The sequence below is a fragment of the Haemaphysalis longicornis genome, unplaced genomic scaffold (assembly GCF_048455015.1).
Source record: "Haemaphysalis longicornis isolate Haplotype H1 unplaced genomic scaffold, Haemaphysalis longicornis Haplotype H1 scaffold_7, whole genome shotgun sequence".
Taxonomy (NCBI): Eukaryota; Metazoa; Arthropoda; class Arachnida; order Ixodida; family Ixodidae; genus Haemaphysalis; species Haemaphysalis longicornis.
Window position 1 is genome coordinate 83,518,340 of NW_027526422.1, and position 71,857 is coordinate 83,590,196.

A 71,857-nucleotide genomic window follows, 5' to 3' on the forward strand; every position below is an offset into this window, starting at 1 on the left:
TGCTGCTCACTTTTGAACGCGTGTCTCCCGCGGCCCCTTTTTTCGCTTACTATCGTAAAAAGCAACCTAATGAGCGTTCCCAGCTAAATGAACGTAAGGGCTGCCGGTTAATTACACCGATTTTGCCTCAAGTGTACCTGCAGTTTTCTTTGCGCAAAACAATGGGGAGATGATTGACAAGTGCCAGCGGTTCGACAAGTTCCAGCGGTTCGGGAGTTTCGAACGGTTATGACTATAAAAACCGCTTGATTTTCGAAGCTTCTGTGTAACGCCGTTACTCCGACGGGCTCTGTTTGGGTCCGCTATGTCGCTACTTCGCCTGATTACGGCGGAGGGTAGACATCGTGGCAGCGAACGAGCTACGACGGCAAGACGTGGCCCTAAAATGCTCTGCACTTGAGGAATGAGAGGTGGAAAAGCCGGGTCTCCGTCGAAAAGATAGAGGCCTCCAGCCCTGCTGTTTCTACAGCCTTGCACCATTAGTGCAAGCTGCGCCAATTTTTTTTTCAATGGCTCCAAACATACACGTGATAGTGTCGCCAAGCAAAGGGGACATTTAGAAGGAACTTACATTGCTATTCACCTAATTGTGCATCTGTAATTACCACGTTCAAATTTCCTTTGTAGGCCTCAGTACACACGCGCATATACATCGTAGGCCACAACACATTGATTAGGTTCATCTTGACTCCCGTGGAGTAATCGAGGTCTGGTGGTATTCTGAAGGTGCACGAGCTCGCATCACATAGCGAAGGCTTCGGGTTCTATTTTATACCAAAATTTACCCAGCTTTCTCTTTAACTCAATTACTTTACCTTGTATATAGGAGCTTCCCTGATAATTTTCGTGCCACTCCACGGGCTTCACCTATTTTAATGAGGCGACCTTGTATGTCTCGTGGGAAGGTTGACCTCGAAACGTTGGCCAGAAGCGAATCGAAGCATGCCATCCGTGGAAAACAAAAAGTTCCTGCGTTTTTGCAGCCACCCCTTTCCATGGGGGTGATTTCCCGTGCAAGCCGGGTGAACTTCCCAAGCGTTGTAGTCTCATGCAAGGGCCGAGTGCCGGGCCGGGGAGTCGCTTCTACCTATTTTATACCGGTAGGTGCCCGGCGCCACCAAGGCACACGAATGCACTAGGTGCCTTCCACAGCCTTGGTGGACGCTCAACTCGCAACCGCCTGTAGCAGGACATGCCGCCAGACTCTTTCACCCCCGGCAATGGCGCAACGCGGCATGATGGCCGGGGACCCCGCCAGATGGACAAGGGTCAGAGGCCCCTCGCAAGGGTGAAGGCAGCTTTCCAGGCGTGGATTCCCCTTGTAAGGGTCCGCACTCGACCAGTTGGGATTAATTAGTAGAGGCGAAAAGGTGAAACGGGTTAAAGTGAATTAGGACGAACTACAACGAAGTGAGGCTAAATAGGATCAAATAAAATGGAATAATTATTAATAGGTGATTTATAATACTGATCAGTAAATTGTGATTAAGATTGATTAAGCGGGATTAAGGTTGGATTACGGTGTATTCAGGTCGAACCCAACTATTATGTTGGGTCAAGATAAATTGAGATGAATAATGGGGGAACAAGATGAATTAGACAGGATCATGACGGATTAATGATGGTAAAATACCGTTACTGCTGTGCCGATGTGTGGACCGGTTATAAAAGGTACCCCTCGGAATTTTAAGTCAAGCGTTCGCCTTCAAAGCACGTAAGCATACCTAACTGTCCAAAGAAATTTTTGTATGACCTATCGGCCATTTTATGGGCCATTCATTTAACACGACGTTGTATTTTCAATGTAGCGAATTAACAATTGCTTCAGAAATAAATAATTGAGCTACTCCGAATTGCTGGAACCCACTGGGACAGCCTCACGTCTTCAATGCTCTGGATCCACGCGGCGCTCGTTTTGAGTCGTGTACTTAACCAGTTGCCATTACTTTATCTATCGGAATATCAGCATAATCACGAGCAAGCACTTCAGAGAAAAGGCCTCAACATATTCCTTGGGGTTCCCCAAATGGCATAAATTATCATTGTCCTCGCAGATTTCAGTTTACACCCCTCCACTTGAGGGCGTACCAGAGGCCGCACTTGCAGCACGCCTGTCTGGGAGAGTTTGATGTCCGGAAAACATAGCTCAAACGTCTGCGCTTAAAGGAGGAATCGCACATACACGTGGCATACAACACTCTGAGTGTTATTTACCCACACTGACGGAACAAATGGCAGCATTTGGAACCGGGCTGGCGTTTTGAGTTCTTGGAACGCGCAACAGCCATCCGAGGTATTCGCCCGGAGCGATTTACCCCACTAGGCAAGGCGAGAACGGTAGTAAATGTACGAAGAACTCATTCACATATTCCCGGACGGATCTGTCCACGAAGGACTGACCACCGCAGCGGCCTTTGTTATCCCCGCCACAAACTGCTCGTCTCGACCATGATAACATTCGCAGCGGTTGAGGATGTCGCATTTAATGCCGCCTTAAAAACGATTAAATCTCTCTGAGTGCGGGGATAGGTCATTCTAACAGACTCCAAGCCAGCCCTACAACTTTTCCAGCACGGACTTCGTGACATCATTGCACCATTGGGACATCACTGCAGTTTTGCATGAAAAGGCCAAGAAAAGTGCCGGCTGTTTTCGCCTTCTTCGGGCTTCACAATTAAAGCATGTTTGAGAATTAAAAAAAAAAACTGGGGACGTTTGAGCTTCTCTGTAAAGCGTGGAAAACGCACGCGTTATAGGACTCGGCGATGAGAACGTTCTTGCGCTCGGTACAGATAGACTGCAGCGCATCTAACACACGTGTATGAAGGGTGAGCACGCTCCGTGGTTCATTATCCTCTAGCGCTGACATCATCGTACTTTCAGTGGTTTCAGGGGTAGCAGTGGGCGCCGCAAGGTGGCGCTACGGAATTTGTCCCTCACGGTCAACTCCACCGACAACGCCGGCTTTTCTGCGAGGCATGTCCCTTAACGCTACGCGTCAATAGAGATATGCCAGGTAACACCCTTTAAAATATACAATGCGTTGGCGAATGACAGGACGACCAATTCCGTTCACGCGTAGTGTGCAGGTAACGTTATTGCGTGGTTGTGTGTAGGGATCCGAATTATAAATATTAAAAATAAGAACTGTAGCAGGTAATTTCGTTTATTTCTGCGAAAATACGCGCAGAACAGATATCTGAATTTGAACTCAGGCAGGCATATGCAGTTCGCCAATTCCGACGTATCTATTTACGCTGCATGCCGCGTACATTTAAGCATCCGTTAAAAACTTTACCATCCGTTCCTAAAGGAAGTCAAGGGAAGTGCAAAATTTTTCTAAAAAAAAAGCTACGTCAAAAGTGCGTCAACACCTTCGCTATCCATACGGGCAGCGAAGGTATAAAGCAAAAGTGCGGCCAACCTTCGCTGAAAGTTCATCCGCGGGATCATGAAACCTCCAAAGAACCTAATCGGGAACGAAGAACGAACGGCCATGAGGCGATTTTTTTCGCACTAAGAAAATACATTCACGAACGATCTAAATGTGTACCGATACGTGGCTTATGAGATAAAGGTACTAGGTACTATATTATTTGACTCCTTCTTCAATAACGTTCATCTTAAGCACAGAAAAAAACAAAACAGGGGCACAGTAGACAAGGACAAGTACTTCCAACTGAATTTTATTGAATCAGGGTGAAATGTATAGCAGAAAAATGCAAGAGACACAGAAAAGGTTACGATTAACTCGGATTAAAATAACGGAATCGCTTGCCGCTGTCCCACACGTGTCAGTCATTACCACGACCAGTTGTTTTTTAAGAACGCTGCCTGCTTATCGAACAAAGCTACTGATGTCGTGCTGACACGCTCAAAATCGCCTAGTTGCATTTCAGCTGCCTCTACTATCTCACGTATGCGCTGATCAGAGTCGTGAAACAATATCACAGAGTTTTTAAAGTATGGTTCACACTTGGGGAATTCACCCCAGTGAGTCGACAGGTTACCATCCTTGCTTTTGTGTACGTTATTTTGATGCTGACGTAACCTGTCGCACCGTGCCGTCTGCCCAACGTATAGCCTTTTCGAGTGGTAGTGTCAGAATGGCACACCTGGCAGAAAGCCGTAAGTCTGTTTCTACAGAAGCACCTTTAGCTGCTGGACGTTGGGTATCCCTTTCGTACCGGAAACTCCGAAGACGTCTGTGACTTCTTGACACTGCACTCCCACTGTACATTTAATGGTTTTTCTCTAGACATCAGAGACCTTTATTACTCCCTGCCACATGACCGAGTCCTGGAGTGTGTCGAAGAATGCATTTTTGAGTTTGGTGTAATAGCCTTTCAAAATGAAAGTGGAGTAACAATGCAAGGGTTCCTCGACCTGTTGTCGATGTATCTGCAGTCCACCTATGTTTCCTGGAGCAGCACAGCCTTGATACAAAAAAAGGGTGTCTGTATAGGGTCTTGTGTTCCTCCAGTGCTGAGCGATCTTTTTCTGGGCCTGATCGACCGGGTGCTGGCGGGTAGATTGATGTCAACAAATGTCGTCAAAGTATACAGGTCCGTGGAAGATTTTTTGGTTGTCCTTCGTAGGGGTGCGTCTAGCTTGGACAATGATGTGAGATCAACATTGCCAGTGTTTGAAGATTGCCTGAAACCACTTCAGATAACTCACGAAGTACCAGAAGGTAACGGGCTGAAGTTTTTGGACATGGGTCTCATGTTTTCGGACAACCAGGTTTACTGGAGTTACGCACCCTGCAGCCAGAAGCCCCTCTTGCCATTTAGCTCTGCACACACCAAACTGGTGAAACTCTCAGTAGCAACGATGTGCTTCAGCAATGCTCTAAGGAAATCCTGTTTCCATCCCGTGCGGAGCGCTGTGGAGGCGCAGGTCTCTCGGCTGAGACGGTCAGGGTATCCTGAACACGTCATTGTGGCAGTCGTTGAGGCTGTCCGCAGGCGTGATAAACAGGTAATAAAAGCGGTTGAAACAAGTGAGCATGACTGCAACGACCGCCGTAAGACGGCGGTTGTACCGTATTTGCAAGGTATCGCACATCGGCTAAAGAAAATAGGGCAGAGGGCGGGGGTTCGCATTGTAATGTTCGCACCAATCAAGCTCGAGAGGCTCTGCAGAGATACATGTCCTGTACGAAAAGAACATACTGGCTGTAACGAAGGACCCCAAAACAAGTACGTGAAATGCGATAGAGGGGTTGTGTACCGTGTTCCGTTAGCCTGCGGAAGGGTATATGTAGGGAAGACGGCACGGTGCGTCAGGTTACGTGAGCATCAAAATAACGTACACAAAAGAAAGGATGATAACCTGTCGACTCACTGGGGTTAATGCCCCAAGTGTGAACCATACTTTAAAAACTCTGTGATATTGTTTCACGACTCTGGTCAGCGGATGCGTGAGATAGAAGAGGCAGCTGAAATGCAACTAGGCGATTTTGAGCGTGTCAGCACGACATCAGTAGCCTTGTCCGATAAGCAGGCAGCGTTCTTAAAAAACAACTGGTCGTGGTAATGACTGACACTTGTGAAACAGCGGCAAGCGATTCCGTTATTGTAATCTGTGTTAATCATAACCTTTTCGGTGTCTCTTGCATTTTTGCTGCTATATATTTCACCCTGATTCAATAAAATTCCGTTGGATTGCGCTGCTGAGCACAAGGTCGCGGGTTCGATTCCCGGCCACGGCGGCCGCTTTTCTGATGGAGGCGAAAAGCAAAAACGCCCGTGTGTTCGAGATTTCGGCGCACGATAAAGATCCCCAGGTGGTCAAAATTAATCCGGAGCCCTCCACTACGGCACGCCTCATCGCCTGCGTTGCGTCGGCGCGTTAAACCCTACCATCAATCAATCAAAATTCCGTTGGAAGTAGCGCTTGTCCTTGTCTACTGTGTCCCTGTTTTTTTTTTTTCCTGCGCTTAAGATGAACGTTATGGAGTACCAACTAGCCCGAACGCAAGCCCTCCTTCTTCAAGTTCAATGCGTGTATTGTCTTATCTATAACTGTTCCTATTCCGCGAGTTTCTGAGTTTCAAGTAAACGTTTTGACACAATAGAAGCCCGGTTTCAAACACGCACCTGTGTCCAGAGATCTTGTCAGAGCTTTTAGGTCGACCAACATGTCTGTGGGGAGATGCATTAGTCTTTTTTGGGTGGACGCCATCGGTCCGACTAAGAAATGTTACGCTTTAATAAAAGGGCACATCGCAAACGATCGAGTTTTGACTACATTGTAAAGTAAAATTTTGAAAGCGGAGCGGTCAAAAGGTGAGTTCCCGTCCGTTCCTGGCTTCGCTGAAAACTCGGTGCAGCAAAGCGGGAAGGACGAAAATGCTGGGCCAAGATGTGTGAGGGAAAGTGGCGAGGAGGCAAGGAGCCGACGAGCACGTGTGGGGAGTGCGCGCCTAAAGAAGAAAAAAACGCTTCCCGTGGTCGTAATCGAACCAGGTCCCTCGCGTTATGAAACCGGCATCTATCTGATCGCGCTATATTACAGCCTTCGGAGCGCACAGCATTTCCTTTGAGGTCGTATAGCTTGGGCGTTGGACTTGGACTTTCGCTGAGTTGAAGGGGACTTTAACTCGTGAATTTGGTGGTTCGGATTTTTTTACTTTCAGAGGGTAGACTTTGAATTGACTCAGTTTGCATGGAGAAAGCTTCGCTTTTCACCATCTTTCTCTTAAAGGGGCACTGACACAAAAATTTCGCATCTTGGTTTTTTTGTTGCGATAAGTAGCTAGTGACCTACTTATCACCTGTAGAAACCTCATTTGCTTCCGCGTGCCACGGTTGTTTAATTAGAGGCATTTTCAATGCGGAAGTCGCAGTTTAGGTTTCGGCGGGTGCCGCGAAACGATGGATGTTGTGTGAACAAAGCTGACCACGTGACCGTCGAAGGGATATCACAGAGCAGAGCTGCCGTCGCACTGTCGAATCCGCATCACCTGCAGTTTCTGCGAATGTGCACGTACTGATCTCGTGAGCCGCTTAATTAAAAAGCGACCGTGGACGTGACGCAGGCGCGGTGAGTGCAAATGCTACCGCGGCTAAAGAACGACGCGTGACGCTCGAGACAGTGGGTGGCAAGACGCGCGCTGGAAGCAGCCGGCCGGTCTGCCTACAGGTCCGCCTACAGATGTGTTCGGCTTAGCACTGCGGCGGATATTCGATTGCCGCTCTCGTAAGCGGTGCAGATGATAATTTGTAATTCAACCCGCCATCGCATTATTCACTCCTTTCTCATATAAGCTGCCATGGTTGGGACTTGGGTACAATATCGTGCAGCGGTAACGCGCTATCACTCGAGCTACCTGCGCCGGCCTGGACCACTTCGCGGCCGTGGCCGCCGCCTGCAGAGCGACCGTGCGGCTCGCTCAGTGGGCTTTTCGTGTCTCCGGGGCGTTTTCGCATCCAATATAAATAAAAAGTAAAAAACGCAGAGTGCCTGGAATCGCTGTAGACCTTTGGTTGCGGCCAGCTGCCCGATGAGCCTACGAAATCACGGCGCCGTCGCCGCCAACGATCGGGTCGTTCGTTCTCGAGAGCTGAGAGAGAGAGAGAGAGAGAGAGAGAGAGAGAGAGAGAGAGAGAGAGAGAGAGAGAGAGAGAGAGAAAACTTTATTATTTGCAGTAGGTTTAAGGGGTCGGGGTGGCCGCAGGCTCCAGCCTGGTGGCGACTAGCGTAGCCCTGTCCACGAGGCAGAGTTCTGTCCCTAGGTCAGAGCTACCCAGCGCCCCTCCCACTGCTCGTCGGAGGAAATTAGAGGGAACGGGTCTTTAGCGCATCCCCACATGGAGTGGGGTGGAGCGTGTGCCACAGGCAGGACAATTGGGGGAAGGGTAAAGGGAGGGGTGGATGTGGTGAAGTACCGCTCGGCAAGGGAGAGTGTGAGTCTGGAGGAGTCGCCATGTGCGTTCCTGCGCGTGGATGAGCTGGGAATGGGCAGGGGGGTATTTGCGGCGGGCGAGGCGGTAATGACTGACAATGTCGGGGTAAGTAGTTAGTCTGCCCCTGGCAGATCTTGCCCCATGGTAGGGAACGAGGCTGGGGCCCGCTCGGATTGTAAGTCCTCGAGCGACGACGTGGGCTGCCTCATTTCCTCCGAGGCCGGCATGTGCCGGGGTCCAAATTAGTTCTACCGGGGAGGTTGGGGAATTTCGAGCCAGAATTTTGAGGGCGAGTGGCGAAATAAGGCCACGAGCGAAATTTCGAACGGCCGTTTGAGAATCTGAGATTATAATTGCGGGAGTCGGCCTGTGGGACAGCGCTAGCGCTATTGCCGCCTCCTCCGTCTCTCCGGGATGAGGGGTGTTCACCGTGAGGGAGTTAATAGGAGGGGTGTCGGGCCGGTTGATCACGGTTATCGCATATGCGTCATGGTGGCGGTATTCAGCAGCGTCCACGTAGGGGATATCCCACGTAGGGGATATCTTGCCGGATTGGAAGACGCCTCTCGAGTGCTCGCGCCCTCTGTGTTCTTCAGCCCACGTTATATGTTGGATGCATATTGCGGGGTAGTGGCCGAACTATGAGTTGAACGTGGGTGGTATGCGGAATGGAGACCTTCCGGTCTAAGCCTGACGGGATATTAAGGCCAACTCTGTCAAGAATGTGCAATCCTGTAGGGGTAGTCGCTAGACGGGCTGTTTGAGCAGAAAGGTGCGCTTCTACTAGCTCTTCTGCCGTGTTGTGCACCCCTAGATGTTCGAATCTGGCAGTGGATGTGTGCAGGGGCAGTTGAAGTGCCGCTTTGTAAGCTTTTTAAATGAGGCAATTGATTTTTTTAAGTTCAGTAGGGCTGACGTGGAGGTACGGCAGAGAGTACGTGATCCTGCTCACGACGAAGGCTTGGATCAAGCGTATCCTCTCATTTTCTCGTAAGCCCTGACGCCTAGTCGCTATACATCTTATCAGTGCGATAGTCTGTGTGACGTGCTTGCTAAGCTGCGTGAGGAATTGTGTGTTTGCCCTATTTTGTTGTATGAGCAGTCCGAGTATCTTTAGAGTGTGTACCTCTGGGATCGGGTGATTATCAATGGAAGCGTAAAGCTACATCCGAAGACCCCCATGCGCCACCCTCTAGCGTGGAAGAACAGGCCGAACAGCAATTAGCAAACATCGAAATGAATTGCCAGAAAGAGCAAAAATCGAGAGCTGAAGCTCCGCCCTCCGATTGGAGCGGCGAGCCGGGCGAGTCGGCGAAAAACGCCGGCAGCGCGGAAACGGCAAACACAAGCTCGTGACGTGTTTGGATGTTGTTCACTTACAAAATATCTACGGAGTGTCGATTGCGCGTGGTCCTCTGCTGGCTGCTCGGTTGCATTTCGCACACTTTAAAATTGATTTTAATTATGTTCTAGGCTGTATTCGCCGCTGATATTTTGCAGATGATGTATGTGTGTTCACACCAATCTATCTCCGAAGTTATCTCGCCTTCAAAATTTTGTGTCAGTGCCCCTTTAATTAGAAAAGGGGCTTCATGATCAGCAATAGCAGCAGCCTTACTATAACAAAAGGACATAGTAGGGATGGGGGGGGGGGGAAGCTACTGAAAGACAAAGTAAAAAGGCACGCAGAAAAAACCAAGTTGGAGCTAGTTGACAAGCAATATAAAGCTAAAAATAGCCAAGGTTAAGCGATAGAGAATGTCAAATTAAAAGCTATCTACGTTAAAGCTAAAGAAGAGCCCTGTTAAAGCTATAGAAAAGCCTAATAAACCTATATTAAAGTCCACTTCAACCTATTCAAATGTAAAGATAAAGCTATAGAAAAATCCAAGTTAGAGCCAGTGAAGAACATCAGCCCCGCCGTTTCCTCAGCATTAGCATCTCAAGTGCGAAGTAGGCAGAATTTTTTTTTGTTTCACTACAGCTTGCACGGCATTTTCCTCGGTACCTGTTCAGCACGAAAACTGAACTAATCATACAGAAGCTCCTACGCTTTCAAGCGGTGGATGAGATATTTGTTCCAATGTGAATTCAGAGACGATCGTCAAAGTGGCCGACTGTCGGACGCGGTCCCGGGAGAAGTTTTTTCGCAGAGCACGTTAATGCTGCAGGCGCTAACATCTCTTCCGTCGATTGTGGCTTACGCAAGCATGCGGTGTTATCTCGCTCCTACGTTTGTATTTAGTTTTCAGAATGCCTTACCTACCCATTTTCTGCCGAATTACGGGGTCATTCGAACTCTTTTTTTTGTGTGTGCAAATATCCGGTACTGCGCACTCGGTTACACTTTTCCCACCCGCCTACTCAACAAAGGCGTTGTATAACCTCGCAACAGACCAAACCATACTGACAACACAGATTGTGGATGGCCATGAAGATAAGGAATCCCTCATCGCGTAACAGGGATCCGCTCGGCGTCAGTAAAGCGAACAAAGCAGGATTATCTCTCGCGAACGCGTTATATAGCCTTGTATGGCTATTAAAAAAAGCCCCCCAACCGGTATACCGTTCATTGCTTAGCACTGTACAGTATACCAAGGCCAATGCCCTCACAATAGGTCCCTTATCTGGACCCTATTTTTTGCGATAAGACCATCTAAGCATTTCCTTCATTTCTGTGCCGGTTCTCCCGTACGCCCACTCCGAGAGGAACGCGCGAGAGAGGTGTCATGCGTTGGATACTTCCCAAGGTCTTCCATTGCGATAATGAATTGATAAGGAAGCAAACCATAACCGCATATTTTCATATCGCAATTTTCAAAGGTCAGGGTACGCGCCCCGTGACCGCTTCCAGCTGCCTCCCACAGTCTACGGTATTTAAGGCCATGGGATTGCGTGATGCCGTCAGCTGTGCACACGTTCGACGGGACCACCAAACTAACGCGTATTTTCCAAGAGAAATAACCTGCAAGTGACAGCACCCGACATGATTCGCTACGTTGTTGCCCTCCTGGTCTTCGGCTTTGTCTCTGGGCAACGTCACAACTTCACATACAAGGACTGTGGTAAGCAGCTACTTTGTATGTTTCAAATTACAATTTCTCTGCCCAGAATGACAATTGCGTCAAGTCAGCGCACATCATTAGCAAAGTTTTAGCGTCACCTTTACTCCTTTCTACAATACGGAGTGCAGGCATTCATGCAGAGCTTTTACAGCATTTGAATGCAACGTATGACCTGCCAAGGTGCAAATTAAATGGAAAGAGCACAGAGGCCTGCACATAGTATCTGTAGATTTATAGAGTGTTAAAACGGGGATGCACTCTTTACGTCTGTTGATCATCTCTCCAAGAATGGAAAGACTATTGGAAAAGACTAACATTAGCGTTAAATTATTGTACCCCACCAATGAGCAGCTGCTAGAACAGTGATTTCCAGGACTGGCACACGCAGATGACGCAGTGTTAACAGCGCATAATGCGGAAGGCTTATAGACAATTGCTGACATACATATGGTAAAGAAGACACATATCTGTGCCCAAATTTTAGCCCTCTGAAACCAGAGATTATGGCATTTTAAGATGGAGCTAATAACACGACACACGCGATTCATCCGAAAGCCATGCCATTTGTAAAGCAATGAAAATTCTTACAGATGTAACTCAACGAAGTACAGTGCTACCACAGTTTCCATGGGGAACAACCGAAGACAATAAACTCATTCATAATGAAACACAGAGGTGCAATAAGGTGCAAACATAGAGGTGCAATAAGTACGAGGTGCACGAGGAATTAGCGCGGAATAATTCTGCCGGCGCTAAAATTTTCGAATGCCCTATTATGCTTAAAATTGCAGGCCATCCCGGTTCAGAGCACAGTCAGCCGATTAATTAGCTCTGGGCGCTCACAGTATGACCTAGAACGAGGCAATAGACGATGACAATTTAACGGGGCGTTTATTGATGTTAGGGAAGTACAGTTAAAGTAAAACAGGTTTTGATGGAAGGTTTAAAAACTAGGGTCATGCGGAATCGGCGATGCGAGTACAAGAGTACACGGGTAGGTTGTCACGTGTACCTTAGAATATGGATACTTAATGGCGGATGAGGATGAAATAGCTTTTACAACAGGGCAAGCTTGGCGTCAAAGCAGAGCTGTGTTCGTCTCACTAAGCTAAACTCGACGAGCGACTCATTAGTGACTGAGAACCATTTACCCTGTGTATATATACGGCGCTCGTCAGCAGAAGACCAAATCAAACGCAAAGTAAAGTATACAAGTGCTTTATTTGTGGAGTCCTCTTCAGTCTTCGTATGCTTCATCGTCCGCCGCCGCAAAGTGTTCTTTCAGTACTCCTTCGCCGTTGAAGGCCTGTACTACTTTTTGTTTTTGTTGGGGATCAACTGCTGGTCGTTCCTGTAGATGCATCCAATCATCAGGGATCATAAGTGCCGCCGGATTCTTACTAAGCTTGGCCTAGACGGCCTTACGATCACTATTTATTTATTTATTTATTTATTTATTTATTTATTTATTTATTTATTTATTTATTTATTTATTTATTTATTTATTGTAACTGCGCACCAACAGCGCTGGGCCTTCTCGGGTGATGTGTAGATGAGAACTGCATAAGCGTAAATGAGAACAGCACGGTGTACATGAAAAATGTAAGGTATACAAACAGACAACACACAAGAAATAGTGGTAAGTAAAATCTTTGTGATATGTGTAAAGATGTACAAAAAGGTATGTGAACCAAGAAAACAAACAGATTTCTGAACAAGCGCTAGGAGGTCGCGTGCAGAGTAAATATTTGTTAACGTAGACAAGCATGCGCAAGGTGGTTCAGTTGGTGTAAGACGCACAAGAACAGAGGCAAAAGTGCAGATGCGACCAGTCAAAAGTGCCGATGCCTGAAGTCAAAAAATCATATTTCTCATATTAATCATATTACGGTAGACTAGCAGTGACGATCGACGAACCTGACGCTGAAAATTCTCCATGACGCCGTAGGAGAAGTCGTTTTGTCGGGCGACGCTGTTCACTTTATTAAACGCACACGTGCACGCACCCGTTCGGGGTCTTCGGCTCGTCGTCGCCGACTCCACTTTTTCCTCACAGCACCGCGCGATTCCTGGTAAGCCATCCCTTTTCGGGAGTCCGGATCTTCTTTGGTCGTCCCATCCCCTGTGTGCCTGTGTGCGAGGCACAATGTTGGAGGGAGTTCTGCCCCCCGCCAAATGTCACAAGAAAGAGGTGTTTCCTTGTTGAAGGAACTTTCTTAAAAGCGAAGCTGCACGGAGAAGGAGCAGAATGAAGAAGAAGTCCGCCCAGCTAAGCAGGCAGAGCCGCTCTCATTTTAAACAGAGAGATCCGCTTGTGCGGCGGTACCAACAAGCGATGTCTCGGCATTATTAATGTGGTATGTGACGTCAGGAGCAGGCGACAGGTGGCGCACACATTTCCGTTTATTTAGGATGCAACCAATTCTCGCTTTTGATCATGTGCTAGTTCTTCATTCAAATGCTTAAGTTTGTAATCTACAGTTTTGTGAAGCGGGCGCCTTAGCCCTCTTCACTCCCGATTCCTGGTCAAGACCCCATGTGGGTGCATGCCTGGTTACAAGGAACTTCACGAGACAAAAACTCACGTGCGCTCGACATTTCCTTTTTATTTCTTTATGAACATTGACGCCGCAACCAAGATCTTGAATACCTCAGCTGTTAGTAGCTAGGTGACAGAAAATTCATAAGTGGAGGTGTAAACGGACTATCAGGGACCATCCAAAAAACACGAAACTTAGGTGCCTGAAAACTTGGGAACAAAGACGTCAATAAGGTGAATATAGCAGCGAAATGAGAAAACAAAAACTTCACAGTGATACAGAACGAAGTGCTTTGCTTTTCGTTGCCCGAGTTGTATACTTAACGACAAGGTCTTATATGAGCAAATACTCACAAATTGACGTCGCTTGAGCATGCTGAGAGACAGATACCGAAACAAGAACATTCAGCGCGAATAGGAAGAAATGTCCACCTTTATGAAGCATTGGGTTTTGAAAATTATTTGAAGCATTAATATTTCGAGCGAAGAACCCGAGGCGGCGTGCGGGTATTTTTGTAAAAAAAGCAGTGAATAAATGAGCGGTTTGGGAGTACCCGCACCCTTAATTTTGATGCATCATCGAAGGAGAACGTATGAGTCTTCGCTCAAAAATGAACAAAACTCCAGTACGTAAATAACCTCCGCAGGCGCGATGTCATTTTCCAATTATCATGAGCCAAAGCTTTTAGACAGCCTCATCATTAAACGTTGATGATGTCTTTGTTGACGACAGTTTTTTCTTGGTTCTGGGCAGCCATGACGTATTTCAACGGTCGGCAACGAACAGGCGGGCATGCAACTTCAGCGGGGGGCATCAATAGAGATCTTATGCACCGCCGCTGTATTCCGAATGTGCACAAAATATCGCAGTTTATTGTACTTAGAAGGAAGGCTGAAATTACATTTCAAGAATGTAGAATATCAGTGAATTTTGAAATTCGACGCAGCGTCATGTTTCCTGCAGAGTGTGCTAAAAGCGCACACGCGCTTAATACTTTAATTTTTACAGTGTTTAAATTAATCTTGATGTCGTTGTACCCATAACTGCGTTCATCCACTTTTCTTTGAGAAAAATTGCATTAAATAAGGCATAAATTCTTCCAAACGTAGGACACCCTCTGCGTAAAACAAAGGAAAGGAGGAAAATGTTTTGCAGGGCTTAGTATAAACCAACAAATGAAAATCGGTAAAAGTGAAAATTATGCTAATGTGGTGCGCTACATGAGAAACAATGCTGATAAGTTAGTTATCCAGTTGAAATCACCATCCGTGACAGTTTTTTACAGGGAAAGGAAAAATTGGCTCCAATCCACGCTGTGAAGGTGGTTGGAAAACAACCCTGTAAACGACACCCACAACAATTGCCCATGCGACGTCACTTGAATTCACACACGTGGCTCTGCAGAGAGGGAAATCAGAAATTCTGCCACCCGTTACCGGGAATTCGCGGAGGCGGCGTCCCGAACGCAGCAGCGTAGGCCACGCCTGGGCTGGCTAGAGCGGCGGACGCCACCACTCTAGCCCGGCCATGCGTCAGCACACACAAAAAAAAAAAAGACGGAGAGGAGCGTCTTTCGAATGGTAAGGAGGACTCTCCTGCCGTCACGTTCACCTGTCACGTGATACGGATCAGCAGCTCACGCACTAGGCTTGTTGCGTTGCTGCCGACGTGTTGACGTAGAGCAGTATAAGCACACTTGTCCCCTAAATACCCGGATTCGGTTCCCGTATCGATGTGGTTCTGGACCATGAGTGTTGCAGTGAGCCCTTCTTGGGTTCCACAAGTGATGGAAGAACCAGCGGTGGAATATTTCGATGAGTGTCGGTTATTAGTCAAACAATTTGCATGTGCAGCTTAGGTCGCCCAAGCACGTATTATAAGCCTGCCTCTAATGTGTCTGGCTTTTCCGCCAGCTGGAGTTTTGCGCAAAAAGTCGACTTTAAAACGCTTCCTGCGCGGTGAAAAGCTGCATAGCACGTGCCTCGCACGTGCTATGCAGCAAAGCCACTTTTAAAGCGAAACTTTTTTATGGCTTACTGAAAAAAAAAAAAAAAAAACGCTTCCTGCGGTCGTAATCGAACCTGGGTCCCTCGAGTTATGAGGCCGACGTCTATCCGACTGCGCCATTCCGACACGGTCAAAGCAGCTTGGATTTTTCCCTTTGACTTTGACTCAGGTTGTGTGCGAGAAACCTTCGCGTTTTTTTTTATTTATTTATTTACGGAATACTGTCAATCCCCAAAGGGGATTATTACAGGGGTGAGCAACATGTCACAACTTATCAACGTCCGATGTAATAAAAAATTCTACACAAAAAGAGCACATAATGTAAACAACAAACATAGCAGTAGTATATTATTACATAATACATACAACAACGCCAATGTACGTCAACTATCAGGGAAACTCAAGATAAGACAAACAAGACAAAAACAACACGCGGTGTCTACAGACAGCATCAAGATGGATTTAAAACACACAGAAAAAGTGGAGGAAAATGCTTCCCCCGGGACAAACGGAACCGGATGGATTGCATGGCGAAAAGAATATAATTACTTACAATGATATCTCATTCTAGGCTAATACAGCACGTTCAATTAGTTCCATAAATTTTTCTAGTTTTCGCTGGTGTGTTACGAATGCATTCAGTGTATTCCATTCGCGAATTGCGCGCGGGAAGGAAAAATAGCGAAAAGTAATATTAATAAATGCATATTCAAAAAGTTCCCATGCATTCCTTTTTCTAGTCGGTCGGGTATCACGAAATTTCAAGTAATAGGGTTTACGCGCAACGATCTGTGCAGTAGTTGCTATAAAAATTTGAACCAAAAAAGCTTTGCGCGACTTTCGAAAGGTAGCTAGACCAACACGCTGTAGCAGAGCGGTAGGCCAGACAGTGCGTCGGCATCTATTAAAGATAAAGCGGACGGCTTTGCGCTGTACCCTTTCCAATATTGCGATATTACTCGCAGCGTGGGGGAACCACACAATATTGGCGTATTCTAAAACTGGGCGGGCAAAAGTGACGTATTGGAGAAGCTTCGCTTCATGTGTAGAATATTACAAGGCCCGTTTAATAAAGAATAGTTTGTTCATTGCTTTATTTGACACTTTACGCACGTGCTCTGTTCAGCTGAGGTCAGACAATGTTATGAGGCGTAAGTATTTATAACGGTTGACACTTCGAAGCGGCACATTGTTAAAATGGTATAGAAAATCTAGCTTAGATGCTTCATTCGTAGCGGTCATATATACGGTTTTGTCAATGTTTATTGCCTTTTTCCAATCAGCGCACCACAAAGCTATTTTATTTAATGTACGGACTACAGTGACGGGGCCCCGTCACTTTAAAATCTGCACTACAGTGACGGGGCCCCCTAAAGTTCCGTCCAGAGGAAACACAACTCGCGTTGAGAGCAGTCCCTCTTGATTTTTACCCAACCGGCAAAACCGCTACCGCTCACTGACTAGCCAGAATCACTGATAATTATTAATCTGTGTTAATACTTACAGATGGTCGGACTAACTCTAGCTCTATCCGAACGGATCTCCAAGCCGCCACCCGACGCCCGCTTCACAATATTTCAGCGAGAGCAGTCGGTCTTGATTTTTACCTAACCGGCCAAACCGCTTCCGCTCACTGACTAGCCAGAGTCACTGTTAATTATTAATCACTGGTAATAATTACAGGAGATCGGGCGTAACCGGCGATGGCTACGTCGGCCTTGGCTCCAGTGAGCGGGAGCGGTTCGACCGCTTGAGTAAAAAACCAAGACCGACTGCTCTCACCGCGTGAATTGTTTTGCTGTTACAAAACGCTAACCACGCGGCCACACACACACACACACACACACAAACACACACAAAAAAATAAAAATAAAAAAACACAACACGAGGATCGAACCACGGACTACAACGCTCGAAGTCAGCGGCTGAACGCCACTACACCACATCCCAGAACGGGAATCGGCGGGTAATCGGCTGGTTTTGATTTTGTTATATTGAGGGGGCCCCGTCACTGTAGTGCAGATTTTAAAGTGACGGGGCCTCGTCACTGTAGTGCAGATTTTAAAGCGACGGGCCCCGTCACTGTAGTGCAGATTTTAAAGCGACGGGCCCCGTCACTGTAGTCAGTACCTTTATTTAAAGCATTATTTAATTTCACCTGGTCGTCGCGGTGTCGTGCTTCATTATAGAGAATGCAATCATCAGCAAACAGCCTAAGTTTCACGTCAGCATAGCTACTTATGCCATTTATGAAGATTAGGAACAAAACTGGAGGTAATACGGACCCCTGAGGAACGCCTGAGAGCACTGGAGCAAGGTCAGAAGAGTACTGACTGAACGAATTGTAAGCGGTCTATTAAGTAATTGTTAGTCCATTGGTAAACTGCGCCATCACCTAATATGTATTTAAGCTTAAGGAGTAGTTTAGTGTGCGAGACACGGTCGATTGCCTTCGAAAAATCGAGGAAAATGACATCGGCTTGAATGCGAAGTTTATGCCGAACGCCAGGTCATGCAGTGTTTTGACAAGTTGTGTAACAGTAGATAGTCGTGATGTAAAGCCATGCTGATTCATGCGCACAATGTTGTTCGACTCAATAAAACCTATTAAAAATTTCAATATGATATGTTCAAGAATTTTTCTACAACTTGTGATAGAAATAGGCCGGTAATTAGAAGGAGACGCAGCGTTACCTAATTTGAGTACGGGAGTAATTCTAGCAATTTTCCACTCAGCAGGAAGGCAGCAGTTTTCAGATTTGGAATATATGAGATAAAGATATTTGCTGACTAGTTCTGCGTACCGTTTTAAAAAGCTCTTGGGAATTACTTCTGGACCGCTAACCACCGCTAACCACATTTCTCTCCATAAGGGGCTTTGGTTTTCTTTCCTCAATAGTCCTTACTCATATTTGCGTTACAGAAAAGGTTTGCCAACAAGAGAAGAATGGAGAGGAAAGGGGGAGTGAATAGCTTTGGGGAGGGATTCGTGAAACCCCTGAATTACCCTGGCAGGTACCCTTGGTTCCCGTACCCTCGTTTGAGAACCGTCGCCATACTAATTCAGAAGGTTTTTTGTTTAATCTTTACAGCGGCAGCCCGTTTCTGTACAAAACAACGATTGTTACCACTCCTTTTTTTCACAGCTCGTCACTTGTGTCAAGCAAACCTCTCGCCATGAAGAAACACCTCCGCTTATCAACACACGATACATATCCACGTTAGGTACGGGAAGCAGAGAAACAGGGATATGAGTGCTTGCTCGTTGGCATTTTCTGTCGGTACGTTCGTATTAACACTGAATACAATGGATGACGTTCCCAGGAAAGGTCAGCCGTGATTTTGTGGATGTCTTTATAGCCTTTCTCCAAGTGCAGCATGTAACCGATCGCATGCAAACATACCCAATAAAACTAATAGTGTATGCCGGAAAAAGCTCAGAATTTTTGCAGTTAAATTATTATTTCCTCGTTGAGTAAAGTCGCACAAGGTCGTTTATTGTATTTGTGGTGACTTGTTTAGCGCGACGGGTTGGGAAGCGAACATTGCTCTGGAATTTTCTATCTGCAGGTAGCAAGGCTACTATTTTGAGCGCGCAACTCGAGCCGTGCGACTCTGACCCTTGCGTCATCAAGCGTGGATCGGACATCAAGGTCTACCTCACTGTATTGTCGGGTAAGTGCGCCATGGCTGAAAAATTTCAGAATTTCAGAAACATTTCAGAATTTAACGAAATCGTAGTGCTTTTATCTTAGAGACCTGGCACTTTCCGACTTAAATTTCGTTTTTGAATTGAGCTATGCGTAGACTAGCGGGAATCGTGCAGACAGTAGGACTGACCATCTGTGTAATGGGGGAAACTGAAGTTTGAGTGATGTAATTTCAAACACTTCGGCTTAAAAAATATGCCGAAAAACTGTTTGCATATGAAAGGAACACACATTAGTGTCACACATACCCGTTTGTACGAGCGCAGACGCACACAGGCACACATATAAGCACTTTACCCACCACGGTGGCTCATCGACGAAGGCGATGCACAAGGTCGAGGGTTCGATTCCAGGTCGCACAGCCAGGTATTCTGGCATAGGCAAGAAAGAAAAAATAGACCCCCGGAGCAAGTCATTCAAGTAGATGGCATAAGTAGATGGCATAAATCTTTTTTCTTTCGTCTTTTTTCTTTCGTTCGGGAAACCAAAAGAATCTGGTGAACCGAGCGAAAAAGGCGGCCACCGGCAGAGGATTCCCGGACTGAGGAGACCTACCGCCTCGGACCGGCAAGGGCCTAGTCCTAGCTAGTCTTTTCATTAAAAAATGTTTGTTCGCTCTCTCGCTCTCCTCTGCGCAGCGTTAAGCTCCCTGCTTTTGGGAAGGTAGTAGCACCCATAAAAAGAGAACTTGAAATACACGAACTCATTACGAAGCCCATAAGATATTCTTGCGGTAGTGCACAGCACGGAAATACTCGCGCTGTAATTTACGACCACGTATTTCGCGGTTTTCTCCTGGGCTTTAAACTATTTGCAAATAATCGAGGCAGTGCACCTTAATAAGTCAGAGGAGTGAAGCTTCGTTCACAGTCCAGTTATAGTAACCGAACGTGGTATCGGCCCGGGACGATTCAAGCTTAGTAACGGAGTCCGAAAACGAATTCGTTGAACAACTGCTTACTCGAACCGACTGCGTTACGTCAGGTAGAAGTCATTATTAACTGCCATTCCGCCCTGGATACTGACAAAATGTCCTTTCTGTGCATGCCTTTTGATGTCTAATGCAGACCAAGACAGTAAAACAGCTGTACTGGACGCCAAGATGAAGGTGTTGGGCTGGTATATTCCCATTCCGGGTTTAAAGTCGGACCTGTGCTCGTACGTGCTGAAGTGCCCAATCACTAAGGGCGAAACCTTCACCGGTGTCCTGGACCTCAGCGTTCCATCCATCTTGCCATTTGTAAGTCAGGGGTCACGCACCTTGAATGTGTATCCATGTGCCCCTAGGGAAGTGACCCGTTTGAGCCACCCCGCTGGCGTCTGCTTCTGCTGCCTGAATACTTGTCAATGTCCAGTGCAGGTCCTGTGTACTCTCTTTGTTGTCCCATCTCTACCGCGCTATTTTAACATGTGTCACTGCTGCGCGAAGTTCAGCTAAGTAGCTAAGACGCACTTACTCGGTGTGAGCCCCGGCTCATACTTTGAAGACACTATAGTGAGAGCGGACATGCATGCGCAAACGGCGAAGAGAACGGCAAATGGAAACCATCTCCATGAAAGCGATAATCAGTGCTCCACAACCCTCCCCTTCACACACACTGTATTTCATTTCCTTGCTGCAACAGCATCCGCTGCTTAATGAATTACGAAACTGTGCTTGAGGGGGAGAGCGAGGTGTGGATAAATCAATGTAACCTGATAGCTTCCATAGTATCGTAACATAAAAGTTCTATGTTGTCGGGAGGAAGAAGATGAACTGGGTAGCCTGTCCACTGCTTTCGCCGCTCAGTGAGTTTACATTTCTTTGTGCCATTGCAAAGCTTTCCGCACATCATGTTGTGCAGTATGGCATTATGAAAGTCTACGGACGACGGCGACCCGGAATAGGTTCGTCAAGAAAGCCATTCCCGGTGCCAATAAGTGGTCCCTGCTGCGAAGCGGGGTGCTGCCATCACTGGTGCCTCACGACTCCAAGATGGAACATTCTGCCATGTCAACAATGCAAGGGAAGAATCGTACATCGTTTCTGCCACCAGAAGACAATGTCTTACTCGACGAACATGAACCACCAGCCGTAAAAAAGCCAGCCATCGAGGTGCTATAACACCACACCACAAGAGATGTAAATGCAGCTGAAGAAAAAATCAGGCTGCATTTAGATATCAGTCAGATATAAGAAGTCTAGGCCTGCTGGCATCCCAGATGTGATTAAACCAGCGCAACCAGTTTGTTCCTTTTGGAGGCTCAATCCCAATTTCTTGCATCGGCAGTCGTCTCGACTGCCCAGGAAACCAGGAAAACGTTCTTACGCATCGCTTCAACAATGATGGTGATCTTGTCATCCCCGTAACGTCACTAAACGCTGTCAATCGTCTTCTTGCTGTGACGGAGCTTCTTGACATGGCGGTTCAAGGTCGTCTACCATGTTTTAGATTCATGACATCCCTCTTGAGTACATGGACAATAACTCGTTTCCTACCTGCGAAATCAAGGTGTGACGTCTGCCAAAAGACAAGTCCCTTATGATCCAGGCGAAAACGGTGTAGTGGAGGAGCGTCACTGCCAAGCAGTGCTTTTGGAGTCCCCAAGCGGCTCTGCGTTATCAAAGCGAATTTCCTTTGGCTTCTGCAGTTATCCCCTAGAGGAATACTTTGGAACGGCAACCCAGTGCATCAAATGTCAAAGGAAAGGTCCTGCTGCAAAGCAGCGCAATGAGCGAGCCAGCGTAATGCGAAATATGCGCAGGCCCGCACCCCTACAAAGACTTCACCTCTCACGCACCTTCTCGATGTGCGAATTGTGATGGACCATATCCTGGAACCTTCGGTACCTGCCCAAAGAAAAAATCCGCAACCCTTGCACGCGCAGTTGACCGACTTCAAGGAAGAGCTCCCAAGCAACGCGAGCCGCCCCCGAATCCAGTACCAGTTTGTGCAACGCCTATCCATCTTCAGTGTTCGCTTTCATAGCACACCAACGCTAAAATGAAAAGTCCTATGCATCTACTGTTCGAGAAAGCCCCAAGAATCCCCAGCCTGAAGAGCAACAACCAACGACACAAGCTTCCACTAACACTGTGCTACCCATTGCGACTCTGTGCGCAACCGAATGACAAGGGGAGACCTACGTTCCTAAAACGCTAATCGACTACGGCAAAGTAATATTTCACATGTTATTAGCCGCGCTCAAGACCCTTATCTCCGCCATATCATTGTTCCGATTCAGTGCGCCGCTATTCCTTTCACGCATGCTGCAAGCTTCATGCAGTGTTCTTCTGCTTTGTGGCAGAGCCTACCACTACGTGGGCCTCACGCGTGTGCGTATCGCTGTCGGTGACTCAAACCGTTACAGCGACAGCCAATGGATCTGCAAGTTGAGATCTTATCCGACGAGGCGGACCCCACATTTGAGATCTCGCCACCCCCCTCTCTCAGGCTCAACGAGTTCCGCTGCTTCCGGCCCCTCACGAACTCGAAAAGAGTGTTGTGTGTGGATGTACTATTTGCGTGTCTTGTGCACTTTAGCACGGAGAAAGGCGCGCAGCAGTTACGGGTATATGCATAAAACCGCCCTCCGGGTAGATAGTTTGCATTCATTTATGGAGCAGCGAATCTATTCTGTCATTCCGCTCGATTTTTGTACTGTAACCTCGCCCGGAAGGGTATTGTTCCTGTGCGGCTTCGGCTCTTCTTTCGCTATGCAGTAAACCAGTCAAGCTTGCCTACGGCTTCTTGTCGTCATCGCCAAGACAGCAACTTTGGCTGGCCCCTCCTCGACACGCTACCACACATGACGGAGGTAACACCATCCTCAAACAGCTTGCCTGAAGCTGCTGCTATCGTGGCTCTGGAACCGCTCTTAACATCTTGCTTCCTTCGTAGTGCACCATTCATGATCGGGAGACAATGACGGCAGCACCATCGCCAACACTGTCCTTGAACAGTCACCTAAAAAGATGCACCATTTTCCAGTGGAACGCTCGTGGTCTGCTATCTGGGCTAGTTGATCTACTTTACATTCTTTAAACTTGTCGATTCTCATTCATTGGATTTCAAAGTCACAAGTGGATGAAAATTTCCGCTTGAGTGGTAACTATTTCCTCCACTCACAAAGAGTAAACGTTACAAGCCGGCTTCTTGGCGGGTTCCGTACTGACATTGCGGCAGTTGAAATTCCAGTATTACCCCCACGAAACAAACGAGTACGTTTGCGCAACTACAATTATTGGTTCTCAGAATTTCATATTCATTTCAGCTTACTTACAACCCGACGCCAAGATCGATGGGTCCAGGCTGGAAGATCTGATCACGGCGACTGCCAAGACGCTCATTATCTGTGGGGACTTGAATGCTCATAATGAAATTTGGGGCAGTTCCAACACAAGCCCACGTAGAGCAAAACTCGCAAACTTCCTAAGACACGGCATTGAGCCGCTAAATGATAGCAGCATTGCCTTCATGAAATCCCTCAACACAACCAGCTGTATTGATCTATCATTCGTCACAGCTAGTATGTCTGGAAAATTCCCCTCGTGCACGGATCTAGAGACAAGAGGAAGTGACCATAACCCGATTTCGATCTTAACTTGTGACTCTCCCTCACAGACTTACGAAGAACAGGTCGCGTGCACAGACTGGAGGGCCTTCACGGAAGCTACATTCATCTGGATTACGGCTGCGACTCGAGATGATGAAATCATCCCAACGATACTCCACTGTTTTCGGAAATCCACAAGCTTAAGAACAAAGCGCTGGAATCAACCCAATAATGACGCTGACGTCGAGTGCCAGAGATTGTGTGCCATTTGTCGGCGTGAAGAGCGAAAAACTCTCCGTACAAAATCTATAGAAGATTTACGAACTTCTGGAAGGGCACAGATGCACGTAATTCGTCACCTAAACAAGCTTCAGCGAAAACGGTAGAGGAGCAAGACTTACCCAGGCTAAACCACGCTTTCGCTTTGCATATCCAGGGTTAGCCGAGCTAACCATCAGTCTTTATTTTTCAGTCTAATATATATGCTGGACCTTGGCATTCGACTTACGCTGCCCATATGATAGCAATGATCGGTTGATTCCATGCCCTATGGGGAAGCAGGCTGGCGGGTATATTTAAAAGTGTGATATCGGCAGGTGGAGAAAGGAGACATGTGGTAGCGCGTGCAACTTATCATAAAAATTAAACACTCAAGGCCCCAGCCGCGCCGATAGAGTAGTCAAAGAGGTAACTGATCCTAGATCGATGAAAGCCTTCAGCTTAGTGTACCAGCGCAGCATGTTTCACTATAGACACCGGCGAGTTATATTCTACGACCACGAAAAAATGAGAGAGGGGGAGTGTGTGTGTGTGTGTGTGTGTGTGTGAGAGAGAGAGAGAGAGAAGGGGGGGTGCCATCCTGTTTTGTTGACTTATTGTTATTTACGGTAAAGTGCTACATAGATGGGACAATAAAAAATTACGCCCACCTCCCCTCGCGGGAACCCTGGTGTGATGCGACGCTGAGGGGGGGTTCAAGCGCAAGCGGAGAGCAACCGTCGACCGAAAGGCCGCCGGAGAGCGGCACACCGGTTATATGCGCAGCGCGCCCGAAGGAGAGGAGACCGCGGAAGAGTACTGCACATGCGCCGGCGCCAGTGCGTCGGCCGCGGCTATTACGCAACACAATCCAACAGAATCCACTTTAATCCTATCCAATCCAAATCCAATCCAATCCAATCTAAGCCAAGCCAAGCCAAGCCAATCCAAGCCAATCCATTCGAATCCAATCCAATGCCCCTCGCGAGAGAGGGGCATCGGGGAGGAGAGGGGGGAGCGGCGGAGAGCGCAGCTCGCGCGGCAAGGAGAATGGGGAGGGGCGGACGCCGACAACAACGCCGACGACGCTGCATGGACAAGGCGAGTGAATGAGATGCAGTCGCATCTAAAAGCAAAACGTGCAGTAGATTCAAGGTGCTCACAAGGTGGGCCTTCGGATCGATGACGCCGAGAACGACAAGGTCGCTGCTCGAACTATGCTCGAATCAGTGTAGGGGGGGATGGGCCCGAACCTTTAGGTAGGACTCAACGAATAAAAATCCTGCACTCGCAGGTTTTCTATTTTTCTACTGATTGGGTCCTCCCTTACGGTTCTCAGCCTACAGACGCTGTAGTGGTGATAAGAATTGCAGAAGTGCTCCTCCTCCGGACGGCTTTGTATCACCATCGAAACAAGAAAAAAAGGCGGAAAAAAAGACCGGGAAATTTCTTGCGCCGCTAAGAATTTCAAGGATAAAGAAAACCAAAGGCTAAGAAAAATCGCCCCCCAAAGGAATGGCCCCAACCCAAGAACACATGAATTTGCATGGTGCTACCGCGAAGTTTCAAAACGACGGCCTCTCGTTTTCCAGAATTGATCACCAGGTGAATAATGAGCCGTATGTACTTTCTCTGTATCTAACATTTTTGTTAACAAGCCTAGAGTGAAACTGAGGGAGGTGGCAGAGCTAGGCCGCCCGGCCCCATCGTCTTCCGCAGGTTTGCAAGTATTCGCCGAGAGGCTTACCATCCTTGTGAGTTGTTGTTGTAAACCTTTTAATAACAAAACTGACAGCATTAGGCCACCGAGACTTAGGTCGTTGGTAGGCAGGGGATTGAGGTTTGGAATTCTTTAGCACCGTGTACCGTGAAGCGAGTAGGGTTCTTCTGAAGAACATATCCGCATCGTCATAAGCCATCGAAATCAGTTTTTGCGTTCGAATAAGATTAGTTTCTAATTGCTGCTTGTATTTTACCCAGCTTTCTTTTTTTCATTTCTGTTCTTCTTTACTTCAGACAAAAAGCTCAGTCAAGTTCCAGATACGAGGAGACAAGGGCGTCAGCGTGTGTGCCGAGACAGTATTTGTGATCGCCTAAACATCATGACGCCTGCTCGTGGCGAAGTCCAGGGACATGTTCCTCGAGAGAAGAATGGTCCACGAAATTGTTCGTCCTTCGGAACGATGTGAACAGCGCCGGGTTATGTGCAAATAAAAGTTCTGGCGAAATATGCGTGGTCATATTGCACCGCACGTCACTGCTGTGCCCGATTACATCGTCTCATGCTACGCTGTTGCACCGGGTTTGAGAATAGTGTCTGCCAGATACATTACATCGCAAAGGAAGATGCCACAGCGTTGCTGTGGCAAAGACAAAGAACGTTTGCTTATTTTAGGTTCTATAAAAATACCCCTGGTAGAAGGCAAAAAATACATAAGTGCAGTTCTGACATGACACCAATTCGGGAGTTCTCTTGGCAACGACTTTCAGAAGTACAGTGAGCAAGCGGACAATCCGCTCGTAAGCTGTTGAACCTGTCAAAGGCAGCCAACAGTCATGCAAGGTGTCTTCTTGAAGAGCAAAGGTTACTTCTGGTTTCACGTGCTAGTCGAAGGCTTACTCCCGGCGGCCGAGTAAGGGCCCACTTAGTGGGCTGCAAGTCCCTTTGAGAGTTTGAATCGACTTCGTATCGAATGGGTCAACTCTGAGTGTCAGAGTTACTCAAAAAACTATTTTTTTTTTTTGTATTCAAGAATTCTAACAATTTTCGAAGGCATCGTAAACAGCAAAATGAAGGTTTTATAGGTGTAACTTATTTCTCAAAAAATCACTAGAAAGCAGCCCGGCAGCGACTGCTGCGCAATGCAATCATCCTCCTCAATTATTTCTGAATCAGTACTGAAATATCATTTTTCCTTGCCAGTGTTCGCCAGACGTGACGTACGGGGATAGACAGCTACGCCTGTGAAATGCGCCATTAAGAAGGTAACTAAAAGGCCAGCGATAAACGTTACCAGGTGTTTTGAAAACCATAACAATTTTCTGCCTATTTAGTATTGTTACAAAATATGCTCTCTTTGGTGGGAAGACGACGACACCGAAGTGAAGACGATCAGCCACCGCACGAGGAGTGTGGCTCGTGACATCTTCATCGATCGACTAACGCTAAACACTCGATGGTGGCCAATAAACTGGTGCTTTTCTAACCACGTCTGCATTCTGGTCTTCAACAATTTGGTGCCGGGACCAGGAGGGAGGAATACACCGTTGAAGACCCCTACCAATGGAGCAAACCCATTGAGGAGGATGCACCGGCCAAGAACGACGCATCGCATCATCTCCCACCAGATCGGCATCTCTGCGTACCGAGCCCCATCATGGACCGTCTGAAACGAAAACATGGTGTGCTCCGCACCTCGACTATAAATATCATCAGCGAGATGAAAGCCATGAGGGAGGTGACCCCACTACCGATTGGTGAGCTGGCCGAACAGCTAAATGTGCTTTACGAGAAAAGAGGCTGCCTCAACCGAAACAGACAAAGAGAGAGAGCACCTTTTCCCCGATGAAGAACTACACGATGAACTGACAAGTGTACAAGATTACAGGGATTCTATAGCACGCATGGCCTTCCGCTCTGAAAGACATCCTCGAGCAGCTTACCGTTTAGCGACGACCGATGTGGTACAGGCTGTAACTTCCCCGCATGAACGCGTTCAAGCTAAATCGCCCAAACTTGAGATACAACCTTTTCACGGGGAATTCATTCAGTGGCCTGCATTTTGGGACCATTTCGAACCGACGATACCGGTACATAAAAACCCATCGCCAGTTAATGGTGACAAACTCAAGTATCTGGGTAGTTATTTGACAGGGAAAGGGGAAGGTGTAATCATCGGGTTACCAACAACTAACGAGAGCTGCCCCATAGCCATCGAACTGCTGCAGTAGCGTTATGAAGGCAAAACCCTGATAATCAACGAACACATGAGCAGATTTCTAAACCTCCCGAAAATGACCTCCTGCGACAACTTGAACGATCTTCAGAGGCTCTATGAACGCGTACACACGCATGTTAGATCATTTAAGAGCCTCGTAGTACACATTGCGTCCAACGATGTCACGTTGAAGACTGCGCTATTGCAGAAGTTGTCCTATAAGCTCGTGCTCAAGTTTAACCACTTAACGTTAACAACGCCACGAGGACAGGGAAGAGAACGGCCGGACGAAGTATAGACGTTACTTTAACTGTTGAACCTGGAAGTGCGAAGTCGGGAGATCACTTCCATAATGACTGGTTCAGACATGCGTACAGCAACATAACCACACAGGAACCAAGTCAAGAACAACATACAAGGTACTTCTTCCACGCTAGCGGTCAAGATGTCCTGCCATATATGTCTTCTGTGTGACTCCAACGACGACCTCACAGATGACTGCCGGGCTCAACTTCCATTAGACGAAAGAAAAGACAAATTGCCAAAACAAGGATGCTGCTCGCTGCGCCCGAGCCTTCCACCGCGCCAAGGATTGCAAGAATGCAAGGCGACTGTCGTGTCGGAATTGCAATCAATGCCATATCACGTCCTTGTGCGATCCAAATTGGAAACTACCAACACCACAAAAACTGGTGGCTGTGTCCACATCGACGGCTGAATGAGACGTGCCCCAGAAAACGGTTTCTGGGTGGACAGCACCTGGAGACGGCAAATTTACCTCGCAAAGCATAGAATCAGAAGTAGTGACAAGCTGGCATGTAACAACTGAAGAGCCATGAAAAAGGCCTCTTTGGAGGTGGATCAACCACGAGCAACAGACAAGGGAGAGCCATCCTATGAAAGACCACGGGTCTTAAAAGTACTCTCCGAAACTTTTCCAAAAGCCGAAACGAAAGAAACCGCCGAATTTTCATGTTCCACTTCAGCGCCTAAAGCTTCATTGGTGGAGACACTTGGCGCGCAATGGAAGTATGGAGAGCATCTCCTGGGGAGACCATGGAAATTAGGGCGGGGGAACAAATACCTGCATGCGTTGCGCCCTGCGCACATCACACTAAGCAAGTATCCAGTTCTTCTCGTCCTCGGATGCACCATTCAATCACCAAGCCCGTCCCAGATTCAAGGTATTAGTCATCTGAAGCCAACTAGATCCACAATATTGCGCCGTCTTGGAACCTGTTACAAAATGTGATCTGGTAGGTGGGACGACGACGCCGAAGCGAAGACGATCCGCCACCGCACGAGGAGTGAGGCTCGGGAGAGAGAGAGAGAGAAAAGACTTTATTCAAAGCGTCCGGCATGGGAGGGAGCAAATCCGGCCACGCAGGGCGCGGTGCTCCCCCGTCTTACACTACGTCTACAGTCCTATAGGCGTGTGTCGGGCCTAGATCCCGAGGCTACCGTGCCCCGGCCCCGCTCGGACTACTCGGGCTCCCTCTAGGGGTTCCCTTTCGCCTCTGCAGGGCCAGAGCTGCCTCGAGCTGCTGGAGCCGAAGGACCAGAGATGGGCCGTGAGGCTCGGGACAGATTCATCAATCTAATAACGCTAACCGCTCGAAGGTAGCTAACAACCAGGTGCTTTTCTATCCGAATCTGATTCCTGGTCTTCAACTCGTATCACGTCGACATAAAAAGTAGCAGTCAAAGTATACGAACACGTCTGCGTTTTTAAGCAGTAGACTCGAGAAAGACCAACCGTAACTACGATTCGCAATATTTGACGTGTCATCAGAATAAGCAAGAGACCGACGAGCCCACCAAAACCCACCGTAGATAACTTTTCATGCAACACATAAGTAGCAATGAAGGACAAATCATTATTATCTGGGGTCGAGGGATAAGCATTGTGTTTCGACCACATCAATATCGGAGTGCACTTTATCGGCGCCATTGTTGGTAGATCCTACCGTCCCGCAGATACCTCGAGCGTAAAAAACAAAGTTAAAAATCTAGCTCTTCGATTATATTTTCCTCGTTCATGTCTGTTTCAAGCATATCTCAATGACTTTCCAAAAGATTTTCTCGTTTCTTATGCGGTTTGTCCATCTCAGTTGACCTAGTACCCACGGCCCTGTGATTGCCTGCTCTATGCGTGACCAGCTCTCTCGCCATTAATTTTTGGGTAGCGTGGAACAAAAGGATACAGGGAAAAACATAAGTGAAATAGCACAGACTAGAGGGAGACAAAGGGAGCTCTTTGGCGTGAACTGGTGAGGTCAGCCCTTCTAGCGTCAGCGCTTGCTAGGCGAGATGGGTGCTATCACAGCAATGTGGCGTGAATACGCGAGATGGGGAGGACAGCACAGAAATGGGGAAAATAGTAAAAATGAGACGCAAAGAAATGCTAGGAACAATATTCAATGGGAAAACTCCAAAGGAAACTTTGAATGAAATAAGGTAGAATACGTTGTGTAGTAATGAACTATATATGTAGCTATATTCTTTTCAATATTCACAGTGCTATATTTTTCTCGCTTGCAGCTGAGTGATTGCCTTCTTTTGTTGCAAATTGATATCTTGTGTATTTTTCATTCTTTGTTATTTCGGCTTGTACCCCCCTCTCTCCCCCCGCTCTGTAGCGCCTTCGTGGCGCTGTGGGTAATAAATAAATAAATAAATAAATAAATAAGGAAGAATATGCTGCAAATAAAGAGGAAAACACCCCACCAAGAAAGCCAAAAATGTATACATAACAACGCCGCTAACGAATATCATCTAGAGTCCTTTGCGCAGTTTTTGAACTAAACATGGTTTTCCAGTCCAGAGAACCGCAGGAAGTTAATCAAAATATTAGTTGCTAGAGGTGAGTGATCACTGTTATCCCATGGGACAAGCCTGCCTGCACGTCGTACCAAAAAACAGGGACCTAGACCCACTTTCTCGCTCCAAGGAGAATTGAGGGCAGATGCAAAGCCTGCGATAGTAGTACGCGAGCATCACGTCGGACAGTGGTGAATCATGGAGAAGAGCACACAACTCTATCCATGCATATTCCTCCATTGACCGATAGGGAAGCCTAATGATGGAGATGAATAAAGTTCACTTCCTTGATGTGAAGTGCTGGTGTTACGACGCCCCCCAGTGGGAGGCGACCTTAGTCCGGGGATGCCTTGGATCTTGGTGGCCATCCGTGCCCTCTCCGCCACTCGTCGCATGTGCGAGTGGTTGGGGCAGGCCGGCAAAAGAATAATATTATAATACCAACAGGCAGATGCGTCTTCAAACAATATCAGCAATGTGTGAATAGCCGTTTCCTTTCTTTTTCATACGCGGATACAATAGGCCTTATTTATAACAAATACCACTTACACTTTAAATCGTATATTCCTAAGAGTTGGCTCGGCTTCTTTACGCTCTCCATATGGATATTCTTATGCACACGACACGCGAAGGGAGTATGATGCTCTACAATGACAGCCGTCGACACAAGTGGTACTTAACACTCGCAACCGGTATCGAGGATTTATGGCCGCAGGAAGGGGTCCAACGACACGGGGCACCGTTACTGGACAGCACAATGGCCGACGCAACGGGACTCCGTAAAATATCCCGATTGTTCAAATAGTTTTCCAAGAATGGTGCCGTATTTGTCCCCGAGCTTGGATTACTGCAACAGAGGTTTTAAGTACGTAAAGATTTCCCCTTAATTTAGGCGTTGGTGTTTGATAATTAAACGTTGGTTTCTTCTCACTTGTCCAAACTACGCGCTACTCGTAACGCTCATTCTCGGTTTCCAATGTTTCGTTAACAGGGAAACAGTAATTCTATCGAGTCGGCGCTTCCTACGGCCGCCTACCGTTGAGGCTTATCCCACAACGTGAACCCAGTAACCGTTGCTTTCCCCGTTGCTGATGTCAGAGAAGTCGCCTCGGTATCGCTACTCAGTTTATACTTCCTTGCAATGTCGCTCGCTGATGCTGGCCTGGGCCGCACCCGACACGCATGGTAAATGAGCGCCCGAGTGAAGAAGACTAAATATTTCTTCTGCGAGCGAACGCTAAAAAAATCACGCCATATCCACGGAATGAATGATGATAAGTGGGGCGAAGCTCGAGAGGGGGAGATCATCGGTAACCGTAACTCTCCCGTGAAAGTTCGCCCATTACATCATTAAGAAAGACGTAAGACAGTGTGCGTACATTGTACAAATCAACTTTTATTTTCGGAGTCAATGCTCCCAGGCCCAGACCTGGTGAAAGACCCCGCGCCATCGAGGACTACCCCGCACCTCTACCACAATTTGTCACGTAGGATGGGACACAACGGTAAAGAAAGAACTTTTATTTAGGGCGAACTTGTGCCCGAACAAGACGAGACGAAACGAGCAAAGGTCCTTGCGTCTCGTTCGATCTCCGAGAACGACTGCCTGCGTTCGTGGCGTGATCTCTTGCGTGATCTCCCCCTCGCAGTGCACGTGCGCTCGCGCCTCCGTTGGCGAACACAGACAAGCTCGCGCTCCCGGTGCCGAGTTTGCGCTGCCGGTTGCAGCCGGTTCTTGCGCGTGCAACGCGGCCCACTTTGCGACATCTCCGAAAGCATGCGGCGGTCACGTACCACGAGACACAAGGGATGGACAGACCCATGGCTTTAGGAGCTTCGCCCCTAAAATTGCTTTTATCCATAATACGTTGCTCCCCGTTCGTGTCCAAGGCCCTGGTCTTACAACGTAATAAAAATCTCCGTCGTCTGCTGAAACTGAGTGGCACTTTCATGGGATGCGCACTCCTGCAAGTTAAGATTCCTCGGCCTTCATTGCCCGGGTTTCTGCGGCAAACTAGTCGCTCTCAGTGTGCAGAAGGGTTCGCAACGAGACCTGCGTCGGGTCTCTTAGTGCGCGTGTGAAATGGCCCGGGTGACTATCAGGTGCGGATAATTAATTAAGACAGTTTTCCAGTTTTGACTTTGGCTTGTCAATCGTCTGAGTTGATTAGGGCGGTGAGACTTGGTAAGGTTAGCAATGCTATTTTAACACGAAAGTGTTTTATTCCGGGGTACACAAATCTCACCGACGTCATATATCCGTCACGGAAATGACACCACCAGACAAAGTTTCATTGGCGCGGGGGCGCTAGGATTTGAGCCCAATATCAATCTGGCTGCAACGGGAGGGGCGAAACGTTTTACCAACTTAGCCTCGAAGTCATGCCCGGGTAGCTGTACGAACGCGCCGTAACTCCTTCCCTCTAATTTCTCCGTTCAGTTGGTGCTGCCATCCAGGAAAGGTGAGGCGAAGTAGTGCGTCATGACGCTAATGAGCGCCGATAGTTAGCGCCTCGATAGGGCAGCGAATAGCAGCGGAAGCTGCTTTGTTTATCGGTACGGCGCCTATGCAGAACGCCGTTCAGCTTGCGAAACGCGCCGCAGCGTTCCACAAGCTGAGCTCGCCGCAACGCAAGCGTCTGGCGTACACGCCACGGAGCAGGCACAATGTAATCGCAATTTTGCCTAAGCGGCCCGCAAGTGGGCCGTCGCTCACCAAGTACACCCACAAGACTGCGGCCGACCCGCAAATTACGCTCCTTTTGCTGTAGCGGACCGTGACTTCACCGAACGATTCGCTGACAACCCGTTCGGTTTCTTTCTCACGGTTTGCAAGCGCCGGGCGTTTCAATCTGATTTACGCAATGCTCCGGCGCGTGTAATCCAGTGTCTAATGTTGATACGTCTAACGGTGCAATACCGACGAAATATAGATTGCGATGTGCAAGTTCATATCGATGCACAATAAACATTCAAATGCTCCTGTAAAGGCACATTTCACTTTCGTGTTTTACCGATTCTTATGAAAGAAGGATCAACCACATTTTTTAAATGCAAAGCATTTCAGTAACTCACGATGTCACCCGCGTTGACGTCCGTAGTCCGCATCGCTCCCCCTACACTATATAAAAAAATAATACTTACCGGAGCCAGATTTCGATTCCACGACTCTGCGGGCGGAACGCAAGGTACATGGTGCTCTACCCACTGCGCCACAAAGCCGACACAGAATGGAAGGTTATGAACGCGCCTTATATCCTTGACTCATTCAACCGTCGGCCACAGGTGCGCCCTCTCCCCCGCGTCGTCCTCGTCTTCTCTCCGCTCGCAACACCCTCTCTCGCCGCGTTCGGTTCGGGCGCACAACAGGTGGGGACGTGCGCAACACCCTCTCTCGCCGCGTTGGGTTCGCGCTGAGTTCGGGTTCGCGCTCTCTCACCGCGGCCGGTTCGCGCTTAAACCACATATGTCGTTCGCGCGCGCTCCGGTCGCTAACATCTGTGGCGTGATCATGACGTCAACATCACTCGTTCGTGTGGTGGCGCAATTTCGGCGCTATAACACTTTCTCGCGAGGGGCATTGGATTGGATTCCATTGGATTGGCTTGGCTTGGATTGGCTTGGCTTGGCTTGGATTGGATTGGATTGGATTAAAGTGGATTGTGTTGGATTGTGTTGCGTCATAGCCGCGCCACGTTGCGTCATAGCCGCTCCACGTTGCGTCATAGCCGCGGCAGGGGGTTCACGGCACGTTTCACGTTTCACCATCGACTTCATCGACAATGTCTACGCTGGAAGACAACAATTACAACAACAACAACCAATACGTAATCCATACGACTTGCAGGCACGCCCCCCCGCGTAAATGCTCTGCATTTGATCGTGCCCCTCGCGAGGGGGGTGTTTTCGTCTTTCTTTTGTGATAATTTGCAACAGCTTGTTTTCCGACTATTTCCCGAAAGCCGTAAGGCTCGAATAATGGGTGGAGAAGGGGTGGTGTTGTGTCATTCGTTTTGTAATGCTGCAGCTGGGAACTATCTGTCATTTGTGATAACCAATTAGATGATTTTCGACCAGGTTACAGCATCGTCCTTGTTGCAGCATCGTCCTTTATGTGTTGCACACTCCTGCACGGTATGCTTCACTCTTAACGTTCCTCTGCCTTCATTGGCCGTGTTTCTGCTGCAGACTTGTCGCTCTCAGTGTACGGAAGGATTTGCAACGATATCTGCGTCTGGTCTCTTAGTGCGGGTGAAATAGCCCGGGTGACCTATCAGGTGCGGATAATAAATTAAAACAGTTTTCCAGTTTTGACCTTGACTTGTCACTCTTCTGAGTTTATTAGCGCGGTGAAACTTGGTAAAAATATCAGTGCTGTTTTTGTAATAATTTACTGTGCAGATTGTTTTACGACTGTTTCCCGAAAGCTGTGAGGCCGCGTGAATGGGTGGAGAAGCCGTGGCATTGCGCCATTCATTTTGTATAGTTGCGGCTGGGTACTATCTGTAACTGGTGCTAACGAATTAGATGATTTTCGCTCACGTTACAGCATCGTCCTTATTGGCAAGTACGGTAAGATTCTTGTTTTTGTAGTACAAGTGATAAAACACGAGTCACGGCTGTTTTCCGGCAGCAATACTCTTGCCCTCCAGGGGACCGGGTCCTTGGAAATCGGGATGGCACCGAGAACCCCCAAATGGGAGTGTGCGCATTACGAACGAACTATTAAAAAATGTTTTTAAACCGCAAGTTTAGAGCCATCTTATGGTTTGAGCTGATGCAGCAAGAATTGTTATTTTTTTAACAACGATGCTGTTTAGCGAATCGTTATTTTTCGTGTCCGCAGTGAAAAGCAGCAAGAAAATGCCGACCGCACATCAGCATGCGCACGTGAGCGCGTGTCTCCCGTCGGCCATCCGACAGTTATAAAAAGCAAAAAAATGCCGAGCGCTCGTGTATGCGTTCCTCGCGGCGGCCGCTCAGCGTCTTTGGCGCACGTTTATGACCATCCCAACCATCACGACGGTTTAAGCCCCCCATTGCAGCTGATTAGCTTCTTCTTCGCTGCCGCAACGACCTTTACTCGATCAGTGTTGCTACAAGTGTGAGCCCCTTCAGTTTTTGGAACTAATAATCACTAAACATCGCCTTTGGGGGAGGGGGAGCGTACGCTACGACGTGCCTGGAGTTTTATTTTTGCGCCAATCTTAGCCAATCTCGCTAAGCAGGTACGCTTGGCTTGACAACCATACGCCGGGGACGCTGGGCGGTCGCCGCGAGGCACGCACACACGAGCGCTCGGCATTTTCTTGTTTTTTTAACTGCCGGAAGGTCGCCGCAATCTTGGCCAACCTTCGTAAGAGCGTATGCTTTGCTTGAGAAACGTGCGCCGTGGACGCTGGGCGCTCCCCGCGATGCCCGCGCTCACGTGTGCGCACTCGACACTTTCTTGGCATTTTTAACTGCTGACATAAAAAATAACGATTTGCTAAACAGCTTCGCTGTTAAAAATTTTTGGCAAACCATTTTTCATTGCTGGGGCTGAATCCCTGGCCGTTCACGCCAAAACCCACGACTCTGCCCCTAGGCTCTTGTAGCGGAACAGCGGTGTTCTTTTCGCAGTTTTTCAGAAGAATACACGTAGTAGGTGACAGTGGGTGCGTGCAGGAAGTTCCGGGTTGAATCTTACTTTTTTCCAAAAATAAGGGAATCAAGCTATAACCTTAACATTACAAGGTCGACTTAAAATCGAGAAACAAAGGAGGCACGCGAGTAGCATTCATACGGCCCGATCTGGAAGACCCGATCGGTCACTGTTAGGTCGTTGCTATCTTCTTTAGTTTACCTACCCATATTACTGATCGGCACGTCCTCATCTCGCAGACGTGAAGAGCGGCGCGACTGTTAGACCCACAGAATAAAGTATCCGTGATAACAATATAAGTAACAACCCGCCGCGGTGGCTCAGTGGCTAAGGCGTTGCGCTGCTGAGCACGAGGTCGCGGGTGCGATTCCCGGCCGCGGCGGCCGCTTTTCTGATGGAGGCGAAAAGCAAAAACGCCCGTGTGTACGACATTTCGGCGCACGCTAAAGATCCCCAGGAGGTCAAAATTAATCCGGATCCCTCCACTACGGCGCGCCTCATCGCCTGCGTTGCGTCGGCGCGTTAAACCCTACAATCAATCAATATGAGTAACAAACGCTGGGGCAACACAGTCTCTTATACCCCTGTCAAACGTGCCTACTTAAGTGCACTTATGCCGAGTGCACTCGGGCTTCCAGAGTGACACTTCGGCCGCGCGCTGCTAAACGACAAAATAAAGTGCCCTTGGTCGTGATGTCAGTGACGATAGCCGGCGTAAATATTACGCGAAATTACTTGAAATTCCCCCTTTTTATAACGTGAGAAAAAATGTAATCATTTCATTGTGTTTGCATTGTTCAAAATCGCAATCGGCATGTCGCACAAGTGCACAAAAAACGGAGTCGGGACGGCGACTGAACACCGGTCACCGGTGCAGACGTTATTCACTGCGCAACGAAAAACAGCAGCATTACCGTTTGGGGGAAATTATCTGAAAGCGTGGAATATAACAGAGAAGGTTGAAGCGGGAACACAATCACAGGGCCACAAGAAACCAATTACGAGAATGTGGCAGAGAACGGCTGCCATGGAGCAAAACCCCACCAGGCGGCGCTGGCACGTCGTTGAGAGAGAGGTTATTTTCTTGTTTTTCGTCGCTGCTTCTCTTTTTGTAAAAGTAAATGAGCAATATATCTACAATGAACTTTTAACGTTACTTATTATCATCTAAACACTCGTGTTTTTAGGTTATTTTTCCCGATTTTACGACTTCTGCTCACGAGATTACTCTCTCGGCGCGCTGGCCCCGGTAAAGTATGTTTGGGGAACACACTCAGCTTAAAGTGCGTTCCTTGAAAAGTCTCATTTGTGTTTGCCGTTTAGCTGCTCCCGAATGACATTTTAGCCGAGTGCACTCTGAGGAAGTACACTTAAATAGGCACGTTTGAGAGGGGTATTAGCCAGCACCGGCCCCTGAGCTAGTTGTTTGCCGTTAATGGTGAACATCTCATGGCAAAAATAAACGATGGATTGAGGCTGGAGGCGTTAAGGGACCATTTCGCAGTTTCGGCGCGCTTTGCCCATTTGTTCCTTGTGGCGTTTTCCCGAATCCGCGTCAAAAAACTGCAGTTGAAATTTTCAAACGTTTTTGTGTACTGTGCGTGCAGGTCCCTTAACATCGGTGGCTTAACCCTCAGTAAGTGCGAACAGCAGACGACGCTCAGTGCGCCAACCTACAATATCGAGATCGAAGTGCAATTCATTCCCTTGTGTAACCGTTGCAATATACGAAGCAAAATTTTAATGCCGAATTGTTTTCTGCGTACAGTTTGATAAGTCCATGAACATTTTGCAGCTAAGACAAACCGTATCCAAGTATACCGCCGTTCATGCTGGTGCGGGGAAAAGTACCTTGTGCGGATACCGCTGTGAGCCAGACCGCGGGTAATGAATGTTAAACTCATATTCGTACTCAGGGCGGGTCGAGCTAGGCATACATGGCCCGGAAAAGGCAGAAATACCCATACGAATGCGGTTTGAGTACCCTATCTTAGAAGCGTCCCATGAGTTCCCGTTGCTGTCGGTGCAGCCAACCCAACACATCTGTATAGATGCCATTTCACTGGACATATCGGCTTACAACACCTAAACATTGAAATCACTTACGCAACCGCGACAGAAACAACAGAATGCGGCGCAAATGCGGCGGCCCATTCCAGTAGCGAGGGGAGCGCCGAGGGGCGGCACCAACCGTCCAGCTTCCCGGTCCCTATACTTAACTGAACAGGATGCATACATTATCCGTTGTCATACTTCTCCCGGCATCACGGGCATCTCGACCTCAGTTGGTCTAACCGAACGGCTGGCATTCAACGCCGCCGCAAACATCACGAAGTCCTATGAACGGCCAAGTGCATACGGGCTGACTGACTGCCTTGATCGTGACACATCAATGAAGTGTCCCTGTTTTTGCCGCATGTGGCGGCTAGTTTCCTCCAAATATTTGCATGACTACAGCGATCAGGGTAGCACATAAGTTACACTGAACCTATACAGGGTGTCCCAGCTATCATGCACCAAGATTTTAAAAAATAGTAATGGAAAAACTCGAAAATAAACTGGTGCATAATGTTTGCAGTACTGTGGAGAAGCGGGCAGCATTTTTTTCGTTAATGAGACTAATCAATTAATTGTATATAATTATCTAACTCGAGAAGTACTGTCCTAATCACTAAAGTGTCAATGAGGCACTTTTAGGTACCCACGAGGGGCATCTAACTGCGATATTTTCAGCGACGAACTAATTGCGTACTCATTTATTCTGACTGATAAAAAAAACTCGTGAAATATGAAAAATACCACGTGACGGTGCCTCCGCGCGCATCAGCGCGCTTCGTAAAGCAATTCCCTCCAACAGGCTGCCTCTAAATTAGCCAGAATGAAATAAACAAAAGAAAGAAAGAATAAATCGCGACCGAGTTTGTGCCTTATCTGCACACGCGCCCCGCGAATCTTGCTGTTGCTGCTCCTTCCATAAATGCCTTTATCAAGGCGATGCGCTGTCTCTTCGGGCGCGTGACAGGCGAAGCAGTTGCTTTCAATCAGCTTATTTAGGGACGCTGCTTTACAATGCGGGTGGAAGCGCCGTCACGTGGTATTTTTCTTATTTCGCGGGTTTTCTTTATCAGTCAGAATAAATGAGTACGCAATTAGTTCGTCGCTGAAAATACCGCAGTTAGATGTCCCTCATGGGTACCTACAAGTGCCTCATTGACACTTCAGTGATTAGGACAGTAATTCTGGAGTTATATAATTAATTACAATTAATTAGTTAAATAGATTTGATTTGATTGTGGGGGTTTAACGCGCCGACGCAACGCAGGCGATGAGGCGCGTCGTAGTGGAGGGCTCCGGATTAATTTTGACCACCTGGGGATCTTTATCGTGCGCCGAAATCTCGTACACACGGGCGTTTTTGCTTTTCGCCTCCATCAGAAAAGCGGCCGCCGCGGACGGGAATCGAACCCGCGACCTCGTGCTCAGTAGCGCAAATTAGTTAAATATCATTAACGAAAAAATTACTGTCCGCTTCTCCACAGTACTGCAAACATTACGCACAAGGTTTTCTTCGAGTAACGCCATTGCTCTTTTGTTTTTAATCTTGGTGCATGATAGCTGGGACACCCTGTATAAAAAACATTGGCGTAGCTAGTGTTGCGCAGCTGGAGAACTAGCAGAGCTGGCGGCCCCGCTCCCTTTGTGGGAGACCCGGCTATTGCACCTCGCGTGGATATCCAAACTTTCCGCTGAAAGTTCTCCATCACTGACAGGCCCGGATCGTTTTGTCCGCAGCCTTTCACATCCCTCCCAAAGTGGACCGCGTTAGCACGCGCAAAACCCCGCAGCAGCCGGCTTCGCGGATTCGGCATCTGTAGCGCGAGATTTTCTGTGCTCCCCACTTAAGGAACGAACGCACGTGAACTGGAGAGAAGAAGAGCACGCGAAAAATCACGCCACACGCGCTGGGCAGAGTGTTTTGGAAGGTCGAGCTGGACGACGCCGGGTCACGCTCATATGCGCTCGCTATTTTGTTTTGGTATTTTTGTAAGCTCCTCACGTGGCGCAAGCCCACGCGTAAGCCCGTACTACGTTGGGCACTTCTCACGCGGCTCATGCTTACGTGCGCTCGGTATTTTTTTTTTTGTATTTTTTGTGGACGCCACTGCATCAACATCAAGCTTAAGCAGCTCGGCTGTTAAAATGTGCGCGCAACGGATATCCGAATTTCGCAGTACGACAAACCCGGCCTTTTGTTTACGTTGCATACATCCTACATGTAAACATCAGTTTAAAAATGTTACCTTCCGTACCTAAAGAAATTTAAGAAAAGTGCGAAAATTTTCTCGCATCAAAACTGCGTCAAAAGTACGCCAGAACTTTCGCTAGAAGTGCGTCTAGCCTTCGCAAAAAGTGCGTCTAATTGATCGTCAAACCTTCAAAAACACAAATCATAAACGAAGAATGAACCCGTGAGACGAATTTCGCACACCAAGTAAAGACGTCTAGAAACGATCTAAATGTATACCGATACGTAGTTTATGAGATAAGGGTGTGCTATTTTACTCCTTCTCAATTTTTGTTGTTTGCGATAATATGCCCATCGGCATAAAATTAACATTTATTGATACAGATAGGCGCCCGTCTCTCGGAGGAAGACAAGAAGGGAACGGTGGTGGGGCCCCCAGAGCCACCGCTGGAGGTCGCAGGGTATTCCAGGATGGAGGCCTGTACCTCTAAGGTGTCTACTTCTGGCTGAGTCCAGTGAAGGAAGCGCCCACATTACATGATTCGCATCAGCTTGTTCCGCAGGAGCTGTGCAGAAGGGACAGGTGTCATCGAACGGGGCATGATAGCGCGATGGCCACGCCCGGGTCACAGAAGGTGAAAGAGCCACTCCAACGCGAAGTCTGCGCTGCAAAACCTCCTCCCAGCGAGAAAGTCTACTGGGGAGGTCCGTTCCACAAAGTGGGATGAGGGCACGTGTGACGCGACGCAGATCTTCCTTCCGTTGTAGGAGTTTTTTTCTGGTGAATCGGTTTTCAGCATAGGCAGCGACCGACGAATAGACGTAGCGTGACAAGCTGTATCCGCTGCAACTGTTCATGATTGATGCGAGTATTGTCTTATCTAGAACCGTTCTCTTTTCGCGAGCTTCAAGTAACCGTTTTGACACAGTGGAAGCCGGGTTTCAAGCACGCACCCGTGTCCAGATCCTTTATAAAAGCTTTTCGGTGGACAAACCGGTCTATGGGGAAATGCATTAGTTCTTTGACAAAACGCCATCGGTCCCGCTAAGAAAGCTTTCGCTTGAATAAATGGTTCGTCGACACGATCTAGTCTTGACTGCATTTTAAAGTAAAATTTAGCAGCGAAGCTGTTTAAGCTTGAGTTCCCTTCTGTGCCTAGCGTCGCTCAAAACTTGGTGCAGCAAAGTGGAAAGGAGGAATATGGTAGGCCAAGAAGTGTGAGGGAAAGTGGCGAGGAGGCGAGGAGCCGACGAGCAGGTGTGGGAAGTACGCGCCTCGAGAAGAAAAACCGCTTCCCGTGGTCGTAATCGAACCAGAGTCCCAACCGACGTCTGTTAGATTGCCCTATGATCGCATTCGTGGCGCTTAGCATTTCCTTTGGGTTCGTAGCGCAGGTGTTGCCTTTGAACTTTGGTTGTATTGAAGTGGACTTTGGCTTCGGACTTCGGCAGTTTTGCTTTTGGACTTTACGAGGGTGGATTGTGTGCTTTTTTTTATTCAGTTTGCATGAGGGAAGCTTCGCTGTTTACCCATCTTTCTCTTAAGAAAAGGACTTCACTATCAGCAATAGCAGCAGCCTTACTAGAAGAAAAGAGTATAGTTGTGATGGATGTGGAGGGAAGCTATTGCGAAGCCAGGTTGAAATGCCATAGAAAAGGCCAAGTTAAAGCTAGCACACAGCCAACATAAAGCTAAAGAACAGCCAGGTCAGAGCTCTACAAAATCCGATGCAAAGATATAGAAAAAAACTGTGGTTCATTCCTTTGTCATAGGATTCGGTAAAACACGAGAGTCAAATGTGCAGCGAATTCTGAACCTGAGCATGATTTGCGGGTCGGCGGCTGTGTTGTGGCTATGCTTGGCGAGCAACGTCCTGCTGACGGGTCGCTTCGGCAGAGGTGTACTGGCGTCATTTCCGTGACGGATATGACGTCAGTGAAATCTTGGTGTATCCCGGCATAAAACACTATCTTGTTAAAATATAAAACCCGAAAACAAACAACCCTAAGTATAACGTACTCTTTAGTACTAAAGGTTGCTTCCCCTCAAGAAGTTCCTGTGTACAGGGGCGCACCCTTTACAGGCAGCATGCTCCGTTGTACTGGCGTCATTTCTGCGACGGTTATGACGTGAGTGAAATCTTGGTGCATCCCGGCATAAAACACTGTCGTGTTAAAACCTATTTAAAACTATTGGCCGCGAGGCCCACCACTGGAGGGGCCGGCGCTGCGATCGTTTTGACGTCACTTGTAGGATCACCGATCCTATATTTCTGCGTAGTTGGCTTGCAGCGCGTGACACTTCGCTTAGGAAGCGCGTTCTAAAAGTATTTTCGTGTTAATTTCCTTCGTTTGAAGTTAATTCTCAGTGCGTCAAGCGCAGTTCGACCTAATGGTGACTGTATAACCGTATCAACTGTGGTAGATTATCCGCAAACACCATGAGCGGGGTGGTGTATTACGCATGCGACCGAAGCATAAGCAGCGGCTTGTTTCCCCGATCAACAATGTGGACTACAGCGATCACCGAGTGAAGTTTATAGATTTCCCTTGTTTGCAAGAAATGTATAAAGCAGGAAATGGTGAAGCGTTAACTGCTCGCAGAAGCACACGCACCGGCCATGCCTGCCCGCACAGCCGACGGTGCGGCTCGAACCGACGCCGATCGCGGCAGCAACTTGTCGCTGCTTTTTCAAATCACACAAGTCGTGGAAAAGAAATTCCAGATTGGTGAAAGTGGATGTTAGTGTGATGAAAAATCCTGATAGGTAGTGTCATCAGCTGTGGTTTTCAAAGCGATGCTCAAATATCTGCCGCGATTTACGCCGACCGGCCGCGGAGGTCGGTCCCGGCAGCGCCGGCCCGTTCACGCACGGTGCGGCGAGCGGCCGAAGGATGGCTATGCTTGCGCGCAAGAATCGGCCGAGACCGTGCAGGTAACTTGATCGTCGATCGCTTCAACGGAAATCACCGCGCTTACAGAGTTCCCAGCGCGGTGAAACGTTGTGCTAGGGACTGTCACTCGCAACTCTAACGGCGATGAAATATCTGCTGCGGCGCCAAGCCTAAAGTTCCCAACATCCGATTACGTGCATCCGAAGCCGGCTGCGAGCTGTTGGCGAAGGCCCAACCGTCGCGCACGCGCGGGTTGCGTTTGGGTTCCTCTAACTTCTTGGGGACCCCCAACGCTCGGTTCTCCTATTCTAAATATCCCCATTACCCAAAATCATTAACGACGTGTTTCACCTCGTACGCAGCCTCGCCTTCTGTGAGCAGTCGTGAGTTTCGACATTGGTGCTTGAGAAATGCCGGATTACTGTAAACATACAAAACACGCTGCAATTATAAATTACCACGCCGAGCAACTAATGAAAACTAGATATAGCCTTGTCCGAACCCGCTCGAAGGCGTTAAAAACTCGCGTTCATACCGTTCATACATTGCGGACAAGTCGCGAAAAGTAATCAGCCGTGCAGAGTACAGGCTACGGCAGTGATCGTTAATCAAATCCGGGCATGACTATAAAAACATCGTAGGGGAAATAGGCACTGATCAAGCCAAACTGCAGACCATAACAATACTTTTAAGCATGTGCAGCGAAGCAATCTGATCAGCGTTCTCGCGTCATTCATTTACCAGGCAATACGAGCAGTTCGCGCGGTGAGATCATAAGTGAGCGACGCGTTTCCGTCGCTGTTACAAGGTGTTTGCTTGCACACACATGTCCCGTCACAAGTATTTCATAATGAATTTACAGCGTACTTTTCTCGGCATCAGTTGCATCGTCCTTGGCGTTAGCTGGCTGCGTATGAAAGAGCTGTGGGTCGCGATGGTAGCAACTACCTAAACGCGGCGGTGTCGCAGGGAACAAGCGAGTCGCTGATTGCTTACCCGAATTATTTGGTTTACAGACAACTTTTTTGGTAATTTGCATCAAATCCACAAGGAGCGGGCGAGACGGTGGCCACAAGAAAAAAACACGCTTCCGCATACTCACGGGAAATAGCAGACGACAACACGATTCTGCGTCCTACAAGTGACGTCACTCGTAGGTGGCGCCACGGTATGTCCTCGGGGCCAATAGCAAAGCCAACTTAAAACTATTCAAAATACAAAATTGAAGCTATGGAAAAAGTCATGTTAAAGCTAGTAAAGACCCACAGCTCCGTTGTTTCCTTAGTCGTCGGATCTCAATTGCGAATGTGGCCGAATTTTTTTTATTGTAACTAGAGCTTGCATGGCATCAGCCGCAGTTGCCCATTCACCGCAAGTACCGAACTAATCATCCAACAGCTCCTATGCTTGCGAGCGGTGGCTGAGGAATGTTTTCCAATGTGGGTTTGGAGACGATGCACAAGTGGTCGACTGCCCGGTGGGGTCACGGGGAAATTTTTTTTCCCAGAGAACGTCAATGCTGCAGGCACTAACATCCGTTCCATCGTCTCCCCTTCAGGGTCGCTTCTGCAAGCATGCAGCATCATTTCGCTCCTATATTGTTTTTTTTTTCTACATGCCTTACCTACCCATTGTCCGCCGAATTTCAGGGTCATTCGATCTGCTTTCTTGGGAACGTGCAAATATCCCGCACCCGCCGCGGTGGCTCAGTGGCTAACGCGTTGCGCTGCTGAGCACGAGGTCGCGGGTTCGATTCACGGCCGCGGCGGCCGCTTTTCTGATGGAGGCGAAAAGCAAAAATACCCGTGTGTACGAAATTTCGGCGCATGTTAAAGATCCCTAGGTGGTCAAAATTAATCCGGAGCCCTCCACTACTGCGCGCCTCATCGCCTGCGTTGTGTCGGCGCGTTAAACCCTACAATCAATCAAGCAAATATTCCGTATTGCGCACTCGGCTGCAACTTTTCCCACCCCCTGCCACTCAACAAAGGCGTTATATAACCTTGAAACAGACCACCAGGTTATAGTGACATCGCCGATTGTGAATGGCCGTGAAGATAAGAAATATCGCAGCGCGTGACAGGTACCCGCTTGGCTCCAGCAGGGCGAACAAACAAGGGTTATCTCTCGCAAACGCCTTATAGCCTTATTTGGCAATTAAAAAAGCCTGCGAACCGGTATTCTGTTCATTGCATGGCACCGTAAGGTATACCACAGCCAAATGGCCTCACGATAGATTGCGATGGTCTTATCGCAAAAAATAGGGTCCAGACAACGGGACCCTATTTTTTGCGATAAGAACATCTAAGCATTTTTTTTTTTCCTTCTTGTGCCGGACGTCCCATACGCACACTCCGAGAGGAACGTGCGTGAGAGGTGTCATACGATGGTTATTTCCCAAGGTATTCCATTGCGATAATGAAGCAATGAGGAAGTAAATCAACACCGCAGAGTTCATATCGCACTTTGCAGAGCTTCGTGAATGCGTCCTGTGACAGGTGCCTCCCACAGCCCGCGGTATTTAAAGCCATGGTCTTGCGTGAGGCCATCAGAGGTGCAGACACCGCACGGGAGCACCAAACTAACGCATATCCTGGACGGGAAAGGAAATGCGGGCCACTCCAGCCACCATGATTCGCTACGTTGTCGCCCTCCTGGTCGTCGGCTTTGCCGCTGGACAACTTCGCAACATTAAATTCAAGGACTGTGGTAAGCAGCTATTTTGAATGAGCTAATTACAATAGATCTGGTCAGCATGGCCATTGTATCAAAACAGCGCACATGTTTAGTAAGCTTTTAGGGTCAGCTGCACTTTCTCCTACCATAGGTTGTGTGGTCACAGCTTCTGAATCCAACATATGAATATCAAGGCGGAAATTACTTGAGAAGAGCACAGAGACAATGTGCATTCATACAGTGTTAACACGGAGATGTACTCTTTTACCTCTGTTGCTCATACTACGCAAGAATGGAAATACGATTGGGAAAGAGTAAAATTAGCGTTTAATTAATGTAGCCCACGTATGAACGGCTGCTTTAACAGTGGTTTTCAGGTCTGGTGTGCAAAGACGACATAGTGTAAACAGCGAAGGACGCGGAAGGCTTACAGACATTTGCAGATATTCATATGGTAAAGCAGCAACATATCGGGACTAATGTCCAGCCTTCCGAAATCAGGGATTAGGGTGTTTACTGATGAAGACAATACCCAGCCACGAATGATTCCTCTGAAAGCCATGCCATTTGTAAGTCAGTGCAAATTTTTATAGGCGTAACGAAAGATAGCGCTACCACAGTGTTTATGAAAAACACCTGAAGACTGCTAAACACGTTCATAATGAAACACATAACATAAGGAAGATACAATAAGTACAAGGTTGTACGAGGGATTCGGAAAGGTATAATTGCGTGGGGCTCACATTTTCGAATGCCGTACGATGCTTAAAATGAGAGGCCATCGTGTTTTTAGAAATGAGCCAGAGGGCCGTCAGCCGATTAGCACTGGGCGCTCATACTGGGCGATTAGAGTACAAGAGTACACTGGTGGGTAGGCATGTGTACCTTAGAAGTATGAACACTCAATAGCAGATGAGAATGATAAAGCTGTCTGTCACAAAATTCAAAAGCGGAGGCTTGAACAGACTACCAGAGAGCTCAAGAAAGCAAAAAAATAAGCAGAGACATTTAGGTGCCTGGAAAGGGTAAAAACGAAATAAAAATAGGGTCAATATACAGCGAAATGAGAAATGCTTTTCGAAGCCCGAGCTGGATCCTGGATCCGTTCAGGGCCAGACAAGCTTTTGATGCTTTGGCGGCAACAGTTTTGTTTTATATAATTATACACACGAAGCACTTTTTTGTTCCGCACCACCGCTTATCTTTGTGGTTTCACCTCGACTTTTGAGCATGATTATCGAGCGAACAAATCACAAGTACACAGAGTCACGGCCACTGATCACAACAAATATAGCGACAAGGCCACCGATGGGATTTGCATATTAACTTCATCAGCGGTCCTATCGTTATGTTTACTCGGGTGATTCTGGACAACCGTGACGCATTCAAACGCTCTACAACAAACATGTGGGTACGCAACTTCACGCATGCATATGTGTGGCACCCGTACGCTGAATGTGCACAAAAGATCGCTGCTTCTCATGCTTAACTGGAGGGACGAAATTAGGCTCCAAGAAGCTGTAGAATAACAGTGAATTTCGAAATGAGAGTAAGCGCCACGTTTTCTGTAGTGTGGAAAAAGTGCGCACGCGCTTAATACTTGACTTTTCACGGTGGTTAAATTAGGCTTGATGATGTCGTACAAGTCACTGTAAGCATCCCCTTTTCTTTGAGAAAAACTGCATTCAGTAAAGCGTCGAATTTCCTCGAAACTCATGACATCCTCTGCCTAAAACAGGGGAAGGCAGTAAATGCTTCACATGACTTCATATAGATTAACAAAAGAAAATTGGAGAGCGCGAGAATTGTGCTACTGTGATGCGCTACATGAGGAACAATAAAAGTAAATTAGTTAGCCAGTTAAAATCACCACCCGTGACAGTTTTTGATAGGTAAAAAAAAGGCGTTCTTACCACGCATGGAGAGCTTCAGAAATGAAATAAAAGCTAATAATTCGCAAAGCCCTGCTTAATTCGACGTACACAGTAGCGATCTGTTTTCGACGATCATTTGATTCGAATAGCTCTCCATTTTGTCGAGAGCAGCCTATAGTAGTTATGCATAGCCAGACAGAGACATGCGCCGAACTAAAACCGGTATGCTTTTACTGAAAATGACAAAGGTGTGTCTAAAACGTTCCCAACAGTTTAGACTGTGCCCGAAACAGTGAAGCCGTAGTAATATGGCGGGCAAGGAAATTCTCTCAGCGGCTTCGAACCTACATTCAAAATTACGTGCAGAACTTTTCGGAATTTGTAATTGTAACCCGCGTATTTCGAAGTGGAAAGCATAACCATCCGGCCTCGAGTATTTTACTGAAAAATATATGCAATTTTACGGGGTTTTATGTAAATTTAACGAGAAGAAGGCTGAAGAAAAATTCATGATGGGTTATATACTTTATCTCGACTGGAATCAGAAACGGTGACAAATACCTGGTGGGGCATCTTGCAAACAGAATTTCTACCGAAGCTCATTTCTACCAAGAACGTACGCGTAGGCCATCTAGTGGCTAAAAAGATCTGGAGGGTGGCCTGGTGTCAAACATTGGCTGGCGATTGCGATATTCCCTAATGCGATATGTGGGCGACACAGCAGTGCGCTGAGGCAGCACTCACTCGTGGGTTCTCTCGACGGCAGCGATGATGAGCCTCTGCGTCGGCGGCGCGAAGTGCGTCTCAGGAAGGGACCGCGAACTGCGTCTTAAGCGAACGCACATCATTGTTACGCACACGCCCCCCCCCCCCCACGTTTTCGCCAAACGTAGCGCAGACGAGCGCCCCGTGCGGGCACAGCATACTGCCTCCGCCCCACCCCCACCGCACACTTTCGGAGAGCGCTGGCTCGCGCCGCCACTGCGCACCACCCTCCATTCCCAACTTCGCGAGACTCTCCTCCTTTGCTTTTTTCACTCGTCGGTCTTCCCATCGTTTGCTTGGTCACGAAGACGACGACGCGGCTGAGCCCAGGGGCGGGCGACAAAGGGCTGCGCCATAGAAACAATTCTCCGGGCATCATCTCTTCTCTGGCGATACCTATCGGACTTTTTTACTCCTACATCGAGTCTCTTTCTTCGCTCACGTTTCTTCGTCTTCAGGCGTCAATCAATACGACAGGCAGACCGGCGATACTTCAAGCCACAGCTTCGCCAGAATCAGAGTTGTCCGCGGCTGGGGTGCGCCTGTTTTACTCGCGTGCCGTCACGTTCGCCTGTCACGTGATATGACGTCAGCGACGCATTCACTAGGCTAACTCTTATTTCACCCTTGGCAACATTCTGATGTAGGCGGTGGGAACGCACTCGTTTCCTACTCTAAAGGCCTGGGTTCGATTCCCATACGGCCGTGGTTATCGACCACGAGTGTGCCGGGATCCCTTGTGAGCACGCAGAAGTGACAGAAGTGTCCTAATATTAGTCAAACAATTTGCCCCTGCAGCTTAGGTCACCCAAGAGACAGAATAGTCTTTAATGATACTGAGGTTAGCCTGGCCAAGGCGCCTAGCTACACGAGATGTATGAACCAAGCACATATTATAAGCCTGCCTTTTGCGTGCATGGATTTTCCGCCCTGCTGGCGTTTTGAGCGAAAAGCCGAGTTTAAAACGCATGCTTCGCGTAGAAGAGAAATGTACATGCCAGGAAAGTTTTCGCAAATATTTGAAATTGCAAGTTTTTTTTTTAGTTTTTGAATTACAGAAAAACCCACGGAAGGGGACGAAAAGATGCACACCGGTACCTGGCTAGGTCCCAGACCCTTACACAAGGGTTAGCAGCAGTGCATATAGGCAGCACTTCACAAACATTTCGGTGAAACAGTGCATGAGCATATCACGAAAACAAACAGAAAAAAGGAACACACGCAAGGTCTCTTGAACGCATATTGCAATCTACACAAGAAGCATGAAGACAATAGTTACGTCAGTGTAACTTGGTGCAGAATAACTTATATATATAACAATACAAGTAAGTAAGTGAGGTAATATTGAGTAAGGTAGAAAAGCACAATGGATATATACACAACAGTCGGGGAGCCGGGATACTGACAGGAAATATTATTATGAGCTTGACATTAGGTGCAAAGATCATAAAAACAAGAATGGGGGTGTGAGTGAGAGGGGGAAGGCTTAGTTTTGGGGAGCGTTTTGCGGAACCATTAAAACATCCAGGCAGGCACCTTGGGTTCCCGGTACCCTCACTTGGGAACCATCGCCACACGAATTCAGATGTTTTAGGGGCGAAGTCCCTTAAGGGCTCAAGCTGTCGGCGTCTCCTGTAGCCACAGTACTAAAACACCAGGGCACTCGTTTTCCAACGCCTCGCGCAAGAGCGTAACGCGTACTAAAAGAAAAGTGCATAATGGATAAAACCGGTTCAAAATAAACTAACATGATTTAAAGATTTCTGGAACGCTTCCTTTCCGCTTCAGCATCGTCAAGAACAAGCAGAAGCAGTTTCTTGACGGGTTATAATTTATACTGCACTCAAATACCCACCAGCCGTCGACGTTAGGCTCAATCATGTCGGGTCGTCGGTCGAAACAAGCAAAGGCATACCTGGTGCCGGGGCCTCGTTGATCACCGAGGACGAGCCAACAGGACGAGGCGCGGGCACTGCACTGCCCTCACCGCACCTTGACTCCTGCCACTACTCCAAACTGGGGCAGATGGGGCATGCAAACTGCTTTAATCTAGTTCAACGCGAGAGAGGGTGCCACCGCCTCTGTAAGCGCGTGATTGCTCCTCTCACCGGCGCTTCTCCGGCGCTCAATCAGAGCGCGCCGTGTGGCAAGAGAGACTTACAATCTTCAAATACACTCATTCACTGCACGCTTCGCCCCTCCCTAGGTTTCGATTTTGTCTAGATGTCCCTTTTTTTATATTTAATCTTTATAGCGGCAGCCATTTTCTGCACCGGACAACAGCGACAACGCCGGTTTTTCGGAAAGTAAGGCACTTCTTTTTGCCCACTTGGTCACGTTGTGTCAAGCAAACTGCTCCACGTGATCTGGTGTGAAGAGACATTTCCCCGTACCAACACATGACACATGCCTACGTGAAGTACGGTAAGCAGAGAAACATGGATATGAGTGCTTGCTCGCTGGCGTGCTCTGTTCGTTTTAACACTGGATGCATTGGATGACATCGGGGACATGTCAGCTGTAATTTTGCGCCCAATTTCATAATTTAACTCCAACTACAGCCTGCAACCAAGCGCGCACAAGTATAACTGACAAAACTAATAGTGTACTGTGGCGTAAGCACCCAGTTTTTTCAGTCCTTTGATTATTTCTCATCGACCCAAGTCATGCTAAAGCGAAGTTTTCTTTGCTTCACTGATGGCGACTGTACGCGAAAACGCACTGCAGGAAGGTCAACTTGCTCTGATGATGATGATGATCATGGGTGAAGTGAAAGGTGGTCGAAATGCGAAGCTTTTCTTCTGGTTGAAAGCCAGTGTCTTGATTGCCCAAAATCAGTCTAAAATCCAAATCGTTAGGCCAAGAACGCACTCCACGAAAGCCAACCTACCCAATGGGTTTGCACAAAGGCACATCAAGCGCAGGTGCAAAGTCAACACTTTATCCCTTACCAATACCCCAGGGGTGGGTACGTGCGAAATACTTCAAGCGCATTATCATCATTAGATTATAAACTCAGACGACAACGATCGAATATCTGACGAGGTTGGAATTTGATTCGACTCAGTTTGAGGCGGAGAATAGACGCGCTTTCGTATACCATGTGGTTTTCAATATTCTAACAGCGGACCTGGTTAAGCTTAAGCTTTGTCCGTGGCAAGGTAAAAAAAATGCTGAGAAACAGACGCGCGCGGTGCCCTCTGGCAAGTTGAAGCACCGTGCGTCAAATAACAGCGTAGGACACGCGCTAGCCTCCCGGCCTAGCCTACCAGCAGGGCTCAAACTCTACGTAGGCCCACCTTCCAGCAGCGTCGAGATCTAGCCTCGCAGCCGGGCTCAACTCTACTCGGGGAGCGCGCGGCATAAAAGATGGTGCGTCGGCGACATACAGCGCCTCGTGACTTCGCGCCGAGCACATCGTTTAGACTCCCGCAAAACATGGGTCGGTCGAAGAAGCATGTCACTACTTATGAAGAACAAGCGCAGCGAGATCGCCATCGCGTCGCTTCTCGAGAACATATGAGACGGCAAAGATCCAACCTCGACTATCGACTCGCGCCTAAAGGCTTAATGGCAGCGAAAAGCGGGAGATTCCGAGTACCGCGCTCGTCGGTCCCCACCCTGACAGCGGATCCCAGTGGGGAAGAAGCTAGATCGGCACCCAACTCTGCTGATTCTCCAGCCTTGCACCACTGGTGCAGGCTGCGACATTTTTTTTAACATAAAAGTGTTTTATTCCGGGATTCACGAAGATTTCACTTACGTCATATTCGTCACGGAAGTGACGGCAGTACAACGAAGCAAGCGGCCGGTAAAGGGTGCACCCCAGCACACAGGGTCTTCTTGCGGGGAAGCAACATTTAGTACTAAAGAGTACGTTATATTTGGGGTTGTTCGTTTTCGTGTTTTATATTTTAACACGAAAGTGTTTTATCCCGGGATACACTAAGATCTCACTGACGTCATATTCGTCACGAAAAGGACGCCAGTGCACCTTTGCCGAAGCGACCAGCCAGCACGACGTCGCTAGCCAAGCCCACCCGCAGATCATGCTCAGGTGCAGATTTCGCTGAACATTTCACTTTCGTGTTTTACCGATTCCTATGACAGAGGAATCACACAGTTTTTTTTTTGTATGTGTAGTGACGTGTTCAGCGTGCTGTGAGGCGAGCACTTCTCTCAAATCTTCTTTCTGCAGGAAGCAAGGCTAAGATACAGGCCTTGCAACTCGAGCCGTGCGACTCTGACCCTTGCGTCGTCAAGCGTGACTCGAGAATCAAGGTTCAGCTCACTGGATTGTCGAGTAAGTGCTCCGCGGCTTTACAGCGGCACATTTCAGAATTAAACGAAATCGTCCAGTTTTTATCTTGAAGAACTGGCACTTTTCGACTTAAATTGTGTGCTGTAACTGATCTACTCTGAGGCTAGCGGGAATCACGCTGACAGCAAGACTGACCATCTGTGTAATGTCAGACATTGAAGTCCCACTGATCAAATTTAAAGCACGTTGGTATAAAAAAATAAATCGAGAAGTTGTTTGCGTATGAAAAGAACACACACTCACGTCACACATACACTTTCACATGTGCAGACGCACACAGGCACCCATATAAGCACCGTACCCGCTATGGTGGCTCATGGGCTAAGGCGTTGCGCTAGCAAGCACGTAGTCGGGGTTTCGATTCCCGACTAAGAACTAAGAAATAAACGTTCGCTAAAAATAACAAAAAACGAAATAAATACGGGAACAAACCTGCACCAGCTAAGCTATAGCAGGATAAAGCCAATGAAAAAATAAATGAACAGGAAGCCGAGGCTCCAAAGTCTTTTAGAAGTAAAGCCAACAAGTTACAAAACAAAAAAAGGAGGCCCTTGCTCCGGTCGGCGGAGAACAGCACTACCCAAAACCGGCACCCACCCCACTCAACAGCGAAAGGAAGTCGGTGCCTCATACCACATCCATCAAAAGCGTCCAACGGCACCCCGCCCCACCCATCCCCTCTAACCCCAAGAAGTCCCTACCCCTCACAGAAATGTCCCGTCTCTTTCCATCAAATACAGCTCTAGAGCACCCGATGTGTAAACAAGGTCCCCGTTAACGGCAGATCGAAGTTCCAATCAGTCCTGCCGCGCACGCACGAAGTCCCGGTATTCTGGCGTGAGCGAAAAACAGAAAGACACCCATATGGAGCAAGTTCCCCTGTAGCAAAAATCAATTACTTTTTCTCCCTCTGCAGTGCTCAGCTACCGGCTCTGGGGGAGATGAGTGATTGATTGATTGATTGATTGATTGATTGATTGATTGATTGATTGATTGATTGATTGATTGATTGATTGATTGATTGATTGATTGATTGATTGATTGATTGATTGATTGATTGATTGATTGATTGATTGTAGGTTTAACGCGCCGGCGCCACTCAGGAGATGAGGCGCGCCATAGTGGAGGGCTCTGGATTAATTTCGACCACCTGGGGATCTTTAACGTGCGCCGAAATCTCGTACACACGGGCGTTTTTGCTTTTCGCCTCCATCAGAAAAGCGGCCGCCGCGGCCGGGAATCGAACCCGTGACCTCGTGCTCAGCTGCGCAACGCCTTAGCCACTGAGCCACCGCGGCGGGTTCAAGTTGGGGGAGATAAAAAAAGAAAACTTGGGATGCACCGTGCACTTATTGATGAAGCCCATGATATAGTCTCGCAAAAATGAACAGCGTCGAAATATTTGCACCGAAATTTGTGGCCGCGTATTTCGAAATTTTCACGTGGGATTTAAAATATTTGCAAATGATTGAGGCAGTGCATTTTTGGAATGCAGGCGAGTGGAACTTCATTTAGAGCCCCGTTATAACAATCGAACAAGGTATCGGCTCGGGACGAGTCAAGCTGAGCAGCGTAGTCCGAAAAAGAATTCGTTGAACAAGTGTTTTCTCGAGCCGACTGCGTTTAGGTCAGCTAGAAGAAATTAACTGCCATTTCGACCCGGAGAGTGACAAAATGTCCGTGTTTCGCATGCCTTTTGTTGTCTTAACGCAGACCAAGACAGTAAAACGGCTGTACTGGACGCCGAGATGAAAATGTGGTTCTTCTGGATGTCCATTCCGGGTTTGAAGTCGAACCTCTGCTCGTACGCGTTGCAGTGCCCCATCAGCAAGGGCGAAACCTTCACCGCCGTCCTGAAAGCCGGCATCCCATCTGTGGTGCCATTCGTAAGTTCCGTCACCGAATGCTTGAAAGTGTATCCACGTACCACTAGAGTGGTGGCCTGTTTGAGCCACCACGCTGGCGTCTGCTTCTTCTGTGTGAAGTTCTGCTAGGTAGCTCAGACACACTTCCTGGGCATGGGCCACGGCTGATACTCGAAAAACACTAGGCGCGAGCGTGCATGCATGCGGTAACCTACGAAGAGGAAGGTAAATCTAAAGCAGCTACAAGCAAGCGATAGGCGCGGCTGCTCCCCGCCCCCCCCCCCCCCCTTTTTTTGTTTCCCGTGCGACAACGCCATGCGATGCACGATGGATCGCAAAACATTGAGAGAGGGTGAGAGCGGATTTAGATAAATCAAAGTTACCTAATTGCTTCCATCGTTGTCGTAACGTGGGACTTCCATGTTGCCAAGTCCCCTCGTCCCACTCCACTTTATTACGGGACGTTGTCGAGTTTACTCAAATGCAAACTGCTTAGCGTGGGCGCTTACTCAAAAATAAAAATACACACTGCAAAATGTGGGCGTAATAGCCTAGAAGAACGCTATTTCTTTACTTCTTGAGCAAGTCGAGCCCACGAAATGAAATTGATTGTAGCTTTGCCTCGGGGAGGAGAAAGGATTATCCTAGACCACCAACGATCTCCACGGCTGACTGCGTTCTGCGCAATTTCCCCGGGTGTGCTTCGCCACAATACGCGCAAGAACCAATCGCGGTGTACTAGTAAGCGCGGCTGGAGGCTAATAGTCCGACATATGACTTAAAAGCAAGACATTTGGGTCCGCGCTAGGATGTCACGCAATGCAAAACGCCACACCTACATTACGTGAAGTTACAGCGCAGTCCATTTTGTAGCGAAAGCTACAGTACGCTACGTCGGGCGTCTTCGCGGGGTGACCAGTTTTCACCTTGAGAGCTAGAGGTCAAACCAAACCTCCTTCCGCAAGCGCCCGGATTGAAGCAGCGCCCGATGGCGGGGAGGGATAGGCGAGGAGGGGACGGAGAAGCGCGCGTGCCCGTTCCGCCACCTGGCGGAGGAAGACGAGGACGCCGCCGTCGCAGCGATAAGTGCGCGCGTCAAATGAAGGCGACGTGGGCGCAAAGCCATGCGCGAAGGAGTAGGACGAACATCCAGCTGTGTTCGCTCGCACAGCGGCGACAACGCCGTGAGGTGAAAAAGAGGAATCACGCTACTGTTGCGTCCAGCTTCGCTACCTTCAAGCCTTATGAATGATTGGTTGATTTGGTCCACTGTGGGGATGCAGACCTACTGGTGGATTTCAAAGCCTGAGGTAGGCAGATTATCATCATTGTACGCAACTAGTTTTACATATTTTTTGCGTTCTTTGTTTTTGTGTCGATCTTCAGCAGCGCCAGTGCGTTTCTGGTGCATCGTAAAGCATTTCGCTTTTGTCGGCACAAGGGGAGCGGGTGAAGAATGTGCCATATGTACATTCTCTGTGCTGAACATTTCTGTTAATGAGCCTCCAGTGAAACTGCGGGAGGCGGCACAAGTAGATCGTCGAGCCCTACCGTCTTCCGCAATCACCGAACAACCACTCACGAGCACTTAAGAAGGACTTTCTGCTGGGCTAGTTGGTTTGCGCTTTGCGACATGATTTTAGCGCTAAAAATGGGCAAACAGAAGAATGAGGACAGGACCGGCGCTAACTAACACTTGATTTTAATGCCATGACGTGCAACGATATATATATATAGGAAAAGAGAGAAGGAAGATGCGCAGATGAGCTGTGCGCAGAACTTTACTAAACACATTAGGAGGATGCGTGAGGGCAGTGTCAAACCAACTGATTTTGCAGGCATACAAAGATATAGAAGTATCGCTAACACAATCGCCTCCTTTTTTTATGTGGTAGGCCTCAAAGAGTTCACGGGCTGTTTGGTCCCGGCTTCTGACTAGAATCTTGGCGTGGCGAAACATCGGCTCACACGCTGTGCACTTTTTTTTCAGTGAGACGAAAGATGGACCCACCAGCTTGCTTTAAATTTTGCGCATGCTCCCTTAACCGGTCATTAAGGCAGCGGCCGGATTGCCCTATGTACGACCTGCTGCATTTCAATTGAATGTTGTACACTACTTCTTTTGCGCGCTGCACATACAGAGGGGCATGCTCCTTTGAGCATCCTGCCTTTCTCTTTGGCGGCTTGGTTGTGCGTGGGCAAAGCTGCGCAAGCTTGTTTGGCGCTGAAAAAAAAACAGCGGAAAACCATGCCTCCTTGCAACCTTTGAAGTTGTACCTTATGTACACAAGGTGTCACATAACCCAACGCTTCATAGTAGACCGTCGAAATCAGTTTTTGTGTTCAAAAAAGATTGGTTCCTAGTTGCTGCTTTTATTTCACCCAGCTTTCTTTTTCCTTTCTCTTCTTCCTCACCCCAGAAAAAAACCGAAGTCAAGTTCAAGATTAAGGGAGACAAGGGCGTCATCGTGTGCGCCGAGTCATCAATTACGATTGACTAAATATCATGACGCCTGCTCGCGGCGACTCACCGGTACATGTTCCTCGAGAGAATAATGGTCTAGGAAATTGTTCGTCCTTCGGAACGAGGTGAACAGCGCTGGGTCATGTGCGAAAATAAAGGCTCTGACGAAATATGCGTCGTCGTATTGCACCGTACGTCACTGCAGCGCACAATTATTTCACTCATGCTCCTCTATTCCACCGAGGCTGGAAATAGTGTCAGCCAGACACATTACGTCGTAGAGTGAGACATCATAGCATCGTCACTGCAAAGTCAAAGAAGTTGCTCTCATTTAGGATTCTATAAAAGTACCCCTCGTAGTAGGCAAGAGGTAGATATGAGCACTCTCGACATGACACTTTTTGGGGGCCATTCTCTTGGCAATGATTTCCAGAAGAACAGTAAGGAAGGGGACAAGCCACCTCAAAGTGATTGAATTATCAAAGATACCCACAAGTCAGGCAAGTTTTTTTTTCTTGAGCAAAATGGTTACTTCCGGCTCCACATATGTTCCGAAGGCTTACTCACGGCTGCCGAGTGAGAGACCACATGCTGGCCTCAAAGTCCCCATAAGAGTTTGAATTTGCTTCTCATCAACGGCTAACTTTCTAGTTTCAAGGTTACTCCGAAACACAATTTTTTCTTATTCAAGAATTTCAATAATTCTCGCTGGTATGGTAAAATACAAAATAAGGGATTTATATGTGCTATTCATTTGTTAATAAAAGGTTGTAAAACAGCCAGAACCACGTCTGCTGCGCGGTATATCACCTTCTTTAGTTAATTCTAAGTCGGTACTCAAAATTGATTTTACCTGGCCAGTGCGCTTCCCACGTGACGCACATTTATAGAAAGTTACAATGCGTCATTCAGAAGGTAACTAAAAGGCCAGCGGTAGAAGGTACCAGGCGTTTCGGAACCCGCACAGCTTTCTGACTTTTTAGCGTCATGTAGACCAACATAGTAGCATGGAAATGATCGCGAGCAGTAATAAACCATGCTACGGTGGGGTCGAAGTATACGAACGCGACTGCCTTTTCGAGCAGTACACTTGAGGAAGGCCAATCGCAACTACAATTCACAATACTTCACGTTATCAGCTACGTGAGGCGATATTCCGTTCCGAGGTAGGTACAAGCCAGACACTTTTGGTGCGACTCACAGCGTTAATTAAGCGTGGAGATATGCAGCAACCCGCCCCCAAACCGACCTTAAAGATATCAAACCACCTTATTTACGAGAAAAAATTAAAGCCGTTCCACTTATTGGGAAAGCTGTCGGAAGTGCAGAGCAGTGATTCGCCATAATGGGCTGTACCATGGTTATCCGCTCACTGCTACCACCACATGCAATTCAAATTTCCCGCATTCCCAGTGCTCGCGCGCCCCCTGCCCGAAACTGCGCCAGTGGTAGTTCTGTTCTTTTTGTGCTTGCTTTAATTTCGTGTGGTGGAGCGGTTTCGCGCCATTTCGAACGCACCATTTTCTTCTTGCGCGTGGAGCCTTTCTCCGCCATTTCGAATGCGCCATTTTTTTTTTCTTCGCAGCCGATTTTTTGGTAGAAACTGTAAAAACCAACCCAAAGAGCGTTCCTCACTAAACGAACGCGGGCACTGCCAGTTAATTACGTAATTTGCCTCAACTGTACCTGCAGTTTTCCTCGCTAAACAACGGTGAGATGCAGGACAAGCGCCAGCGATTCCCGTGTTTCGAACGCTTATGACTTTCTTGACTTTCGCTTGACTTTCGAAGCCTCTAGGGTACGCCGCGACGACAGCGCTACAACGGAACGCCTTGTTGCTCTACTTGGGTCCAGCGAGCGAGCTACGGCGATAAGGCGAGCGCCTAAAGTGCTCTGCACTTAAAATGATCCGAAGAATGCGTCTAAACATTTACACGGGTCTTGCAAAAGCTTTAACACGAAAGTGTTTTATGCCGGGGTCCACGAAGATTTGACTCACGTCATATCCGCCACGGAAATGACATCGCCAGAAAAAAAATTAGCTGTATGCTCGGCTATGCCAAGATATACGAAGCGTGAGCTCAGGTAAGGTTCAGCTGGTTATTCTTAAATTTCCTGGTTGGCTAGGATTAGCTTGATTATCATGCTTACTGCTGCTTCAATGACACACAGACACACAGTATACGCATTATGTGACACATGTGTCATTTATCAAGCGGCTCCGGCGCAGCGTCACCAATCGCCCCAGAGCTAGGCTGGCACGCCGGTGTTACTGCGACGCACGAGCCATCGGTTCCACACCCGGCCGCCCCTCGCATGATCATCAAGTGAACCGGGTCTCCACGTGCGGAATGGAGATCGGCGAAGACGCTGCGCGCGTGGGGTGTGTGAGAGACGCCGGGCAGCGAGCAACGTTCTGTGCGCCGTGTGACGTCACTGCTCCTCGCGCATGTGCAGCACGGCTCTCCAGGAGCCACGCGAAACTGCTCAACCTCGGCCAGTGCAGCTCACGCAACAAAACTTCGATTGACGCGGTTACGCCTGGATTTGAACCACGAACTGCTTCGCCGCAACGGGAGGTACAAAACGCGCTCCCGACAGCGCAATGAACAGACGCGTCGGCAGGGCGACAAACGCGCCTTCCTTCCCTTCAGATGGTGCCGCTGTCTAGGAGAGGCGAAGCGAAGTAGTGCATCATGACGCAAATGAGTTCTGACAGTTGGCGCCTTGATGCCAGCGCACGGATGACGCGCAGTGTGGCCTGCGGAGAAGCCTGTAAGGCAACCACCACGGAGTAAGATGGAGGCCGACTTTCGAATATCGCGCTCGTGGCACGGTCCGCTGCTCCTTTCGCTGCAGCGGACCAAACCAAACGATTCGTTGTGTGTTCACCAAACGATTCGCTGACAACCCGTTTGATTTCGTTCGCACGGACGGTTTGCGAGCGCCTGTGGTTTCAGTCTGATTTATGCAATGGTCTTGCGCGTGCTACCCAGTGTCTAAAGTTGATGCGTATAACGGTGCCATATTGACTAAATATAAATAGCGACGTGCAAGTTCATATCGATGCACAATAAGCATGCAACTGCTCCGGCTCATTTCACTTTCGTGTTTTACCGGTTCTTATGGAAGATGGATCAACGACATTTTTTGTATTCCTGGGGCTCCAACCCAGACTGCGCGGCTTAAAGGGACCCCGAGATGGGTTTTTTGGGGGGTCCATCGTACCGAAGCGCAACGGCTATTTCTTGAACTAATCTGTGATGTGTTAGTCCGACATTGATTTAAGCATTTTTTTTTCCTTGCGTAAAAACGCCAGAAAGCTACAAAAAACATCTTTCGTGTCCGTTTCCGTTTAAGCCGTGCCAGATATTTGTGTTATACCGAAGTTTAAAGCGTTTACACACCCGGCTCGACGATCACCTGTTCTTGGCGGAAGGATACAGTGAGCGCAGGAGCAACGACGTGCGCGATGCGAGCGCTCAGCGCTCCGTTTCTGGTATATGTGAGTTGCATCAGTTTCATTTGTTCGCTTGGCTGCTGTATCCGAAAGAATTCTTTGCACCCTCCTCTGTGTTTTGCACCCTGTATTTTGTGTTTGCACCCTCCTCATCAAACAAACAAAACCACCTTGAAATCCATCTCAGGGCCCCTTTAAAACCCGTTGTTCTATCCGTTGGACCACTGAGGCCGAGCAGCGGGGGATCTTTTTGGAGTAGATGGCGTTGGGTGCGTACAGGAAGTGGCAGGCTTGTATTAGCTGGGGAAAGCAATAGGGCCTGCGGGAGCGAGAAGAGGCAGACGTGCTCACCGAAATGGACCATAGATAACATTTCATCTAACATAGAGGTAGTCATGAAGGGCACATCGTTATTATCTGGGGTCAAGTGATCAGTATTGTGTTTTGATCCTACCATTCCTAAAACACGTCGTGCGCGAAAAACAAAGCGCTAGAAATCTAGCCGTTCCTTTATATTTCTCGCATTTATGTCTGCTTCAGGCATATCTCAGTTACCTTCCAACAGTTCTTTTTTTTTTCGATTCTTTTGCGGTTTTTTGTTGTCAGTTGGGCAGTACCGACGGCGCTGTCATTGCCTGCTGTATACGTGATCAATTGTTTCGCTCTTAATTTTTGAGTAGCGCGTAACAAAAGAATAGGGGGAAAAAACTAAAGTCAGAAGCACAGAATGGCGAGAGGGAAAGGGGTGGTTCTTTAATCTGAACTGGGAAGGTCAGCCCTGAGCTTGCTAGAGCTTGCCAGAGCTTGCTACGCCAGAGCTTGCTACGCCAGAGCTTGCTACACCAGATGGAGATGACTACAGTAGTGTGGGGTGAATTCAGGGCGTACTGGAGTAAACAGTGAGAGGGGGAAAATATTGAAACCGAGACGCAAGGAAATGCTAGAAACAATATTCAATAAGAGAAATTCAAAGAAAACTTTGATTCAAAATACGAAGAATATCTCGGAAAGAAAGAGAAGGACGTCAAACCGAAAATCCAAAATATAGACATCACAACGCTAATATACAGCTAGAGTATCTTGCTCTGCTTAGAGGCTAAATTATTTTTCCCTCCAGAAGGAGCAGCAAAATCTCACTTCTTAAAGTCGGAACATCACTGTTGTCCCATGAGACAACCAAGTGACAGATTTCAGGCTTGCCTCCACGTCGTACACAAAACAGGGGGCTGGACCGATTTGCTCGCTCAACGGATAATTGGGGACACATGCACAGCAAACGATAGTCCCGCGTACGCTGGGTATCGGCTGCAGTGGTGAAGCATGGAGGAGAGCACACAAATTTACCCATGCGTTCTCTTGCATTGACCGAAAGGGCACCCTAACGAGGGAGGTAAATAAATTTCATGGGATCGAGCTAAGGTTCTAGTGTTGCGACACCCCCCCCCCCCCCCCCCAGCGGGAGGCAACCTTAGTACGGGATGCGTTGGATCTTGTCACCCATCCGTGTCCTTTCCGCCAGTCGTCGCATGTGTGAGGGGTTGGGACAGGCCGGCAACTAAAAAAAAAAAGAACATGAACCAGGCAGCTGTGTTTGTAAACAAGATAAGCAATTGTGAACACCAGTTTCCTTTTTTTTATTTTACGCGAATACATTGCACCTTTTTTTCCTTCTTAAATACCAGTCGCCCTTTAAATCGGGAATACTTAAGCGTTGGCTTTCAGCGCGATGCTTTGGGCTTCTCTGTGCTCTCCAAATGGATATTCTTGTGTACGTGGTAAGCTAAGGGCGTATATGATACTCTATGATGACAGCCGTCATCACGACGTGGCACTGGAGGCTCGCAACCAGTATCGAAAAAAACTCATCACCAGAGGAAGGTCAGCTCAACGTTCAACGACACGGGACACCCTTACTGGACAACACCATGTCCGACGCAACGGGAGTATCGAAAGTATCGAGAGGGCTCCAATAGTTTTCCAAGAGCGGCGCGTTATTTGTCGCCGAGCTTGGATTACCGCAACAGGTGGCTGTAACCATGGGCGTCCGGAAGGGGGGGAAAGGGGGGGCAACTGCGCCCCCTTGGAAATTCGGATATTTTTATGCACCACAAAAAAGCTACACAGCTTGGTTGGCCCATAATTAAAAAAACTTTGCCCTGAAGGACGGAAGATAGGAGAGAACGACACCGACGTTCTCTCCTTTGTCCCTTCCTATAGCGCAAAGTTTTTTTCTAATTATGTACATGAACCAACTAGAGCAACAATCCAAGCTACTCAAATGATTAGCACACTCAGGTCCTGCGTATCCGTATGGAACGCCCTTCAGGACTGCGGTCAACATTGCACTTTAGACACTAGGCAGTTTTAGCATATCGGTACCGTGTTTGCGTACTGTTTACCGTGTTGCCGGAAGCCGCTGGCGAAGGTGAAGCCTGGGCCGGTAAGTTACCGTTCGCGGTAACTCTCACGCTGCGCAGTCGACTCCCGCAAACACGGCAAACGGTAACGTAAACACGGTAACGCTATGCTAAAAAACTCTCTACTGACTAACATTGCTGGTCATGTGACGGCAGTGAAACAGACTGCATGTGCTAGCTATTGAAGATAGTGAACAATTCTGAAAGGTTTGACATTTCTTTTTTTCTCTCTAAAATATAGATTTATGCAGTCTTACCGCAAGAACTTCAGTTTTCGGACAAAGCTGCAGCTATATCTAGCAAAAAATCTTCACCGCTACACCTAGTAGGGAGAGTGTAACATTCTCCCGTGCCGTCCCATCACCTTGTACACCCTTTCCTTCGGAATTGCAAAATGTCGGCACCACCCAAGCCCCGAAACAAAACCTATAAATCAGCCCCTCAAAACGCCTGCACGCCTGACCTGCATTGAAAGCCAGGGAGGCAAGTAGTATCTTTATTGCGTGAGCCATGTCAACAGACTTCATCACACATGTCATCTCGCAATTTGCCCAGAAAAACCCGAGGCGTCTGCAGCTTCTATTCAAGGAAGATTGACGGAGTGCAGTTCTATGTATGTGAATGTATTGTGCTGTGTGCTGGTGATCAGTTGGCGTGAGTCGAGAACCCTCACGCAGCGAGACTGGCCACTCTCTTTACGAAGTGACACTAACTTTTCGCAATTTCTTTATTAACTTTATTTCTGTGTTCGGTAATAAAATCCAATATATATCCTCCAAGTCTGGTTCTAATTCGCTGTTTGTATTTTTGTAACCACAAATAGCGCCTTTTTGGTGCTATCTAACTGTACCCTCACCCCCCCCCCCCCCCCCCCCGCTAATGGATGCCCCCCCTTGCAAAAATTTCTGCGGACGCCCTTGGCTGCAACTATATAAATATTTCCCCTTAATTTAGTCGTTGGCGCGTGATTAATTGAGCAGTTGGTCTCTTGTCTTTTGCAAAGGCTACGCGCCGCTCGTGGCGCTGATTCTCGCTTTAGAATGTTTTATCCACAAAGAAGCAGTAATTCTACCGAGCCAGCGCTTTCAATGGCAACGTATCGTTGAGGTTCCCTTACATCGTGGACCTGCAACTGCTGCCGCCCAAGTTGTCCCTGCCAAAGCAATAACCTTTGTCAGGTTCATGAACAATAATACACAAGAGGAAACTCTGAAAGCAAGACTATGTTTATATTACCCGAAGCTTAAACAAAATCCACGCAATGGAAAGAGACAAACTAAAGAACAATGGGGAGCTGCCACAGAGCGGTATACTCGTAAGAAACGGTAATGAGTACAAACAAACGGGAAAGAGCCACCGTCGGGAAACGAAGTAGGACACAGTACGTGGTTGTCACCATCACAGATCCATAGCAGCGTTAAAATGTCCAGATAACGTGTCGTAGCCGCGGTGGTAGAGCGCAGCTCTACCACCGTGGCCACGACACGTTATCGAACGCAAATCTTCGTTGAAGCTTCGTTGAACCCTTCCCAAAGGCACTCGTTGTACTATGGAATGATTATTTAGGCACTCTGCTGAGGCTGCCTGATACTTTCATGTGCCGGGCACTCCTGCCCAGTATGCCTCATTTTCAAGATTCCTCGGCCTTCATTGGCCTTGGTTCTGCTGCAAACTTGTCGCTCTCAGTGTGCAGAAGGGTTTGCAACGGTGTCTGCGTCGGGTGGCTCAGTGGGAGGGGGGGAGGGGGGATGGCCTGGGTAGCTGATCGGGTGTGGATAAAAAAATACGGCACTTTTCGAGTTTCTATTTTTCTATTTTGGTTTGACTTTCTTCTGAGCTAATGTAATATTATGAGGGCTGTTTTAGTGAACGAACCTTCTGCTTTCCTTGTTGTGTGGGTCCCGGCTCACTCGCTCGTGGAAGGCAACGCCACCGCCGACCACTAAGCCCGAGAACTAGCCATCCGGGCCGATGAAGAGCAACCGCACCCTGTCACGAGTTATAAGGAGATCGTCCGCCTATACAAAGAAAGTAGAACGAGGCTTCAGAAGCCGCACAAGCAACTAAGCAGACGGCAGCAGACGATATTGCGCCGCTTACAGGCAGGGTCGCTCGCACACCCGGCGCTTCTGCACAAAATGTACCCTGCAGAACACGAAAACACATGTCCGTTCTGCCGGGGAGACGGCACTCTCGCGCACATAACTGGGGAGTGCAAAAACCCCAAGACACCCGCCCCTCCCCCAATTCCAACCCGCTCGAGCGATGGGAAACCTTACTGGGAAACAGCAGCGCTATCTTAGCAGCTTCTCAGAAGCGCCGGGCTTGTACTTGTTTTCCCAAAAAGTAATGCAATCAACCTAAAACCGTGGCCTTACATTGTCGACGTGTAATCGAAATCAAAGAAGGCACGCATGTCGTTTTCATACGGCACGACCTGGAGGACCAGATCGGTCACTGTTCGGTCGTTATACTACCTTCTTTGCCTCACGTACCTGCCCCTAGTAGTGATCGGCACGTAAACTGCTCATCTCCCAGAAGGGAAGGGCAGAGCGACTATTAGACCCTCAGAATAAAATATTGGCAGTAACAGTATGTGTCACAAATGCTGGTGCAACACAGTCTCTTCGCCATCACCGGCTAAGGAGGTAATTGGTTGTTAATGAGGTAAGGCAGTTAATGATGAACCTGTCATGGCAATACAAACGATGGATCGAAGCTGCAGGCGTTCAGTGACCTTTTTACGTTTTAGGCACGTTTTCTTCATTTCTTCCTTCCCGACCCCGCGTCAAAAAACTGGGATCGATATTTTCCCATGTTTTTTGTACTGTTTGGCTCGGTCTGTTAACATCCGTGGCTAAACTTTACTTGACTGAATAGGGTGCGTGCATTGTAAAGTTAGTTACGGCATTTTCCGCGAACACACTTGTTCCGGCATCAATGGCGTCCCGACCTCAGCTGGCCTAACCTAACGGCTGGCAGCCAACGTCGCCGCAAACCCTGCGGATTTCATAAAAAGCACAGTGCGCGCTGGCTGCCTTGATCGTGACTCATCAATGAAGTGTCCCTGCTCTTGCCGCCCGCGGCGACTAGTTTCCTCGAAAGAGTTGCCTACAACAATCAAGGTAGCATATCAGTTACACATGGACCCAGAGGGAAAGGTTATTGATTCTGCAATAGAAGGACCAGCGAAATGGGAGAGAGAATACAATCGTCGCAGACGCAGTGCGCGTGTGGTCCGCTTTCAACAATGCTTCCCTATCTTCCCGACCATTTATTACATACTGCGAAAAGCCACAGATAAACGGCAGCCATGGCGGATTCCTATCGCGATTCTCAACTCTTCGTGCTGGCTATCAGTGCGCCCTTAATCAGTAGTCCGTACAGCTTGTGGCTATCTTTCATGTTGGCTTAATGGGACCTTATATGAGTATTGTCAGAGAGTGCGTCGTGCGACCTCGAACTTGGCCAGATCGACAGTGGCTTGCGTTGCGAACGCTTTGAGTCTTGATCGAAAACACTTGTGGCATCCGTCCATTTACCGCTTCCGGTATTCGTTTAGACGTGCTTATCTGAAACCCGGCCTTTACTTACTATTTGCTCTGATCTGCATAGAATAGCTCGGCTTCGTACTTTGTATCGTATTTCATTGATTGATTGTAGGGTTTAACGCGCCGACGCAACGGTGGCGAGGAGGCGCGCCGTAGTAGAGGGCTCCGGATTAATTTTGACCACCTGGGGATCTTAACGTGCGCCGAAATCTCGTACACACGGGCGTTTTTGCTTTTCGCCTCCATCAGAAAAGCGGCCACCGCGGCCGGGAATCGAACCCGCGACCTCGTGCTCAGCAGCGCAACGCCTTAGCCACTGAGCCACCGCGGCGGGTTGTATCGTATTTCAAAACTTATACAAATATTATTGGAGCTATGCATGATGACCAATCATTTTTTATAAGCAAGGCGCGGAGAGAACCTCGGCTTTTTTTCAAACGTGAACTCCTTCGCACATCCCTAATCACGTCAGATATACACAACTCAGTGACGTGAGCATCTCTATATACCGAACGGCCTTTACTATCGCGTGCCGTACAGTGTCTTCAATCACAAAACGACGTGTACACCCTTCAAACACGCCGTTTCAGCCCTAAGTTTAAGGCACGTAACCCGTTCTGATATCGGCGCGCAGTAGGTGAAATTTTTGCAGCGTTTACTCGTAGAATTGCTGACGGTGAATCAGCGCCGTAAGATATCTTCCTCCCGTTCATGTACCTTGCAGCACTGTAATGGTATAAATTCTCGATCCCGTTAGTGCATGAACGTACCCTGCTGACGAAGACAGTAAATGCCAATGCGCTATAGGTTGTAATACAAGTGTCATCATCGAAGCGTCCGCACACACACGTTCTTAACAGACTATGGCACCGATGCATTAATATTTATGCGCCCGCGTGTGCGTGCAACGGCAAGAGCCAGGGCAACGTTCTAATAAACAATCCAAGCACTATCCATGTTGTAATTTTGAAATAATAAAAACACTTCTAATTTTGACTCCAGAGCGTTTAGGCAACCGCAAAAACAATAATAGTGATTTGGTGCCCATGAACACGCCCAGCTTTCTCACCGGGAATGCACGATAGTGAAATGAGGAAATTGAGTAGTTTATAGAGACAGCACTAGTGGAGCATGAGGAGGAGGAAGAAACTATATTGAGCAAAAGCAAATTGTGAGGTGGCTTCCTAGTCCGAAATTCCATCGGCAAATCTGGCGCTGGCCGCTCGGTCAACCAAGATAATATGATCGTCGAGGCCCAGGCTGGATAACATGCTCTCCCACTGCTCACGGGAAGGGTTATGAAGGTGGGAATGGTCGAGGTTTCGGTGGCATTCCCAAACGGTGTGATAGTGTGACTAAACTGCTACAAAACGCACACTCCTGGGGGTACTGTGTAGGGAATAGATGATTTAGTCGTACTGGTTTTGGGAACGTGTTTGACTTCGTCGTAATATGTTTTTCTATAATCCTCGAATACCAGGAGCTTCCTGAAACCAGTTAGCAACTACGGTATTTCAGTTGGAGCACTGTTTTGTCTTTAAAATGACAGCATGGGCCCAACACTGCCCAATCCGTAAAGGTTTTTGAATAATCAAACGCTGACTATTTGAGGTTAAACAGTCGCGCTTCCATCAACACTTAAATCACCAGGTGCCGGCACTGTCTGAAATGCTCTGGAAATCTACTTGCCACCTTTGACGGCATATTTCCCATTCGTCACCTGAGCACAAAAAAAAACGAATAGTGTGCTGAAACATTCACCATAATGTCCCTAAATAGCTGCGACATAATCTTTTTTATTTCGTACACGGGTGGCACTATACAGCGCATAAATTCGTGGTGGTGTGTCTCATTGTCCTGATAGAAATTCAGTAGCGTTGCCAGTTGCACCAATTGTCAAGAAAATAGTTTACGCGCGAATCTGGCGCGGCCTAACAGTAGTGTTCCCCAAACAAGTACCAACTAAACTTGTGCTTCGATCGCTTTTGAATTAACCGTTTTCGTATTCCTTAATGGTCTACCTTATTCGGCAGGAGTTGCCGCGTGCGATGCATGCAAAAATTCAGGGCCCCTCCACCCTGTGAAGACGAAAGCCAGCAAAGCTGTAACTATGGTTTGTTATGGAGTTCTCGGTGCATTTCCGCCTACTTCTTCAAACCGAACAGCGACGCTCCTTCAATTCCCGGTCGTCTTTCTCCGAGAGAATGACACGCCTCATCTGTCAGCTTACTTCGTTGCGAATGTCGTCAAAAGGCTCGATCTCTGATTTCAGAAAACAGCCTTGACTATGACTGTCCGGATCACCACCCTCTGATCCTGAATAAAATTTACTGTCTCCCCCTCCCTCTCTCTCGCTCTGCCACCCCTGCAACGCAAAGATCTCTTTTCTCCCCCCGCCCACCTTTCACTCTTTTTCCCTCCTGTATTGCTCTTCTCACGATAAACACGGTGGATGTTTGCTATTGTCAACTCAATTTTCCCGCGTTCCACTCCTCTAGCACGCCGTCTATTAGAAACTCCCGCTCGTTGGACTTGGCATGCCGCCACGAGGCCTAGGCTCGGGCGAGAGCCGTTTTTGTATTTTTGGATCAAAATGTTGTTTTCAGCGCATTTTTTTTTTTGTTTGTTTGATACCTCAAAACATTTCAGGGAAGCTTGCACTCACGCCCAAGACTTGAATGGCGAAGCTGTTGTGGGTGATCATTGACGGACGCAAAGTTGAGTTTTAGTATCGTTGTGGTGTCGTGATTGACGTCGGCGGCACGGCATTTCAATGACCTCATGTTGAGCAAGGCCAGAGTGAGCTCGTCATTTTGGTAGACGTTTTCGTACGCCTCTCTACAAGCGCGACAGAAACGCGGCCTCTCTGTCGGCCGTGCGACCTTTCTGCTGCCGGGCAGCGCTATTCCGTTCCGTCTACTTTCCAACAGGGGCGTGGCCTTCGGGGCCTCTGACATCTCTGACGTCGACGGCGCGCTGCCGTCACATCCGCAGCATGCTTTGGAGTGGCAGTGGCAGCAACGGAGCTGCCCCAAATAAATTTGACAATTTATCTGTCAAACTTCTAAACTGCAAGCGGGAACATATGCGCTTTTGAGATGATTATGTTTGGCGCCGAAAAAATTTTGAATCCACTCCCGCATCAATGGCGAACTCACGCTCTAGCCTAGCCAATCCGCTGAGCAAAGAAAAAATGGGGTTCCGTCGGCACCAGAATCCCGGGACGCTCGCCGCCGAGTCTGTACACAAAGCAGCCGCGTCGGCGGATTGCCTCGAAAGCGCGTCATCCCTATTTCATATTTGCCGCGCTTTCGAGGCGCTTTTTTAAAGAAAGTGCTACGAGTTGTGCCGTGCCTCCGCCAGATGGCGCCACGGGTCCCGCGACCGAGAGAAGACGCAGTGAAACATCCCCCTCGCGAGGGGCACGATCAAATGCAGAGCATTTCCGGGGGCGCACGACGTTAAGTAGTTTGCGTTACGTTAATGTTGTTGCACTTGTGGCAACTGCTGACGAGAGAGCGCTCGTCAGCAGTAATTTGAATGAGTCAACGATATAAGGCGCGTACGTAGCGTCCCATTCTGTGTCGGCTTTGTGGCGCAGTGGGTAGAGCACCATGTACATTGCGTTCCGCCCGCACGGTCGAGGGATCGAAACCGGGCGCCGGATAGTATTTTTTTTTATATAGTAGGGAGGGGTGCGGTGCGGACTACGGACGTCAACGCGGATGACATCGTGAGTTACTGAAATGCTCTGCATTTAAAATGTCGTGTACCGTGTGCGATTTGCAATATAGCTGTGCTACACTGTAGCTGCTGCGCCCGTAATGTTTCTCTTAGCTGTTCTGCCACATAACCCCTCGCTGGGTTGGGTAGGTGGGGGTGACTGTGATGAAAGTGCGCCGTGTGCTTCATAAGCCGTGAGGTGCTGAGAAACCGTGCGAGATTCCCAGTCCAACTTTCCGAACCTGCGATCTTCCATTTCATCGTCAGAGGATGTACTGCGTGACTTGGTGTGTTAGTTTCTTTTTCGCTTTTTAATAATTACTCATTACGGTGTGCTCGACGCCTGAGCGAACATGTTTCGCATGCCCAAGCGCATCGCCGCTTACCTATTGGTTTTTGTACCGACCAAGGTGGAGTGGCACTGTGTTCGTGTATCCGCTCTGCAAGCTTAAAGCAAGGCTTATCATCTCAGGTTGATCAAACGTACAAGGTTCCCACTGGTTGAATACGTCCAATAATGCCTTAAACAATGCCTTTAAGACGAAAAAAATTAGCCCCATCTTCCCGAAGGGAACGCTGAGTAGATGCGGAGGTGCTGACGCTTGCTTGCGCCAACCCACTAACTGACGGGACTGTTGCTTCCATCACACTTCATCGGAAGAACGGAGTGAAGTGGAGTCAACCGCAGCAAGCGCTGAACTGAACGCGCGCAGCGCGCTACCCAATTTACATTCAAGGTTGAAGGAGAGGAGACGAGAGGAGGAGAGATGCGCAAGCGCCGAGCATGCGCCGCGAAAGCAGAAGCGAGAACGCGGGAGAAGCGAAAGCGAAGTGCACGCAGCTGGTACGAAAGAAGAAGTGCCGGGAGTATCGCGCAGCTGTGGGAGATAGGAAAGGAGGAGAGTTGCGCATGCGCAGTGTGAGTGTTGACGCCGACGCGGGACATGCCCAGGCTATAAGATGCTCCGCATCTAAAATAGCGTGTAGTACTACCTAAATTAAAAGATAATGCCGACGCCAGCGCCGCTTTTTTTCGTATTGTAGCGAATACTTGTTTAATTCAAATATATTGCACAATTTTGTAGTTTTGAGTACGATTTAATTTCCATTTTAAATTGCGTAAAGCTTCTAATAACAATGTGTTGTTAGCTTTTTGCTAAACTGCCGCTTGC

The 71,857-nt window shown here is 48.2% G+C and overlaps 2 protein-coding genes across 2 annotated transcripts; both read left to right on the plus strand.

Moving 5' to 3' along the window:
* Positions 1 to 10,801: 10,801 nt before the first annotated feature.
* Positions 10,802 to 26,256, plus strand: LOC144144552 (mite group 2 allergen-like Ixo r 2). Its single transcript, XM_077676062.1, has 4 exons — positions 10,802 to 10,975; positions 19,093 to 19,197; positions 20,300 to 20,472; positions 26,043 to 26,256. The coding sequence occupies exons 1-4, from the start codon at positions 10,897 to 10,899 to the stop codon at positions 26,121 to 26,123; spliced, it is 438 nt and encodes a 145-aa protein (XP_077532188.1). The 5' UTR covers positions 10,802 to 10,896; the 3' UTR covers positions 26,124 to 26,256.
* A 19,848-nt stretch (positions 26,257 to 46,104) lies between these two features.
* LOC144144553 (mite group 2 allergen-like Ixo r 2) lies at positions 46,105 to 57,706 on the plus strand. Its single transcript, XM_077676063.1, has 4 exons — positions 46,105 to 46,278; positions 53,083 to 53,187; positions 54,919 to 55,091; positions 57,491 to 57,706. Exons 1-4 carry the CDS (start codon positions 46,179 to 46,181, stop codon positions 57,569 to 57,571), a joined length of 459 nt encoding a protein of 152 aa, XP_077532189.1. The 5' UTR covers positions 46,105 to 46,178; the 3' UTR covers positions 57,572 to 57,706.
* Positions 57,707 to 71,857: the final 14,151 nt, after the last annotated feature.

Excerpts from the sequence above, each read along its gene's own strand:
- LOC144144552 (XM_077676062.1), top strand. The coding sequence starts at position 10,897 with ATGATTCGCTACGTTGTTGCCCTCCTGGTCTTCGGCTTTGTCTCTGGG. Across the intron at positions 10,976-19,092 it reads CTTCACATACAAGGACTGTG|GTAGCAAGGCTACTATTTTG; the intron begins GTAAGCAGCTAC and ends TTCTATCTGCAG. Across the intron at positions 19,198-20,299 it reads CTACCTCACTGTATTGTCGG|ACCAAGACAGTAAAACAGCT; the intron begins GTAAGTGCGCCA and ends TGTCTAATGCAG.
- LOC144144553 (XM_077676063.1), top strand. The coding sequence starts at position 46,179 with ATGCGGGCCACTCCAGCCACCATGATTCGCTACGTTGTCGCCCTCCTG. Across the intron at positions 53,188-54,918 it reads TCAGCTCACTGGATTGTCGA|ACCAAGACAGTAAAACGGCT; the intron begins GTAAGTGCTCCG and ends GTCTTAACGCAG. Across the intron at positions 55,092-57,490 it reads TCCCATCTGTGGTGCCATTC|AAAAAAACCGAAGTCAAGTT; the intron begins GTAAGTTCCGTC and ends TCCTCACCCCAG.